A 61,026-nucleotide genomic window follows, 5' to 3' on the forward strand; every position below is an offset into this window, starting at 1 on the left:
CACGGGTTTGCAGCAGCCTTTTGTTCTAAATCAGGGGTGTCCAAACTTTTTTCAACGTTTTTCACCAAGGGTCATATGCGGTAAAATACACAAGCAGCCGGGCCACTCACTCGAGGTGAAGTACGTATTGCCTCACCTGGTTTATTTAAGTAAACTAAATATATTTTTGGAATTTGCTGCGGGCCAATAAAAAATGGATCACGGGCTGCAGTTGGCCTGCGAGCCGCAGTTTGGACATTCCTGGTCTAAATGAACCCAAGGTACGACAGCCATGAATAGCATTTTTTTTCCCCTAACAACTTGAGTGTCTATTTTGAGATTTGGTTCATCTGGAAGTCTTCCCAGTGTTAATATGTTATCTTCTCCAACACACAGCATGTTTAACAAGTCTACAGGTCCCCATTCAAAGATAGGCCCTTCGTGCTAGAAGCAAATGGCTTCAGGGAGCTTGCAGAGGGAGCTGGGAAGCCCAGTGTGTGAAGCGGGTCCCAAAAGACTTTGCCGAGGTCGGAGGTCACATGGCAACTGGGCAAACATGCTGGAGTTTAGCACATGAACCACCCTTGGCTGATTCTCTGTCAAGGGAAAAACATTACATGCAATGCCAGACAATGAGACTGCTCACCCATGGAGGGCAGGGGCACAGGGGAGGATGTGCGCAGCCAGCATTCGACCTGCTCGTGCGTGCAACATGTCAGCAACACTGACCAATACCATCAAGCAATTCTGGAACTCTTTTTCTGGAATGGCCATCAGAGCTGTCGTCGTATTACCCTTGGTGTCCTGAATGTCATCAAAATGTCTTCCTTTCAATATTTCCTTTATCTTGGGGTAAAGAAAGAAGTCATTGGGGCCAGATCAGGTGAGTAGGGAGGGTGTTCCAAGACACTTATTTGTTTACTGGCTAAAACTTCCCTCACAGACAGTGCCGGGTGAGCTGGTGCATTGTCGTGATGCAAGAGCCATGAATTGTTTAATCTCCATCTTCGTGAGACAAGCAGCAGCTCCACAGCCATTCATTTGTGAGAACCGACACTGAGAAAAATGATGTACCCAAATGTCTGTTAAAAAGCCATTCCTCCTCAAGAATGGCTTTTTAACAGTAGTAAAACTCTTTTCTTTTACTACATTTAAGGTGTTTTAAAGGAAAAGTACAATGCTGATTACCTAGCCTTTTTCTAAAGTCCATGCTTTAATCACTGAGTGACAAAGTCTTATCATCAGAATTTGCTGCATAACTTGTGGGTCCCCCTGTTCAAAAACTATTAAAAATTGCAAGACTGTAATGGCAGAGCATTAAACCAAGTGCAGGTCCTTTGGGAACGCACAGGTCACAAAGCCAGCCGTATGTATTATCAATATTGAGAGCCCAAAATATCTCAAATGAAAAGAAAAGGCGGTGGGGGTGCGGGAGGGGGACAAGGGGAAGCAGAGGCATTCCGCACTTGCTCCAACATGTTGGGTCACCAGTCTCCTATTCCCCTCGCCCATACTCACTGTCCTTCCTATCGTGACTAAAATCTGAGTGCCCTGCTTAGGATTTCATGTGTGAGGTCCTCAATCACCCTGCCACACAAGAGCTACTTCATGTATGTGTTACTAGTATGAAATTCCAGATGTTTGGTAGGACAAGACAGCATCATTGGAACACTGTGGTTGAGATGTCCAACCTTCAAGTCAGGAGTCATAAAATCAAATTGGCTCAAGTTACAGGAAAATAAAGGTGAAACGGATTAGTAGTGAAATGGGGTCTAATCAACCAATGCGACTGGAGTAAGTGGTGGCCACAAGAGGATTGTTCAGACATTTGGAATCATATCTTTAAGCATCACAGTTCCTTATATTGACAGAAGCAATCTGTGGCCTAGGCCATGGTAGTTCATTGAACACAATTCCCCAATGACTCTACTCGCCCTGAATGCCAATGACAGTGCTGAGCTTTTACAGGGAGGCCCCTGGCACTAGAAGGTGACTGGCTATTTGCCCCTAGATCAAAAGACTGAGCTGCTGTGCTTTTCCTAAACCTGAGATTCTGAGCCTCGACCTCCACTGAGTTAGGCACCTTTCCTCCCATTGTTATGATCCTGGTGCTCAGTAGGCTTGGGGAGTGGTGACTGGAATCTCATGAAGAGATTGTCCTGAATACCCTCTCTCATCCTTCTGTACGAGGTCTAACAATTAAGTTCACGAACTCATCCTAGAAAAAGTGCCACATACCTCATTGCTGAATATCATGATGGTCACCTTGAAAATACTCCCCTTGGGAAGCTATGCACCGATGCCAGAGCCTAGTCCACCGTTCAAAGCAATTTTGGAACTCTTTTTCTGGAATGGCCATCAGAGCTGTCGTTGTATTACCCTTGATGTCCTGAATGTCATCCAAATGTCTTCCTTTCAATATTTCCTTTATCTTTGGGTAAAGAAAGAAATCGCTGGGGGCCAGATCCAGTGAGTAGGGAGGGTGTTCCAACACAGTTATTTGTTTACTGGCTATAAACTCCCTCACAGACAGTGTCATATGAGCTGGTGCATTGTTGTGATGCAAGAGCCATGAATTGTTGGCGAAAATTTCAGGTCGTCTAACTTTTTCATGCAGCCTTTTCAGCACTTCCAAATAGTAAACTTGGAGAACTGTTTGTCCATTTGGTACAAATTCATAATGAACAATCCCTCTGGTATCAGAAAAAGGCTAGCAACATCGTTGCCATAAGTTTGAGAACTTGTCACACTTTGTATTTGCTACCTCAGATCAGCAACGCACAGACGTGTATTTCGCACATTCTGACAAATTTGGTTAAGGCAGTGGGCTCCTAGTAGAGGATGAAAGGTTTTGCCTGGGGTGAAGGACTAGGGTTGATGACAGCTTGGACCTGCGGCCCCTAACCCTCCCATCAGGACTGATGGCTTTGCCCCTGATGACAGGCACTTAGGCTGCTCGTGTCCATGCCGCTCCTCCACAACTAAGTGCAAGCTTCTCGGTTGATTATTGCTTCCAGGTCAGGTCTGGTGGGACATTTGCAAGGACTTTAAATGTGCAAGTGGCACATGTGCACCCTTAAAAGTCCTAACTGGAACAAAGAGCACCAAAAGTGTGTGGTGAGCTCACTACAAAATACAGATGTTCCTGGCTGGCCCAGGTGAATGAATCCATCTGTACATTGATAGGCCATGGGAGAAAAGCTTTCTGAAGATCTAATATTCATTGAGCACTTATGACACATGCCCTATTCTAAGAACTTTATGTTTTGACATTTAATCTTCACAATCCCATTTTACAGAGAAGGAAGTCGAGGCCCAGTGTGACCTGGGCAAGGAGACTCAGCTAGTAGAAGGAAGTCAGGAGCCGAGCCCAGGCAGATGGGTTGCAAACTAAACGTCTTAAAGTCTTCACTATGCCCTGCCCTGGTCCCGTGGAATCTGCAAACACCACAGAAAAACAAAAGGAAAAAATGGCTCAGCTTTTAATTTAATGTCAGGCTTTGCATGAGTCATTTGACTTAAATGACAATCCCACCATTGATTGAGGTTTACAGTCACCAGTTAGAAGCAGAAAGTGATTTGCCCAGGGACACAAAGCTACAGGGTAAGATGGATTTTAACTCAAGTCTGTCTAGATGGCTCCCATGCCCATGTTCTTTTTTACCATCCCAAGCCAATAATCTTAAGGATGTTACATCTGGCTTTACGGGTGTCACTGCCAGCCAAGAAGGTACATTCTACAAAAGTGGGAGATCCTAAAATGAAACCAGTAGGCAGAAGCAACGTGTCTCCTAACTTTCACAGTGAACTTTCCAAGTAGAGACCTAGGGTAAGGGAGAAAATGGTTTGTCCCAGATGTGTCTATTAATAGAGTTATGAGAACAACATTGTTCAATAAAATCTGAACAGATAATACAGTTGGTAAAGTGACAATTGTTTAAAATTATTAAAAAGAGAGAAAACAATGTTTCCACAGATACAGGGTAACCTTGAAAAAGATTTTTCTTTCTGAAAGTGTTCTGTCCAGCTGGAGGGAAAAGAAATAAAAGGAAACATGAAAGCCAATAAAAGAAAAACAGGAGCACGGAAGAGCATCATTAATCTTCTATTCAAACGGCAGTCACAGCTGCAGATTTTGCAAAAGGTTTTAATAGCAACTCTGTTCAGAGACAAATTAAGTATTGGGGTATATTCAAAAGTGAATAGGCGATCTAATTGCATACCTGATTCTGGAGTCATGCAAGTGACCCCAGAACCACTAGTTAAGTGGTCATTAGTTTAAAAGTCAAATATAACTCGACATTTTTTGTAAGAAATTAACTTAAATGATAATTTTAGAAAAGTATTGTGAGTGTAGATATGAGTCATTCACTTATAAACTTTAACGGTATTAACTGGATAATCTTCCCAGCCAGGGCTTGGTGCAGGAATGTAAAGAAAGTATGGGAACAAGAAAAGAGGAAGGGGCCATAAGATGGAAAATCTAGTAGGGGCTTGGTAGAGAGAGGCAGGAACAAAAGGGGGAGAGTCCTGGGACGAGGGTCCGGCTTAATTTAAATTCTACTCTTTACCAATAATTTTAAAACAGTTGATCCCCTAAGATAGCTCAGGTATGAAATAAACCTATGGATGAAGTGATCTTCATCTCTGAAATCATTATCATAAATATTTATTGAGAAAGAGTGGACATCATAAAAATGGTGGAGTGAGATGAGCGTCTTGAAATCTCCCCTGGAATTTACAACAAATTGAACAACTATAACTCCACAAAGGACTCCCTGCACAGCAGACAGGCAAGACTAAGAGGCGCACTACTGAAATCATCTAAAGGTGGGCAAATTTGTGAGTGGGGGAGGAGGGAATGAAGAAGTACGGAGACAGGGCCGTGCAGGCACAAGGTGCAGACCCAGCTCAGTGCTCCGAGCTCGCTGCATCCCGGAACTACCACAGCTGTGGGAGAGGGAAGAACTCAGACTGCCAGGGCTCCGCTTATGGCCCACAGGGCTGAGCGGACAGCATATAACACGGCTGAACCCAACGCTCACGGCAGAGACCTAGGAGCAAAGACTGAGGGAAGAAGGCTGAAAACAGTGGTTTAAGCCCTCACTGCTGAGCAGAGAACGGAAGCCTTAGGCACTGAGCCTACCACCCCCTCACTACCCTCCCAGAGCTCGCCCCGCCCCCACCTGCCCAGTGCTAGAAGCAGAACAGTAGCAGTGTCAGATAAAAAAAAACGGAATATTTGCAGTTCTGAGAACTGTGGTCCGCAGACATGGACTCACAGTCCAACTAGTTCCGGCCAAGGGGAGGGAGCCATGGAAGCAGGACTGGCTGTGTTTGTGGTAGCTGCCATTGCTCTGGGCCACCTCTCACAATCCACCCTGCCTTTGTCCCCACCTATCTGGGCGGATCCCTGCAGGAGTAAACGGAGCTGCTGAAATACATGGGCTCTGAATCTGGTGCAGGAAGAGCTTTGGAACTTCAGCAGCTCTCCACATCTTACCACAGAGGTGGCACCCTATGACCCAGTTGAACTGTTCAGAGAGGAGAAGCCCACCTTCCAGGGAATCCCCCACATTGTGTGAGAAGCCAGAATAGTGCAGAGAAAATATAACACTACAGTGTGAGACAGAATAAAAGGCTGCACTCAGAGAGAAAATAAAACATTCTACCAACACCTACCGGAAAACAAAAGAAAGACCTCTTTCTATCAAGCTGCTGCAGAAGCCACTCCTGTAGATGTCTAGGAAGAGAAATAATAAATTATTAATTGCCATGAATAACCAAGGTAACAAGACAGCTCAGAAAGAAAATAAAAGTCTCCAGAAAATGAACTTAAAGACATGGAAATATGTGACTTAAATGACAGAGAATTCAAGATTACAGTTCTTAAAAAACTCAACGAGATGCAAGAAAACACAGACAGGCAGTTTAATAAACTCAGAAACACAATCAAAGAACAAAATGAACATTTTACCAAAGAGACTGAAATGTTAAAAAAGAACCAAATAGAATTTCTGAAGATTAAGAACTCAATAAAACAAATGAAGAATGAAATAGCCAACTTAGGTAGTAGAGTTGACCAGATGAAGGAAAGAATCAGTGACATCGAAGGTAAAATATCCAAAATATATAAGGCACTCATACAACTCAACAACAAGAAAAACAAACAACCCAATTGAAAAATGGGCAGAGGACCTGAAGAGACATTTCTCCAAAGAGAACATGCAAATGGCAAATAGACATATGAAAAAATGTTCAACATCACTAATCATCAGAGAAATGCAAATAAAAACCACAATCACCTCACCCCAGTTAGAATGGCTATCATCAACAAGACAAATAGTAACAAGTGTTGGAGAGGCTGTGGAGAAAAAGGAACCCTCATACACTGTTGGTGGGAATGCAGACTGGTGCAGCCGCTATGGAAGGCAGTGTGGAGTTTCCTCAAAAAATTACGAATAGAATTACCACATGACCCAGCAATCCCTCTCCTGGGTATCTGCCCAAAAATTCTGAAAACATTTATCCATAAAGACATGTGTGCTCCAATGTTCATTGCAGCTTTATTTATGGTGGCCAAGACATGGAAATAACCAAAATGTCCTTCGATAGATGAATGGATAAAGAAGTTGTGGTATATATACACAATGGAATACTATTCGGTGGTAAGAAAAGATGAACTAGTACCATTTGTGATAACATGGATGGATCTTGAGATTATAATGCTAAGCCAAATAAGTCAGACAGAAAAAGTAGAGAACCATATTTCACTGATATGTGGTATATAAAACTGAAAACAAAAAAGCAAGAGAAACAAATGAAGAAACAAAAACTCATAGACATAGACAATAGTTTGGTGATTACCAGATGGTAAGGGGGGAGGAGGGCTCTAGAAGAGGGTAAACGGGGTCTAATAATATGGTGATGAAAAGAGAACTGACTCTGGGTGGTGAACACACAATGTGAGATATAGATAATGTATTACAGAATTGTACACCTGAAATCTGTGTAACTTTACTAACAATTGTCACCCCGATAAACTTTAATTTAAAAAAAATATATTTATTGAATAACTCCTATACAGTAGCCCCCATATTTCCTTTGCTACTTTTAAGAAAGTGAGAAATCCCTTTCAAAGATTGAAGAGTTCATAGACGTGACGTAAATTTTTCACTAGGTAGACGTTAAGAGATACTACATTTAAAAAACAGAATTCATTCATGTTTGATAAAAATAAATTTATTTAGGTAAAAAATGCCATCTTCCTTGCTTGAGACAGGTAAATCCCCACCCTCGTGGAGTCTGTTTGTTCAAATAACTGACCACTGGCATAGTTTACTTCCATATGCTATGTGTGTACAATCAACAGTTAGCACAAGCGACAAGATGTTTCCTATTCATCCCGACTCTGCCAATGGTTGCTTCATATCATGCTGGAAAAAAACCACAGGAAAACAGGCCAAGAAATGTCCACGGCAATAGGTCTTTTTGTTGATTTAAATGTGATCTTTAAATGGCCTAATAGTTCTCTAGCTTGAATCTCGAATTTGGTATTGCAACCAACTTCATCTCTATGCAGATCATGAATTAACAAATGTCTTCTAAGCCAAGAATCATTTTTAAAACAAACTCTCATTTGATGAAAAACATCTTTAAATGTGTGGCTTTAAACACCATTGTTTTGCCCACTCTGCAGTGTGATTTCTTTTTTCCAACCAAATATTGTCATGTCATAAATTAAGACTAATAGAGAATTTCATTATCACTGGTCTATTGCACTAATGCCCAGTAGTTGACTGCGGTCTATGCTTCATCGTCCAAGTTTATAAAAAGGGAACTTTGGAACTTCAGTTGCGGTCAGCCAGCTGACAGTCTGTCCTCTTTCCCACTCCACATTAAATATCAGTATTTTGGGACATGCTGGTCCAAACCATTTGGGGTTCCTCTGCATTGTCACTGGATAAGGAGGCCTGATACTTGATTATCTTTAGCAGAAGAATTTTAGTTAGTATGTATCAAGCGGTCATCACTTTCTTTCCTGCAACAGAAAGGGGGAGGTGGAAAGAGAAAAGAGAACAATGACTCAAAAATCTTTGAGAAGGAATAGGAATACTCTATATTCTAGGCATACATGGGTTATCAACATGCTAAGTGCAACATATAAAAACAAGAAAAACTAAGAAGGGCATTTTACATTATTTTTGGTGTGAGTAGATGCTTTTGGCAACTTTGAGGAGCTGTCCACCTCTTGAGACCCTCCATCTCCTTCCTTTGACAAAGACTCCCCAGTGGCTAACACAGCAGATTTTCCCCCTTAGCTGCAGTACAGAAGCGGAAAGGTAAACCCTGCATCGGTTCAACCAAACATATCTTCCCAAAGAGCCACACTGTGTTAGAACTGGATGACGTGTCAGAGGTCTTCTGCTCCACCCTGAGGACAATGGAGCAGTCGTGGGACACATTTGGTAACTGGGAGGGTCCAAAACGAAAGCCCGGGTGTTCCGATGATCAGGTTAGAGGCTCTGCTAACAGTGTGAAGGAGAATCAGTCTGTGGTGGTTGCTGGACTGCTTGGTTTAAAAAGAGTGACCCCGGTCTGTGCTTTGCCGGAGGCAGAGCTGTGACAATCAGGGCTGTCTGTCATGGGCTCTGGAGAGGGGGCCCAGACACCAATATTTGCAGTGCCCATACTAATTCCCCAGGTTCCCTCAGTGAGGTCTTTCTCCAGTATTTACTCTCTATTCATAGCCTTCCTCAATTTTATTCCATTCTTACGCCCGTAGCCTTTAAACACATCCACGCGCACTTCATTTTTGATGGCGTCAAAGCGATCAGTTGTTCTCAAGGCCCCAGTACAATCCATTTCCTTCATCAGGCCCTATGACCTTTGCTTATCTGTGTAGCATCCATCAAACCCCCCTAGATCCAGTCTTCGATCTGATTATTCAGCTAAGACAGTTCCTAGCTGACCTTACCCATGACTGTCTTCAATATGACCGGCCACTTCTATTTTTATTTGTGTTTCCTCGTTTTTCCAAACTTTCAACATCCTAGATTTTTCAGTTGATTTCCTTTGGTGGACTCCCCTGTTCCATTTAACTCTTTCATTAAAGATGTGCATGACCTTCCTTTTGCACCAGGCATCTTCTCAACAACGCTTAGCCCATCTTAGGGCAGGCAAACTGTCAGCTGATGTTGCTCCCTAGCATTCAGACCCAATCTTATCAATTAATCGTTGAATTCACCCCTCAAATCTTTTACTTACTCCATTTGGCTGAAAACGTTTGACATCCTCCTCGGGCTTTTTGTGATACAAACCAAGGCCCCAAACTCAAACACCAAAAACCTATTGGTTTCTTTCCAGAATCCACAACTGCATTGTAAGACAATCTTTTTTTTTTTTTTTTTTTTTTTTTTGCAGTTAACTACATAGTAGAAAAGCAACTTTGAGAGACTTTCCTTATACAAGGTGCCTCTTAGGAAGCAGCTGCCTATTAAGAAAATTAATTTCCCTTTATTCCAGCTTCCATGGCAACAATTTAATGTTCTGAGAGGATAAAATGCGATTTTAAAAAGTTATCTCTTCTCAGAAGACCTCATTTCATATTTACCAGACATTCTTTGGAAATGCTTCAATCACATCATTTCAAATCCCAAGATGCAGTATGAATTGATTAACAGGAAATACATCCTGTGGTTTTTATGCAGCAATTATGTTCCCCATCTCCCTTCAGAAATTTGGTTTAGAGAATCTTTCGCAAAAAAAAATAAATAAATAAATAAAAAAACATGGGTAGGGGATATTCTGAAAACCCCCTCCTCTGACTAGAGATGAAAGCAAACATGGGCACAATTAAAAAAACCATCCTCAACTGAGCCCCAAACCACTATGTGGAGGCTTTGCCACGGAGGTCTAGACCATTTTCTTAAGTGTCCTGATGAACAACGAGCAAAACACAGTTGGTCCGTGAAGAGCTACTGAGGAGCGTTTCCAGCCATGGATGTGTACGGCCCCCTCTCAAGCAAGTTTCCTGCTCTGCTCCAGGAAAGTTATCTGTGCCCCATATTGTGAAGAGGGAAGACGCCTTTGACATTCCAAGAGCTCTACCTCTAAAAATAAGAGCTTTGACCTCTTCCTTGGGCCACTTGAAAGAGTTCTCCCTCCTGACTTTTAGGGACATAATTCATGCCTTCTCACACGGGTCTCATAATATTCCCAAGAGAGTTCAACCATGTCATGTAGCTTTCGACCCTGTTGTATAAGAATTCATTTCTCAAGGCAATTCCAGGGGGGAGGGAAACAATGAAAAAATGAATTCTTTCCCACAAGAAGCTGATTGCTGAGGGCAGTGTTCACCTGGGGAGGACTGTTTGCGAGGGCAGCAGAGCAGCTCCCCTCAGGAGCGTGGGGACCTGATGACACGGAGTACTGACCTCCTCAGGCAGCAGATGCAGGACAGGAAGGCCGAGGACTCTGCCTGATACTCTTCTCTGCTACTACATCCCTTCAGGAACTCCTGAAGATCCGTCTCAGGAAACCCATTCTGTTGGTATTTCTTTTAAAAAGTACACAGCATTGGTACCTTATTTATAGAGCATGAGAACTTGCTCCCTTTGTCAACCAAACAAACCCACCTTTGCGAAAATAAAATTCTCCCACACTGCTAGCTCAGATCCAAGAAATGATACTAATAAAGTCAGTCCCAGAAGGCCAAGTCAGGGCCACGATGGGACAGAGAAGAATCCAAAGGAAAACTCCATAAAGAAAGCCAGGGTGAGGTCAGGGAGGGATGTGTTGATAAGAGGAATAAAGAGAATAGTCGAAAGTCTCAAGTTTTAATGCTAATGCAAGACCAGGTAAGCCCTCCCCCTCCATTCACTGCCCACGCAGAGTCTGCCGGGGAAGTAATCTCTATTTCCTCTACTTTTATAGAAGATAGTCACTTAGTGGGGCAGAAAGCGGTCGGTTCTTTCAAGCAGACCGAAAGACCCCGAGACCCCCACTCCTCAGGCTTAGTGAGGTCCTCTGCCCTGTCAGTAAGACTTGGTCCACTCACAGGGGCACTGCCTCATCAAAGACAAGAACCCACAGGGCAGAACTGTACAGCAATTGTCTTTACACGCCCAGCCCCGCTGCTAGAGCCAACCATCCATTCCCACGTGAAAACTAATCTCCCCATGCACAAAAAAAGTGCTCAGGAGAATTTCCAATGGATCAGCTTCTTCTGAGTTAGTCTGAGAAGGTTCAAGAAGAGGACAACATCCCAAGACACTGACGTAGCACTGCAGGTTGCTCAAATCCTGGCCCGGAAACAGGATTTTTCTGAGCATGACTATCTGCTGTGGAGAGACCACCACCCTATGCAGAGTATCCTTCAAGCTCCAAACAAGTTAAATGGACCCAGGTGGAAAGGATACAGAACTTGTTTTTTTCTTGTTGCTAGGTAACCAGCCAGGGTAGGTCAGAATTGGTGAGCAAACCTGTTGTGGAAAGCCTGGGTCCCTTTTACAGTTAACTTTTTGGTGAATTCCTGCCATCTCTAGGGTCCTGTCCCCCTGCTTCCCCTTCACCCTGTTCCCTGTCTCCCCTGATCCAGTGCCATCAAGAACAAATGTGTGCAGGGAGGGGACAAAGTCCCAGGTTGTTGGCTTGAGGTTTTTATTGTCTTCCCGTTTTGTTAATATGTATGGTATGTGTTGTGTGTATATATGTTTGAGTGGGCATATCTGTGCATTGGGAAGACAGGAAGCTAAATAGCCACAAAAGCCTTAGCTTTCATAATTTAAAGGAAACCTGCACCACCAAATGGCTGTATCATCCAGTGTATAGGTGTGCCACTATCTGGGCAGTTGTCACAGCGGTGGTCACCCCTTATCACTGAAACTTACCACTCCAAGTCTAAGTTCCAGGATGGGCAGGTATCCTGCCATTGCTGGGAGCAACAGCCCAGCTACGTGATTTACCAAGCTCAGTCCTTCTCTCTTCCACCACACCTGCAAACCAATCCACCTTGATCTGGGTGACAGGGGCCATGTCCTAAATGCATACTTAAAATTAACCTCTAATATCCAACAAGTTTCTTTTCTACAAAACCTCAAACTTCAAGTAAAATGCAGTATTTTTAAGTGAGTAAAAAAAGTAGTATTTTCCTATGTTCCAATCAATACAGAATTTAGGGTTGTTTTGGCAGGAAATATTGATCATTACTTACCTTAATGGTATCGTAAGAATCTGTAATAAGTGCAATGAAAAGGCTGAGAATCATATATATGAAAAGACTGATGAAGGAATATAAGTAGAGGCGACTAAAGAGCCACACCATCATGCTCTTCTGCTGGATTTGAGCAAAGGTCGCAAACATATCATCACCGTTGACCAGAGAAAACAGACACTCAGAAACTGTATTCAGAGCTACAAACTGAAGGGGGAAAACCAAAATTAGTTTTTGAGACATGCTATACAGAAAGAGCAGAGAAATACCTAGTTAGCTTGTTTTGTTGAAACTGTTGTCATTATTATGATAACAGTCATTTTAAGACAGCTAGAAGACCACATGCAGGAAAGCTTTATCCAAAACGCCCCTCCATACTCACAAAGACAATCTCGACATTTCCCTCAGTTCTTTCCTATGCATTTTTTTTTATAGATTTGTAGACATATCATCTAACAATTTTGAATCCTGATTTTTTTTCCTACTTAACATCATCTTATGTTATTCACATTTAGAGAGCATTTGTTATATAACAAGACCATGCCTTGAAAATGTCAAATTTAACTATTTCCATGTCAACGGACATCCCAATAATGTTTGCTATTATAAAGAACAATGTAATGAACATTTCTAAGCATAGTTGTATTTTTTTCTTTTTTTTTCTCCTGTTACTGGGTCTAAGCAATTAACATTTTTAAGGCTACAATGTGCCAAAGTGCTTTCTGAAAGAACTGTAGCAACTGTATTCTACCATCAGCAAGGACTGAAGTGCCTGAGACATACTATAGGTTTAAGAAAATGCTGCTAAATGAATGGTTTCACTGTAGCCTTTCCAACCCTGGGTCCTGGTAATTTCAGCATATTAAAAACTAAAAATGGCCAGGAGTGGGAAGTGTGGAAGGATGAATGATCACGCCCAATGCCTTCTAAGGGCTCCCAAGCTAACAGTGGACAGGTCACGACCCTGTGCGAGAGCTGGGGGTAGACTGTATAAGAAAAGTGACCCTCTGAACTAGCGCCTGAAGGCTGAGCAGTGGACCAGTGAGAGGAGAAAGGGGAGGATTGGCTCAGGGAATAAGGGGGGAACTACAGTGCTGCGTCCTAGAAGTGGCTATAGAGGTGTGTCTGTGCCATGCTGCAAAGGGCCTCGTTTGGTTTTCCACATACTTCAAACTAATATAGGCCATAACTGGAAACTAGTAAAACATGTCAGCCAGAACAGTGACAGGATCTGATGTTTCTAAAGGATATTCATGGCTTGTGGAAGATCTCCTCGAATGGAAAAAGCCCAGGGACAGGGATGCCCGGGCAGGGTGAGTACAGAGCCCAGGGTTGCAAGGAGTCCAGGTGAGACTCCTTGCAAAGGAGGAAACTGAAGAGAAAATAAGTGTGGGAGGGAAAAGGGCTTCTGATAAACACAGTTTTAGACAAGGTGGGTTTGAGGTGCCAGGCAGAAATGCTGACGTGAGGAAGAATACCACTGGAATCCTGCAGCCAGCCATCCTGGCTTAAGTGGTTGACAAACTCCTGCCACATCGAGTACAAAACAAACAGCAAATGCTTACTAAACTAACATCTCTAGAGCCAAAGTGTTAATTAACATTAGGCTAACGTGAAAAGCTTCTATCTAAGGAGCTAATAATGACCCAATAGGAAAAAGATGATATGGTTTCCCAAAACATGGAACAAGTGACTGTAGAGTTTTGAACCAAATTCTATCCTTAGCGGTGGGAGCTGTATGCCCATGAAGTCATTGTGGCTTTGGGGACAGCCAAGTGCCTGATGGATATCTATGAGACATCCCCACTTGGAAGCTGTGGTACTGCTTCACACGCAACACAACTTCCTACTACCTTTACCTAGAAAATGGGCTTTCCTTCCCAATTTCCCTATTTCCATCCGTGAGTTCAGCCTCCTACCAAAAAAAACACAAAACAACACTTACTCCAAAATAATCAAGCACTTAAGGCTATGTGTCGAATTAATTAATCTCCCCCTCTCTTCCATCTTCTAAGGTCTGTCTGCTCCTGTGATGTTTCTCTGACCCAGTCTTTCTACTCCATTCTGATGTCAACACTTGTATCTCGATGACAACAGAAATCTCCAAGGAAGTCTTCTTCACACCAACCTCGTCATCTTCCAGGCCAAGCTGCAGTAAAATCTAAACTTCACAAAATACAGCCTTCTGGTCATGTCTCTAGATTGAGAATACACAAAGTCGGGATGCAAAGTAAAAATCCAGACAGAGAAGGCTGGGAAACGTTCCTCCTTCACGTAGCCTCTTTCCATCTCCTCACTGTCCGCATGACCCCGTGCTTTTCTCCTTCCACAGCACCTGGCCTATTTCTCCATCTTTTCCTCATGAAGTTTCTTCTCTTCATCTGATATCTTCTTCTGTGTTCACCTAAGCCAATGTTGAAGGGCTATTTCAAACTTTCCCTCAGGACAGACTGCCTCCGCAGCGCTAGTCCCGTATCACTAAGAAGCGCGGTGTAAGCTACCAGTTGGTCTTCTCATTTGTCTTGATCACATTTCTCAATTCCCCAACTAGACAGCAAACACCATGTCTGCCCCTCCCTGCTCCGTGTGTAACGATGGCAGAGAACACAAACATACCCCGAGCAAGGACCATGCCTGCCTTTGCTGCAGCAGCAAAAACTCAAAGAACTAAAGTTGCTCCATAGAGACCTGAAAAGAACATCCAGCTGAGCAAATCACAACAATATGCAGAATACTTAACAGGTAGTTCTCAGCACAAATATTTTCCATTCCCACTGGTAGCCTTCAGACAATGAAGGTAAAGCTGGTTTCTATGGACATCAATTACGATTCTGACAGCACTATTAATAATTCATACTTCTCATAGTTTCTTTTGGAATCTGGCCAGTTCCTTTCTTTAAGTTCAAGAACCCCTAACAGTCCTTGCTTCAGGTTTCAGAATTGCAAATAGCCAGTTGGTTGGTACATAGCTAATTCATTCCTTAGTTTTCTGTGCAGTGACTTAGTATCAGTCTAGACACAATACCTGTCTCAACATTAACATTCATTATCAGTATACCTCCCTCTCCTCTATGCAGGTGAGATTTATTTTAACCCACCAAGAAGTTAAAACAGAGACCCAATAAGGTAAATGACCAGTCCACACCCTGTCGTTTTGTACCACAGAAGTGGCTGTGAACCAGTCAGTTTCCATGGCCAAAATCCATGGTAGAAGTGAACATTAAAAATAGCCAAGGTGGGCCGGCCCGGTGGCTCAGGCGGTTAGAGCTCCGTGCTCCTAACTCCGAAGGCTTCCGGTTCGATTCCCACATGGGCCACTGGGCTCTCAACCATAAGGTTGCCAGTTCGATTCCTCGAGTCCCACAAGGGATGGTGGGCAGTGCCCCCTGCAACTAAAATTGAACACGGCACCTTGAGCTGAGCTGCCGCTGAGCTCCCGGATGGCTCAGTTGGTTGGAGCGTGCGTGTCTGGTGAAGGTTGGCGGTTCAACTCCCACGAGGGATGGTGGGCTGCGCCCTCCACAACTGAGACTGAAAGGACACCTTGACTTGGAAAAAGTCCTGGAAGTACACACTGTTCCCCAATAAAGTCCTGTTCCCCTTCCCCAATAAAATCTTTAAAAAAAAAAAGAAAAATAGCCAAGGTAAGGAGAATAAGTGCTTCCAGTCTAGAAGGGCTGCATCCATAGGAAGTTGCTTTGGTTCTCACAAGCTTGTAAGCCCCTGGAAAGCAGGTACTTCTGTCTCTCTTTCTTGTTCGTTCACCAAACTTGTTTGGTCCCTACCATGTTCTGTGCACCATGCTAAATGCAAGGAATGGAAACAGTGATAAGCCACAGTAACGGCCCTCCAAGAACTCAGTCTTGAAGAACCTGACAATGCTTGGTGCACAGTAGGCACTGAATAAATATTAAATGGGTATTTCCACAAAGAGCCCCCATCGATTATGGGACCGCAGTAAGAACCCAAGCATTTGTTCCACAAATTATGTTTTGTGATTGAGCCAGAAAGGACTTTCATTTGAATGAAAAAGAAACCTGTGATGGCTTATGTCAGAGAATGACATAAAAATTTTGCTTCAAGAGCTGGTGCTAAAAACCCCAAGCAACATTCAGGTACATTATTTCAACTGGCTAACGGTTCTTTTGAATAAGAGAGGTGCTTGGCTAAAACTAGAGGCTTTGAAAGCATGAATATGTAGTACCAGTTCTGCCGCACTTGTACCCATGGCAGCAAAGTCCAACAATTTTTCAATTCCTTGGTCTTCTCATTTGTAAAATGGGACAATGCAAGACTAGGACTTATTCCTCATAGCAAAAAAGTCCTCTGGAAACGTAAAAGCCACATTAGAGTAATGCTCTTCCAAAATGCATCTTGAATTATTAAACATCAACGGTCTCTAGCCCTCTGTGCTCAGGTATTTTGAAAGGGTGCTGTGCCAAAGTCCATTAGTACTGGAATCAGCATCAGCAGGACACTTCTTGTATCTTTACTCTCTTTCAGTTGAACCACTGAAATCCAATATCTCTCAGGAAAACAGGAAGCTGAAATGCAGACTCCTGATGCCAAACAGCAGTGCAAAACTATAGTTTTCCTGATACCTCTTCTTTAGAGTGGTTTGTTTGTTTATTTAAAGAAAGAGTTAGCTTGTACACCCAAGGTTGCTATGATTCTAGATCCTAGAAAATGCTTGTTGTGCTGTTCCACTTTTGAAGGCTTCAGGTAATACTGAAGGTCTTCTGATTCAACGGAACCTGCCCATTTTGACAGTTTGGATTAATTTGGGGGAAGGAATGCAGGGGGCAGTAAACATTTCTAAATTCAGATTCAAAGAAGAAGCAGTATAGAGAGGAAAAGCACACAAAAGTCCTGAACCAGACTGAAGGTTTTCTGCCTCTACTGACGAGTGTATTCACTGAATTAATTTACCCATGCATTTCCCCAGTTTATCAGCCTGGCTAGAGATAGGAGATAGATCCCATAAACAGACCTGCTAGGAAGCTCTAGAGACGGCCCTTTTATCCCTCTGCTACTCTCGGGGAGAAATGGAAGGGTGACATGAAGTTAGAGACACAAGACGAGAGGTACAACATCCAACATGGCAGCCATAGCCACATGTGGCTACTGAGCGCCTGATATATAGCTAGTCCAAATTAAGATGTGCTGGCAGGATAAAACATACACCAGATTTCAAAACATAGTACCAAAAAAGAAAAAAAGAAATGTAAAGTATCTCAAAGTAATATTTTGGATATACTAGCCTAAATAAAATATATAATTAAAATCAATTCTGTTTGTTTTTTAATTTTTGTAAGTGTGGCTACCAGAAAATGTTAAAGTCCACATGTGCCTCTCATTTGTAGCTCTCATTATATTTTAATTGGGCCGTGCTGGTTGAAAGCGTCCCAATCTCACTTGAATCCTTTACAAGGACAGAATGGAATGTATGAAAATGCAGTCAGATCACAAAGCAAATAACATCATTTTCCACGTGGTAACCCCGGACACAGTTGAGAGAAAGAAGACTGACTGCTCTCATCTCATTGTTGATCTATTCTTGGGTCAAACTAATGTCCTTTTTCAGTCTGTTTTTGACAGTATCAAGAAAAGCCCTACTGGATATTGGGCAAAGGATGTGTATCGGGGTCAGGAGGACCTGAATGTGAGTCCCATCTTTGCCACTTACGAACTGTGCAGCCTCAGGAAAATTATCTAACATATGAAGATACCTGTTTTCTGTAAAAAGATAGTATTTCCCCACAGGGTTACTGGGAGGGTTTAACTAGCAAGAGACTTAAAGAACCTGGGCACCGTAAAACAGTCAAGAATGGCAGCTATACTAGTAAACGTCAAGCAACATTATTTGGGCACCTTCCAGAACAACGGAGGGGTAGGGAAGATGAAGGGAAATGGAGATAGGATCACTTGTGTTGAAGCCTTGGAGCCAGTGAATTAAAGCTGAAATCCTTAAACTCAGTATTTATTCTATACGGTGCAACACTGCCCTCTAGTGACAAAAATTCGGAGAAGCATTCAGAACAGGAGGCAAGAAGAAAAATGGAAATTTTCTTCGGCACTAAGACAGTAAGTTCTCCAGTTCAGAGAGATCATATCAAAGAACAATTTTTACTCATGAGTCACCTTTAAAACAGGGGCATGGAATTGGAAGTGCAATAAGATGATCTAGATTTACTCTTAACCCCGAGATTGTCACTTTGTTAATTATAGTTTCTCAAACAGGAAAACAATAATTCTCTTTGGACATATTAAATGTAACACTTAATGAGGGGAGAGCCTGGGTGTGTGCCAAATTAGTAGGATATATTTCAGTAGGACAACACAGAAACTTTGAGCTTTGTGGATTGCCCTCTTTTTGTGAACAGTTTATAAACCAGATTTGATCATGTTTTGTTTAACGCAACTATCACGGTCAAAACCCAAGGCTGAGCTGTTAGACAAGCTTCAGTGTAATCCTCTGTATGTTTACCTCTTTTCTTCTTGCAAAGCACCTAAGCCAAGATAACAGTACCCTGGGCTGTGGTGGAGATGAAAGGAGAGATGACAGAAACGCTTAGCACGGTGCCTAACACACAGTGCTGCCTGCCGTTATGTTTATTTTTGTTGTTTCTGTTGTCCCAATGGCCAGAGGCCCACTGGAGAAAAAACTACAACATGCCATGCAGTAACTCCTTTTACTTTTTTGGTTTGAAAACAAGGCCTACCTGATTTCATTTCCTGATGTTTCTACCAATCAAAGCTATCATTTTAAAACAAGAACATCTGAGCATAACTTTGATGTCCCTGAGATTATGATGCTGACTGAGCCCAGTAATAATTTAGAATTCAGATACTGATCTTTAATAAGGCACAAAAATGGCGCTGTCATCAAAACCATCTGCAAAGACAAGATGTGTTATCATTTTAATCATAAACCTAATATGGTCCTGTCTCTTTGTCCACCTTCATTCTCCTCAATTAATTTGGATACAAACCCTAATACTTGAAGTTAGAACGATTTTGTAATAACTTTCCTCATTTAATTTTCATTTTTATTAAACTGATCTCATGTCCAAACATTTTTTATTTGATGACCAGCTGGGTTAATAGGTGACCCCGTAAGCCCGTCCCAGACAACTATGAAATGTGCTCTCTAGTCTCTTGCTAGTTTCAATATCCTGAAAAGGAAAAGGAAACCGATGCAAAGATAAGGATGGGCTTATTGCCGACAAGGGTATGTGCTGGAGGGAAGTGGAAAGAAGGGAAGTGCTGGAAACCCACTTCTATGGGTCTCAAATGTCTACGTCGCAGAAGGAAGAGTCAGTGCTACACACCTTGTTGTGATATGGTCCTAAGACAATCCAGCCACAGAAGGTGTAACCCAGGTAGATCATACCCGCACAGGCACAGAAACGAAGAACTTTCGGCAGTGAGGCTTGCATTGTTAAAATGAGCACCTGAGGAAAAGGTAAGAGAATGGGGGAAATTAAACAGGAGCTTCCTAGAACCCAAAGAAGAAGTGAATTTCCACTGCAGTGGCACCAGTCAATGCCATATCCTTACATTATATTTTTGGAAGTAACCCAGGTATCTGATAACTCCAACCCAGACAAGAAGAGTAGAGGTTCCAAGCAAAATGCTGCACAGATCATAATTTGTGAGATTCTAAGGAATGAAAAAACAGACATATGAGTACAATACTCTGCTCCCCCCGGCGGATTAACCTCACTTTAAGTTGATTGGAAAGCAACGGACTGCCTGCCTCTCTATAGGTGATACAAGAATTTATAAACTGAAGAAGAAAATGATAGAGCAGAGTTCCAAATGTGTTTCGCATTTCCTTTTTGTATTTCAATGGGTAGAACTGATTTTTTTTGTTCAAATAATATCCTGAAGTAGAAAATGCATTTACACTGACCTAGGTATTCAAGAACATAAACTAATGGTGTTGGTTAAATATGAAACAATACCATTCAGCTCAAACATGATTTGCTAACACAGTTCCTGCTCTCAAGGATTTGTAGGTCTCACTGAGCAGACAAACACTCAAACACGATTCTACAATAATATGCTAAGTGCAATGAGAGATGCTGCCTGGCTTATAAAGGGCTTCCCATGGGCGTGACCCCAGAGCGACACCGGGCCTGGAGGACGGGCTGGGCAAGAGCACTGCAGACAAAGGTTGAACAAAGGCCTAATGCTGACAGCTGGCAAGATGTCCTAGAGGGGCAGTACCGATGGGTCAGTGCGAGCTGCAGTGGGAGAGGGAGGCAGAGCTAGATGATGAGGACCCTGGAGGTTACTTCAACTAAAGGGGGTCCCGTGAGGCAGAAAGGATTGTAGCAGCAAGGTAGATACTTCCAGAAACATTCCCCTGACAGCTGTGTGGATGGAGCTGAGGGGTATAAGGCTGAAGACAGGACAAGCAATGACGAGATTGCTGGAGCAATCCAGGCCAGAGCAGAAGTCGGCCTGAAGAAGCCAGAGGCAGTCGAGACGGAGGGCGGGAGGGCTATTTTAGGGTCAGGAGGTCAAGCTGGTGAGATTTCCTGACTGACAGCACCGCACGCATGGAAGGGAGAATAGCTGGGTGGAGGAGGAGTCCAGACTTCGTCCCGAGCTTAGGTCGGCTATGTTATACAGTGTCAGGAACCTCATAGACACTCCCATATTCCTGCCCCGCTCCCCTCCGTCAGAGCACCCATTGGTCATGGGTGGTTACCACTGGCTCTTGACATGATTGGCTCACGGGTCAGCTCTGCTTTGGCAACTTAAAAAAAAAACTAAGCCCATCCCAACGACTAATCTTCTCAAACTTCAGTTCCTACGCTGAAGATGCTGCCAAATTCCCTAGGGACATTTATAGAAATACCATCTTCCACAGAACATCAGCTTCCTTGTTTTCCCTTCGTGAGGAATCAAGTCGGAGGAAGCTTGGATTTCATGGGTATGAGAAAAAGGGAAAACTTGAGAATCAAACTAGTCTCCACAAGGATTTTATATTTTAAAGTACGTGCGGTCATCCAGAAAGATAGAAAGAGCAACAGATTTAACAGGGGTTGCTCCTCACCTTGACTTTAATTTCCATTTTCAATATGGATCCGATTATTGTCATCAGGTCGCTGATAATCACCAGGACATACCAGCCGTTGATGAACTCCCATTGGTCGGCATCACACACCCGTCGCTTGTACTTCTCCAGGAAGAAACTTAGGAATCTCTGTGGCAAACATTTTAAAGAGCATGTCTTACAAACCACACCGCCCTCTGGAAGAAGACAAGTGCACGGCAGTGCTCTCGCCTGTAAAATGATACGGCATTACCTTTTCCAGGTCAAAAGATCCACTTCAAGGCTGGAGGGCTATGGCCTACACTGTCCCCTCTAATCTACCCCAGCTGAAGGAAGCATTCAAGTGCCTGCCAAGCAAACTCAAACATTAAATGCTTAGGCTCTAACTCCAACAGATTCTCGTTGTAAGAGCTAATGCATAGTACATTGCAAATACTTTACATATCATCGACTCACTCAACCAGACAATACCCTATAAACTGGGCGTTATCTTCCAGAGGAGGGAACTGCGGCGTGGAGAGGCTAAGCCAGGATGGGAGTCCAGGCATTCCAGCTCCAGAGTGTGTGCTTGGCAGAAACAGGACCCTGACCTTGGATCAGAGCATCAAGGGACTTGAGGTCGGGGGAAGAGGAAGTAAGAGAAGTGGATATTTACAAAATGAGTTGACAAACATCAAGAATAAGAAACATAGAATGTAGAGTATTTCTTTGCTCCACAGATGGGATTCTGATGACTTCAGGCACCTGACCCCAGTCTGCAGTTACACACAGGCGACACACACGAATAAGATCGGTGGGGAGCTGGAGTGTATATTCACAAGAGCCCTGACAGTCAAAAGGTAAACTGAAACTCAGACGGGAATTTTAAAACTATTTTAAAAATACAGTAAAGTATTTTATGATTCATTATAACCCATTTACCATGCCTGCCTGTCAAAATGAACTCTGATTTGAAGACAAAAGATGAAACCCACACATGCTATTATTCTGTTCTTAAGATCACTCCTGAATTTAAAAGGGTCTCATTTATTCTAGAAACAGTCAAAAGCTTGAGAGCTCACCATTGTGTGTCTGTGCTTCCTGGCTCAGTTTAAAGCAGGATCATGACCTGATCCCACCTGACACGCCAGGACTGTTTACTCACCCTACACACCTCAGGCTGACTAATGCCTTGTAGGGGGGCCATCACTCAAAGGAATCTAATTATTCAAGGGCTCGGAAAGGGCAAGATGACCCAGCAACAGGGTCCACTGTTTGGACAAACGGAAGAGGGAGGCCAGGAGGGGAGCGAGAAAATGCAAACACACACTTACCTTTCGTAAACTCAGAGCAAGCACAATGGATCTTGTGCACAGAACAAGAGACGCAGCACAAATCACAATGACAGAGGCATCGAACACCAGGACATACCGCGCATTTTTCTGGACTGAAGAACAAAAGCAGAAGTCACCTGTTTAACACACCTAACTTGGGAATAATTTCCAAATGAGACGGCAGTGGAGAAAGAAGTTCAAATGAGACATTCTTAAACATCAGAAACAAACCGCAAGGCGATTTGTTCATTCAGAACAATTCGTTCAGAAGCCCACAAACAAGGTAAATCATCCCCTGATGTTAAGTGTTATACATTTAAAAACGTATGAACTCTTAGTGGATGTACTAAGAGGTATTTATAAATATTTACTATAGAAGAGAATGAAAACAGAAGGTGGTTCAAGAGGCAAAACGACTGACATATTCTGAGTTCTTTCACATAAAAGTACGAATATCAAGTTCTCCATGAATGAGGAAACAATTTAAAATGCCACCAACTCAGAATCCCGATTTCTGCTTCCCAACCATACAGTGCACTGTGCCAGCAAAGAGTGCCAGTTCGGTAAGCTCTTTTTGCACGTGGAGAAAATAACCTCTTGGACTGGAAGTAAGAAGGGGAGTGGTAATCCGATTTTTCTCTTGGAACACAGTAGCACAGGGAATGAACTGGAGGGAGATGAAACTGTAAACTTAGCTTCTCTCAGACTTCATGGCATTGTCCCAAATCCCAACTTGGCTCTCCCCTGCTCAGCTCCTTGCCCTCCCTGGCAGTCTCGTCACCTGCCAACCACTGCTCTCCCCCTACATTCTCTACCCTGAGCTACGCTGATCTTCCTCCTTTCCTGCTCCCACCAGGTTCGTTCTCTCTCTCTCCCTCTCGCTCTCGCTCTTGCTCTCTCCCCCGCCCCAGGGACTTTGCACATACTGATCCCTCTGCCTGGAACAGCATGTTCCCCATCACATGTTTAGATTATTCTTTTTCAGTCTCAGGTTTCAGATTGTGTACCTTCCTCTCAAACACAGTTCCCTAAATCCCCAGCTTTATTAGCCCCTCTCCCAATACTCTTTCATAGCACTTTCCACAAGTGTACACACCTATAGCTCCTTTTAACTCTCCTTTGCTTGATGACCACTGTATTTGTAAGTACGTCTTCAAAGACAGCACAACAAGAAGCACAGAGACAGTGTAAAACAGGAAAGAACATGGCCTCCGGGGCCTGAAAACCTGGGTCTGAATCTCGGCTCTGCACTCTGAAGATGACCAGCCTTGGGGATGGTGCCTCAATTCCCCCATCGGAAAAATGGGTAGAATAAAAAAATACCTACATCATAGGGCTGTTGTGAGGATTAAACAAGATCACATATGAAAGCACTTGGAACAGCCCCAGGTAAACAAAAACAGCAAACTCTTACAGTGGTATCATTTGATGTCCATCTTCCCCACTAAATGATTGACTCTGGGAAGCAGGGACCATAGGTATTTTGTCAACACCACATTGCCTGTGCTTGGCATGCTTCACTATGCTGACAAATAAATGCAGAGAGACTCCAGCGGAACATGAAAAGACCATTGAACAATCTACGTCAGAACTTGTGAAGGTCTAAGCAAAGTTCAAGACAGAGAGGCACAGAGGAAGAAGGCACAAAGCAGTGAGAGATGAAAAAGAGAGAATCAACCTGGTCTCCAATGGGACCTGGGGAATAAGGAAGAGAGACTGACCAGGAATGACTCCTGGTTTTCTTGGGTAAACTGAGCTCAGTCTGGACGTTCATGACAAGAGAGGTGGCAGCTAAAGCCATGAGTAAGGATGCAGCCACTCTCCCCAGAGAGAAATGTGGACTGGGAGGAGGGGGCAGTTACATGGGAGAATTGGAAGAGAAAATGAGCTCAGGAACAGGAGGAAAGGCCAGAGGAAAAGGGAACAGGACTGGCGACAGGTAACCATCGGGGGATTCTAACGTCAGACGGCTCCCCAGCGACACCTGTGCAGGGAAGGCATTTAAGAGAAAGACCGGAGTGTCCACAGTTACTGATAACAGAGACATGAGTGACAGTGGCATGAGTGTCTGAGGGCAAAGCTGCTCAACCAGTGGGTTATGACCACAGCCAGCTGCTAAGTGTGATTCTCCGAGCGAATTATTCAGCATCGCTAAGCTTCAGATGCCTCACCTGTAAAATAGCGGAGGGAGGGAGCAATTGTACCTGCTTCATGCGCTGTCAGGAAACCAGGTGAAACAATCCCTGTTGAGTGCCTGGCACTTACAATTACCTTTAGCCATTTTATATGTAAAGTTACTTCAAATGGGTAGGTAAGAAAGCAACTTAACTAGACCAAAACCCAAGACCATTTTTTTGGGGGGTGCACAGATTTGGGTAGAGGGAATAGGGGCAGTTCTTGGGGAAATGGGACTGAAAATCTTATGAAATGCAAGGACAGCGTCTAGTATTTTCCTTTCTGACATGTAACTAGAACAAAATCTCTAAGATTGCTTGTAGTGGGAAAACCGAGGCCCAGATCTAGAAAGATAAACTGTCCCTCCTCATAGAGAAACCAGTATTGTATTCTGTTTTAATTTGACTTACTGAGAAGACTAGTTTGGTGTGCTACAAAAAATATTTTATGAACGTCGTAATTGCTTTCTTACTCTACCTGAAACTATGTTACCCCCATGGAAACATGTCCAAAACCTGGGTTTGCAAACTCTAGTCCAGAGAGATGCCCCTGCCAACCTGGTCCTTCCAGAGGCGCTGAGAGGTTCCACACACACCACCGCTGCCCACCTGTGTGCCTCTAACCAGCACTTCCCACACTTACTAACCTCCCTGACCCTGTGACACCCACTTACGTCAACTATCAGTGAGGGGTCCTGCCCACCAAAACCTCCTCCAGCCCCTCGTGCCCAAATTTCTACTTTCATAAAATCAAGTTAAAGATCAGTGGCTTGCTTGGGGATGGGGATTAGAAGTCATAAAGAGCAACTTGCACTTTGCATGTGAAAATGGACATTCCCTCATGTTTTGCCCTCAGATAACATAGGTAATGATGAGAGGAAGAGAGAAGCCTCAGGGTAAGTACCGGGGGTTGCCAAAAAATGTATACAGATTTTTAAGAAAGGAAAACTGTATTAAAATTGTAATAATCTATACTGATAACAAAAGATGAATACAAGTCATGTTTGACTTCTGCAATTACAGGAGGTGCTCAAAGTGGTTACCATCAGCGTCCAGACAATTCTGATTACGGCAAACTACTGCTTGAGCAACGTTGACCAAAGTGACAACCTGTATACATCCTTTTGGCACCCCCGGTATATGGATGTAAATGAACCTCAGGACTCTATGGAAATAGCGCAAGGATCCCACCAGAGGTCACCCTTGCCTTTGTCTCACGTTTGGTCTCTCCATTTCTCCAAATCCAGGGCTAGCAACCCACCAGACAGCTCCAGATACAGAGTGGGGGATAACCTCCATTTCTCAAGCTATTTTCCAAACTTCAGCTTTTTAAGGCTTTCAATTCACACCGTTTTATTGTAAATTCATATATTCCTGTGTGACAGAATCTGGTTTCTTAGGAGGCAGCTCTGGGAGCATATAAAAATATCAGTGTTTCTCCTCACTGGTCACCGGAGGGAGCCAGAGCTCCTTTCTTCTGAGTACAGGCCAGGAAACCCCCTCAGTGTTCTAAGAAGCCCTGAGGAAAGAAACTGGCTTCCGCCAACATATTTCACTAACTCATTCGGTCATAATTATTCCAAACCATATTTTATATGAGACAAAGGTGAGCGTTTTTCACATAAAATAACTGCAACTTAATACTTGGACTTGGAAAATATGTGTCTGATCCATGCATTTCTGTGGGAAAGAGTATGTCTGCTAAGGAACAGTAACCACTTTTAACAAAACTAAACCTGTATGTAACCACTTTTAACAAAACTAATCCTGATCAGAGATTTAAGTCAGTTACTGGAACTTTGAAACCGAAACTTCAAAATCATGAGGACATGTACAACTGAAAACCAATAGGCCACAAAGTGAATCAAGTGAATCATCATTTTGTTCTAATAATCTGATAAAGGGCCAGTTAAACAAAACTTATCCATTAAAAAAATACTGACCAGCCATCATTATCATCCTGAACCCTCAGGGAGAACAGGTTCTGCGTAGCCCAGTTTAAACGGTGGACAGTCAAGAGATGTTTTCTGAGTCATGACTAATTAAACGACGCAGTGTGCGTACAGGCTGCTCTCTGGCGCTGAAGGCCTGTGATCCTCTCTCTCTCCATTGTCAAAGGCTCAGATCAAAGCATACTTTCTCCAAGAATCGTTGCTAGAATGGATTTCTCACTCTACCTCAGTCAAAATTAACCTTTGCTTTCTTTACTCTCACGCCTGGTGTACTGCTACCGCTGATGGCAATCCGTGACACCTTAGAGATTTTATAAGCATGTCCATCTCCATCATGAAGGTGTTTTCTCTCTTTTCCAAGAGTACCTAGCAATTATGATGTTCCAACTCTTGTACGCAGTGCTTTGCTTTACGTACTAACTCATCTAATATATAACATCCTGGAAAGGAAGTATATCATTGCCCTCATTTTGCAGAGAAACATACTGAGACATAGAGAGCTTAAGTAATGTGCCCAGGATCACAGCCATAGGAAACAGAACAAAGACCCAAACCCAGGAAGCCTGACTGCAAAGACGGTGCCCCTAACCGTTGGGCCATGCTGCCTCTCCTGAGAGCTATATAATCAAAATTCGCTGAATTGAATCAACGTACATTTTGGGAAAAGCTTTACGGAATCTACTGCTCAAGACGTGGTTCTCTGGAGCCCTTGCCTTCTATCACCATCCAAAAAAACCATTTCACCACCCCAAATCCAAAAATAAAATGCTGGAAATCATCCATAATCCACAGAGGGCGAGCATGTAACATACTTACCAGACCCAGATATGTTCAACTCTTTACATTCTTCAATGTGAGCATCACTGTCAAAATAGATTTTGATTTTGCCACTGTGAGCCTTATTGTCAAAGATAATCTGGAGGCACAAATGTATGGAGAGAAGCATGACCTGTTAGATCAACTCTGCTTAAAATATCAATGGCATTCAAACAGCGTGCTGAGCCAAAGACCATACTGAGAAAAAGGTCCTCATCACGTGATGCCTTCCCAACTTTCCATTAGAAATGAAAATACATGGTCCAAAGGGCGAATATGTGAAGTTCTACTAAATTCACATGTGGGTTCAGACAAAACCTAAAGCAAAACAGCCAACCAGTCCCAGGAACAAAAAGGAGAGTCACCAATCTTTGACAAGAGAATACAAGGACCTCATTTATTACCCTGAATGGAATTTAAAAGCATTTGCTTCAGCTTAGTCCTTTGGATATGAAATTCTAGGATTTTACTAGAGATTATTTTTCTATTTGCCTTAAGTGCTACATATAATGCTTTCACAAGTGACAAAAAAATGCTCCAAGGCTGCAGGCTGAATTTGATTTCCAAGTACCCTCAATCTTCTACATTATGTTTCAATCACTTAAAATGTATAAGTGTAATATGCTGAGTGTTTTAAGGCTTTAGAGAAGTATTTTAGGGGTTTTCCCGGGGGTGGGGGGTGGGAATGAGACCTTGAGTGCTAGTCTTAGTGAAGGTTTAGTCATCGCTCATAGGTATAGAAATGAGGCCTCTAGGATTAATTCTTGAACCTCTGGTTTGCACACAGTGATATTCTTGGATTACACAAAATGCGGCTTGTGTTCAGAGATGCTCCTGTGAATATCATCAGCAACCTACACTTTCAGCTCTCAAGTTATCTGCCAGTGAATTTTTTGGGTTTCGTAATAGGTTTCGTTTTGTGAAGGTCACTCCAGGGCAGTTAGTCATCTTCTTCTCTGCCAGAGACATTCGTCCTTACCACAAGCTACAATTTATAATTACTCTTATTTCTTTGTTTACTTGTTTTTCTATCTCTTCCACTAGGCTATAAGCTTCCCCTGTACCTCTAGAGCACGGCAATGTCTGATGCACAGTAGGGACTCAGTATTTGTTGATTGCTGTTGAATAAAACACTCTTCTGAATTGCTAAAAGACAGGTACATACAACTTTAAATTCAACATTCAGTTTTGCTCCTCCATAAACATGAAGGAGGGAAGGGGGGAGGGAGGGGGAGGCGGGGGAGGGAGGGAGGAAGGAGAAAGAGGCAAGAGGAAATAAAAAGAAAGAAAAGAAGGAAGGGAAGGAGGGAGAGAGAAAGAGAAAGGAAGAGAGAAAGAGGAAGGGAGGGAGGGAAGGACGTAGGGAGGGAAGAGCAAGCAGGAAACCATGAAAGTGAGAAGGCATCTACTCTCCCACAAAAGTGAACAGTTTCTTCTATTGCATGTGGCTCCTCCCAAAATAAAAGCAGCAGAAACTGATCCTTTGCAGACTGGCCTTCAGATCAAGGGGTGGTTTCTGCTTGGAGGTTTGAGGGTACGTATTTTCTACACTTGCAAAGACCCTCCTTTGAAAGTGGAGAAAACATTACAAATACTTCTCATAAACTTTTTTAAAAAACTGTTTTAGAAGAGTAAGAGGTCAAAGCCAATTTTGAAAACCTCTTTCAACCCAGAAATTGAGCTTTGAACAATTGAAAAGGGCTTGCTTCCTTCAGAAGTAATGGTCGCTGGATCAACAACGCTATGACGTGTCATTAAACTGTTTGAAAAACAACAGCATCTAATACATCTCCAGGCTGGTGTATTTTACCCTCTACGTCTACAAAAGGGAGGAGAGAAAAATAATACAACGTGGCTTAGTAAAATATACACTTGCCGTATTCTGGAAGATGTAACAGTCTGGTAACTCTCGGGAAAGAATCGTCTGGAGGTCAATGCCTTTGAGGTGAAAGGAGATTTCAACTTGTAAGAGCCTGAATCAAAACACATTACAAGGTATAAGTGGTCACAGTCTTACTACTGTCTGCTCCCCTTTCCTCATCCCTGTCTCCTGGGCAACGAGGAGAAAAATGCATTTACCTATAAAATTCCAGTCTGAAGAATGATGTGTTCTTCCAGTGCCAAGGGCTGGCGAGGGCCTGCAGGTCTAAGTGAGTACAGTCTAGGACAAGGACACACAAGAATTGTTTCAGGCAAGAATCACACGCTAAGATGAGTGGGTGACAGTGGGACGAGAAGCGGGATACTTCCAAAGTATCTCCCCACAAAATACTTCAGAGTTACAACAGGAAGACCAGTCACTTGACATTGGAGAACCTGGCAGATAGCACGCTGCCCAAAAGATCAAAGTTAAGATCACCAGTCACGAGATGGTGATCAAACAGACATCTTGGACCTCCTGGATTAATGTACTGCTTGTGTGGTATTCCCGCCAAAATGTCTCCAATCTAGTCAGAAAGAAACACAAACACTGCAAAGTGAGGGCATTCTATTCTGTAAAAATGTCAAGGTCATAAAATTAGGAAAAGAAAGAAAGACCAACCAAGGTCTTGCTCCAGATTAAAGGAGACTAAAGAGGCATGACAACTAAATGCAATACCAGGGGTGCCAAAAAAAAAAAAATGGATACACATTTTAAGAGATGTTATCTTAAAGTGTGTATACATTTTTTTGGCACCCTCTATATGTGATCCTGGACCAAGGAGGCTGAGGTGGGATGGGGTGTTTCTTTTGCTATAAAGAAGATTAGGACAAGTGAGGAAATGTGAATAGGGTTTGTAGATTACAGTATTGCGCCAATGTTCATTCATTCTTTTGAGCACTGTACAGGGGTCATGCGGGAGAATTTCTTGGGAAATGCACACTAAAGTATTAAGAGGTGAAAAGACATCATGTAGGCCTTGTACTCTCACACATTTCAGGAGAAATAGTTAAACATAGAAAGAATGACAAAGTAAATGTGGTAAAACACTAGCATTTGGGAAATCTTATACAAGGAAATCTTTGTGCTATTTTGCAACGTTTTCTGTTTAGTCTGACACTTTTCCAAACTAAAAAATAAAGAGAAAGAGAAGGAACTTGGTTGTACTCAAATAAAAACAAATTATGAGCTGTAAACTGTGAAAGAATGACTCCAAGAGCTTCACATAACAATGTGTGTCATGACTGTGTAGCCCAATACATTAGCAGGAAACCCAGGCAGGCTGGAGCTGGTGAACACTTTCCAAAGTCACAGAGCCCTGATGACAGAACTGCTGTGAAGTCAGCCTGGGTGACTCGAGCTCAGGCTGTGGTTGTCTCTGAAATGGAAGAGCCAGGGCCTGGTACTCAGGAAGTGCTCCAGAATCTTGGTAGACTCAATGGCTAATTCATTAAAAGTCCTTTCCCCCAATAGCAACTAGAGGATAAGATCTTTGAGAGCAAGAGCATACCACAAAATGTCTGACAATTAAGTTCGCAAACTCATCCTAGAAAAAGTGCTACATACCTCATTGCTGAATATCACTGCAGTCACCTTCGAAGTACTCCCCTTGGGAAGCTACGCACTGATGCCAGCGCCTAGCCCACTTTTCAAAGCAATTTTGGAACTCTTTATGGAATGGCTGTTGTCGTATTACCCTTGATGCCCTGAATGTCATCAAAATGACTTCCTTTTGGATATAAATGATAAATGTCTAACTATTACATTGTTTTGTGCACCTGAAACTAATAAAAATAATGTTAATTAATTAAAAACAAAAAAAGAATGCATGAGTTGAGTCCCAGTAGGTCATCGCCCATAGTCATTGCATTTATAACTAATATTCTAAACAGTTGAAGATACTCAATAATCATCTGGACCAGTTTCCTAAATATCTTTCATAAAACACTAGTGTTGCAAATCTCTGAACCAAAAGGATTCTATGGCCAAATAAATATGGAAAATGTATTTTACTATATTTTTTTTCTGGAAGATTCACAATACATTTTAATAGTATAAAGGCTCTGAAAAGTCCTGCAATTAAGAAACAAATTTAACTTAACCCAGTGCTTTGAAAATTTATTTCATCATGGAACTCTTTTTTGTAATGACATTTTTTTATTTTCTTTTTTTGGTGTGGAATTAAAGTAGAAACTAATAAAAAAAATGATTTCCTTTCAATATTTCCTTTATCTTCGGGTTAAGAAAGAAGTCATTGGGGGCCAGATCAGGTAAGTAGGGAGGATATTCCAATACAGTTATTTCTTTACTGTCTAAAAACTCCCTCACAGGCAGTGCCGTGTGAGCTGGTGCATTGTCATGATGCAAGAGCCATGAATTGTTGGCAAAAAGTTCAGGTCTTCTAATTTTTTCATGCAGCCTTTTCAGCACTTCCAAATAGTAAACTTGGAGAACTGTTTGTCCAGTTGGTACAAGTTCATAATGAATAATCCCTCTGATATCAAAAAAAGGGTTAGCAATATGGTTGCAACAAGTTCGCGAACTTAATTGTCAGAACTTCGTATGTTATGTGTGGTTAACCCATTGCCTAGCATATGGCTGACATTCAGACTATGTCCCAGTTTATAGAACATATTTAAAGTTTGTGAGAATTAGTTTTCCTGGGCCAAAAATGAGGACATGGAACTGAATGGACAACCCAACAGGCACAATATTTAAGAAAGGCAGGTGTCAGAGTGGGTACTTCCCTGTGTTTGGCAAATAGACTATTAGTGTGAAGAAACAATTTGATGTTGGTTTTCCTGACTGGACCTTGATTGATATGGTGAGTGAGGGCAGTTAACAAAAGAAACTTGTTTTTTTCAGGAAAAGACTGATGTTGATAAAAATAGCAAAAATATCCCAGGCACTTACTCTGAGCCAGGCACTGCATCATTCTATTTAATTCCCAAAACAAGCTTGTAAGATAGGCACTATTGCTATGATTTTACAGATGGACAAACCAAGGCCCGGAGAGGCCAAGAGACTTCCTCAAAGTCACACAGCTAGCTGACTGCAAACCAGAATTTAAACCCACATGTACTCAGTTCCAGAGTCTGAATATACCCACAAGGCTGCCCTCTGAGTACCTATTTCAGAGGAACATCAAAAGACCCCGGTTTCCTACTCAACTCACTCATTTATTCAATAAATATTTGTTGAAAGCTTTTATGGGCCAACCATTGTGCTAGGCACTGATGGTAAAGCAATGAACAAGACAGATAAGTTCTGTGTGGAGCTCACACTGTAATAGGGGAGAAAAACCAAGAGTGAAAACTATATACAAGGTGATTTCACAGTATGAAAAGTACTGCAAAGACCAAGTGAAATGATGGAGAATAACCAGGTGGGGCAGCACTACCTTGGGAGAAGTGGTTTGGGAAGGGTTCTGAAGTGCTGGGGATGATTGAAAGAAAACCTGAGGGAGGAAAGAGAAACAATGGTGCATAGATCCAGGGGGAGTGCTCCAGGTAGAACAAAAGCAAGAAGGAAGTCTCCCAGGCAAAAAAAGAGCTTGGCTTGTTCAACAAACAAGGATAGTAGAACAGGCAAATGGGGACAGGTATGAGGGGTTTGGAGGGGCAGGTGGATGGCCAGCTCCTCTAGGGTCTTGTGCGTTTTATTCCAGATGGAATGGGAAGCCACTCATGTTTTTTAAACCAGGAAGCAACCCGGTCTACATAAAACATCTTTCTGATTGCTGTGGGGCAGAGCAGAGGGTAGAAGGGTCAAGACTTGAAACAGGGAGACTAGTTTAAACAAGAGGTGATAGTGGCTTGGACTGCAGCAGTGGCAATGGAAATGAAGAAATCAACAAATTCATGTTTGGGGCTTGAGCAACTGGGATATTATAGCATGATAGGAAAATATTGGTATTGTTTTCTGAGATGGGGAAGACTGAAAAAGTAACGGGTTGGGCCAAAAGGAGGGACTAGGGGAAGTTTGAAACATTCTGTTTTGGTCACACGTTTGAAATCCCTATTAGAGCCACAGTGGGTTTTTCAAGAAACCAACCGAATAATGGTATCTGGAGCTCAGGACAGATTCAGCTCAAAAATGTAAATTTGGGTGCAAAGAGAAAGGGCGATATTTTCTCAGAAGTTAGAAGGGGCGGGTCCTGGTGCTGGGCGGAGATTTTTGACTGTGGCCTCATCTCTGAATTCTTCTGTAACACTAGGGTGAAAGGAAGTGGAAGGAAACTGCAGGAAGCTTTGAAGATGTGACAAGATGAGCATGTTTTGCTCTGGCATGTTTCTCCAGGAAGCATCAGCTGCCAGGGCACAGGTATGGAAGAGTCTAATGATGGATGAGAGGGTCCAGGTGAAAAAGAAAGGAGATGTAAGCACCTTAACAGCCTTTGTAAGGGAGTGATACTCATGGACAGAGGTATCTAAGCTGGGTACAGGAGGCTCTGAAGGCAGGTGGTGACAGACACCAGGAAACGTGGTGAGGTCAATAAAAGAGAGGTCTGTGCAAAGTCACAGATCTTCAGCTGGAGAGAGCTGAACCAGTGCTTCCAAAGTGTAATTAATATGCATAGGAATCACTTAGGGATCTTGTTATGATGCAAATTTGGATTCAGTAGCTCTAGGGAAGGGCCTGAGATTCTTCATGTCTCACAAGTTCTCAGGAGATGTCCAGGTTGCTGGGCTTGCGGTAGTAAAGACCAACTATCACGAAATCATTACATGACCTTGGCTTAGTCACTAGCTTGACTTAGCACCAATTTCCTCACCTGTAAAATGAAGGCCAAACTGATCACATAATAAGGTCCTTCTATCTCTAACATTCTTATTCTAATGTCAAGTGTAAAAAAAATTTTTTTAATTAAACTCATCTGAGTAAATGACTATAGTATGAAAGAAGTAACATGTTCACAATATATATGCCAAGTACTGTCCTGGGTCTCTTTCTCCTGTATTTCATCCATTCTAAGATGTTTATTTTTTTCACTTTCAAATGTCTCCTAAACAGATGAGTCTTCGAATTAATTGATGTCATCTTAGGTTCAGATAAATATGACAGCATTTGTTAGTTAATTTTACACTATAGTAAAATTTCCTTTATAAAACCTGTTTGGTTGGTCAAATTTTGTAATTGTAGTTACAGAGTTACACTTAATCTAAACACACATTCAGAACTCTCTGAAGTCTGGCTGACCTTATGCTAGAGTCATTGCCAATGAGGCCACCAAGTGGCAACAAAAACTAAGAACCGAGATTTAAAAAAAAAGAATAGCAAAAGCCCTAAGTAAAAGATCAAATATCAAACAGAACAAACTGGTATTAGAATAGCAACCTTATCACTCAAATGAATCTCATTTACAGACTACTCCAGCAAATGAAATAATCCTCCTAGAGGTAAAGGGAGGGTGGATTACAAATGTTCTTTAAAAAAAAAAACCTGGGAAAATGATGAAATGCTAAGAAAGGAGAACATAAGGAATTCAGAATCTGTTACAGAAAATGAGAACTACATAAGAATGATTGTTGTCTAAATGTTAAATTTTTTTAAAAAGACAGTACTTATAACAGTCCCCCAAGTAAGGCTGAACTGAAAAGCCACAGGTCTAGAGGCAGGTGTGGAGGGATACGCCCAAGGCATGAATTAAGGGAAACCCTTAACCTGAACCACACAATCAGTCATGCAACTAAATATAATATAAACCCGCCAGGAAAGCAGGCAGATCCATTTAGCCCACTGAACGATGATTCTCTTAATAACAGAGACAATGAAAATTCATGAATAGGTAATCTAGAACAGCTTCTGCTAATTCACCTACTTAAACTATAAGGCCACATCGTGAAGTCAAACTCAAGTCCTATTTATAGCATCCGCAGGCTTCCTCCAATGTGTCTAAGAAAGCCTAAAATCCAGTATCAAGTAATGTAAGACTATGCTTTACACCTTTTGAATAGGTGCATCTACACATTTTCTTTGACAAATTATAGTTCATAAATCAGGGAATACAATTAAACTGCTCTTGAAGTCAAATAATCAACTAATCTCCATTAGGTTAAAAATATTCCATATTCTGATAGAAAGGAAACGAACAAGGGCACCACTGTCCAATGGTCAGGGAAAACAAATCCTGCTTTCTGGCACTACCTGTCCTCCCTCGCCACTGATACTGACTTTGGCCACATTTCTTTAGTCAATTTCCCAAGAAAAATCAACAGAGGAAAATAACATGAATCACTGGAAAATAGTTGTATGATGCATCCAATTGAGTCACATTTTTAAGAGGACAAGTGTCCAGTGGCTTACTTGAAGCAGAGGGTCACTGCACAAGTTTTCAGCTCCACCCTTGAGGTACTCCTATTACAGAGACAGGAACACACAGGGAGAAGCAGAACTGACAGACTCAGGAAAAAGATTCAGAGTGAAAGGATTCGCCCCTTACTGCTGATTACCACATATGAGGTCAGATAATTAAGTTTGCGAACTCATCCTAGAAAAAGTGCTGCACACCTCATTGCTGAATATCACTACAATTACCTTCGAAGTACTCCCCTTGGGAAGCTACGCACTGAGGCCAGCACGTAGTCCACCCTTCAAAGCAATTTTGGAACTATTTTTCTGGAATGGCCATCAAAGCTGTCGTCATATTACCCTGGATGTCATGAATGTCATCAAAATGTCTTCCTTTCAATATTTCCTTTATCTTCGGGTAAAGAAAGAAGTCATTGGGGCCAGGTGAGTAAGGAGGGTGTTCCAATACAGTTATTTGTTTACTGGCTCAAAACTCCCTCACAGACAGTTCCTTGTGAGCTGGTGCATTGTTGTGATGCAAGAGCCATGAATTGTTGGTGGAAAGTTCAGGTCATCTAACTTTTTCACGCAGCCTTTTCAGCACTTCCAAATAGTAAACTTGGTTAACTGTTTGTCCAGTTGGTACAAATTCTGATATCAAAAAATGTTAGCAACATCGTTGCAACAAGTTCGCAAACTTAACTGTCAGACCTCTTAGATCTCAGGATAGCAAAAGCCTGCATGCAGGGCTATCAGACAAGCCTCTTGTCAAAGTCATTGGCCACAGAACCAGCCACTGACAACTGGATGGTCTCAGATAGCAACCTGGGATCCTTGATGGTGTTGTCTTATGGGCTGCTGCTTTCACAGTCAAGAGCACAGGACACATTTACTCATGAAGAGAGTCTAATCAGGCAGCTTGTGGAAACAGAATCAGAACCTCTGTCTTCTGGAGGTGTTCTATTATCTTACCAAGACACCTTCAAATCACATTATAGGAAATATGGTCAAATGAATAGTGTAACGATCTCATTTTAGTAAAATCACTGCAAATTTAAACTGCTAGAACACTTACTCCTGAACTATTATCCACTTGAGGAGCCATGGCTAATTAATCTTTCCAACCCCAGTACAGTCATGCACTGCTTACAACAGGGTTACGTTCTGAGAAATGCATCGTTAGGCGATTTGCTCGTGCGAACGCCGTGGAGTGCACTTACGGAGACCTGGATGGTATAGCTTTCTGCACACCTACGCTGTAGCCTATATACACACAGGGTAGAGCCTATTGCTCTGTAGGGTAGGAAAAATAATTTTCCCTCTACCCTCCTGGATTCTTGGCTGAGACATCCCTGTAATAAAAGACAGATTAACTGGAGAAAACCTAACAAAAGTTTAATGACATGTATACTTCCTAAATACAGAGACCCAAGGAAACTGAATATCTCACCAAAAGAGCTGAAGACACCGTCTTTAGCTGAAGACAAAAGATGTCGTGGGCGGGGAGAGTCAGTTACGGGAGGTTACCAGGAAAAGCACAGTAAACAAAGGGAAGGGTGTTAAGCAGATTTAAATCTCAGTCCTCTACATGGAGGAGCCTCCAGACACAGGGTCATCCCCCTCTTCCTGGTACAGCTAGGGAGACACCTGGACAAATGGAGATGTCGTGTATGAATCTAAATGTCTTTTACAAAGGGTTACTTCTACATGGTTTTCAGAGCTTCTACCATGTCTGCTGTTTTTCAATCAACCAGCAAAATAATCCGTATGCCAAATAGACAAATTTTGGGGTAACAAATTCTACTCCCCTACAGCTCCTAGGCTACAAACCTGTACAGCATGTTACTGTACTAAATACTGTAGGCAACTGTAGCACAAGGGTAAGTATTTGTGTGATGGCTGCACTATGACAGCACTAGGTAACAGGAATTTTTCAGCTCTATTGTAAGCTTATGGACCACGCTGGGACGTACAAGCTTTTATGTATGTAAAACAGGGAGTGCCTTGGCAATGGTAGGGTAGGTGTGTATCAGAGTTCTGTTGAATGAATGGCAAAACCCCCAGAGCCTTAAGTCAAACACTTTGCATTTCTGCAAGGCATGCTTTTAAATTCTTATCAGAAGGGGACAAAACAATTCTGCTTGATTAGATGTTAAGTGATATCCTAAAAGAAAAAATGAGTTGTTAATCTCAATCTGCTTTTGAAGAGCATTAATTTATTTTGCAAATAATAAAAGCAAGAGTACAAAGCATTTTCACACACGTTATTTCATTTAATAAATACAGACTCACTTTTTTCAAAAAGCCTAATCACCGCCTCATGGAGGAGAGAAAAACCTAAACAAACAGGAAACACCTGGGCATGTACCCCAAAACCAACAATATTGAGTTTCACCAAAGAGCTCCACCAATGCCTGGTCCTATCACCGTAGACTCATAGACCCGCAGTTTCCTGAGCCAAAGCCCTTTGCAGGCAAATGTTAAAGTGACAGCCTCGAATAGGTTAGCAGTCACAAAAGCAAAGTTGTTCCATTTGGGTTGCCATCACACGTGGGTACTTTTGCTCTTACCACAGATGATAAAGGAATACAATGAAATGATCACTGCATTACCTGTTTCAATGTCGCTGTCAATATTCAGTGTCTTATTAGCAGGAAACATGGTCCCTTTCTTGTAATACTGCTTACAGACTTTTAAGCCAATTTTATTCTCTTCATTTTCTCCATAACCTACGGTCCCCAGGGATATGTTCTTTAGACGATGATACTATTAAAAATAGTTAAATAAAAACACTTAGGAGCTTCCAAGAGTTTCATCGGTAGTTGTAGCATATGGAATATATTTTAGGTATTTTTTACTGTTTATATCATATCCCACAATGTAAAATACCACAAGGTAATTTTCTCAGGTTGGGCATAAACACACCGCCTCACAGAATTCGAAACTAAAGTGAACATGTTGACAGACGCTCCCACTTCACTCGGAGCCAAAGCTCAGGTCCTGATGAGGTACTTCTCTGACCTCACAGCAGACTACTGACCTTTTGTTCCACCCCCACCTCCCAAAGCCACACTGGCCTCCAGGCAGCTCCTGCAGCTCCTCAGGCACACTTCTGCCTGGGGCCTTTGCTGTCCCCTTCGCTTAGAACCCCAGGTTTTCTATCTGCTAGGTTCACTGCTTCAGGTCTTGACTCAAATATCTCCACCTCAATGACTCAAATATCACCTTACCATGCAATGAAAACTACAAACATACATCACCAGCTCACAGGCACCACCAGGCACTCCCAATCCCCACCTCCCCTGCTTTATTCCACAGCAGTTATCACTTTCTGACATACCACTGAAAATCCAAGCCTTCCACACCCCACAGCTTACAAGAACATGATTTTACCATTTACCCATCTGCACTAACAGCTCCCGTCTTCATTGATACGACTTTATTATTCCAGGAAACTTTTGCCCAGGAACATAAAAGTTGCACATAACTGTATTGTTTATTTCAGGAGCATCCAAAAAATCATTTAAACAATCAATTTGAAGATTTAGTCTAATAACCTTCAGACTCTTTGAAACCAGCCCCCAACACGCACCTGGCTGTGTCCACCAATCCTTAAGTATTCATTCTATCATGATCTTTACCCAGTTCTAACCTAGCACCTTCCCCCACACATTGAAATAACCCCCGCCCCCGAAATCAGACCTAAAAATTTATGTCTGGACTTTGTCCTCTTCATCCAAGGCACAACTGAGAATGGTCCAGGTAGCAGCTCCCTTAACTGCTATAAGCAATAAACTCAGTGTTGATTATCAACATGTTTTTTGGTGGTGTTTTCAGGGAGCTGGCATTCAGTACTGTACATTTCATTTCCTTTCATTTGTCTGGTTCTCCCCTATAGAATTAAATTCTATAAGGACAGGGTTTTTGTCTGTTTTATTCACGCTGTATCCCCAATGTCTAGAACAGTACCTGGCATATACTAGATAGCCAAATATTTACTGAATGAATGAATGAATGAATGAATGAATGAATGAATGAATGAAAAAAAAGAATAACAATTTCTCTCCACTAAATGCCTTCTTCGGTCCTACCAGTCTGGTTTCTCAATACCTGCCTACATAAAACGATATCGTATTCTACTTCATATTCCTAAGATTCCGCTAGACTTATTCATGCTAAGACGTCAAAATTGAGACTCTAGAATCTTAGATTTGGTATCACATCCATCAAATCTTCCAAGATTATAAATCTACTCTTGGCTATTTGATCTGGGGTGAAGTAATCTCCCAAAAGTAGTGGGTGTGAAGGGATAAATAGAAAATGTAAATCTAAAAAAAAAAAAAAAAAAAAGTTCTAAATAGGCAAAACCTGTTGGTGTGGATATGTAGCCACAGAAACAGCAATAAACATTTTTGGCAGACTATGCAAATTTTAATTAGAATATTTTAAGATATGTGTAACTTTTTTTGCTAAGACAATAAGATCAAGTATCAATATATTCTTAAAGCATAGGTCATTCATAACGAAAACTTGCCTGATTAATTACATAAAAGATGCTCTCATAGGCGTCCTCTTGCGTATACACACTGCAACTGTAGTTATCTTCATCTCCGCCAGAATATCCTTTCAAAAACAAGTACTTAAAAGCAACAGTGTTTTCTTCTTTGAAAGCAACCACCAGCTGGTTACTTAAACCAAAACGAACAAGCTAGAAAAGAAAATCAAATAGATATATAAGAATTTTACCCTTTGTCAGAAAAGGCAAATACTTTCTTATTATCATTAGCTCTCACTTAGAAACATCAGCAAGAGAAATCTCACTGCTTTGGTTTTTACTAATCACATTATTGTCAAAAATACAAGTCACCAAAAAGAATAAACTCATCAAGCTATATCAGCATTTTGAAATAGCATAAAATGAGAAGAAATTACCACTCTGGGTGACTAACTGCCCTGCTGGCCTTTAATGAAGGAGAAGAGGCAGGAATCTAAATTAGTTAAGTCTGAATCCATTTTTTTAAATACTTGGACTTCAAATGAATTGTTTCAAAGATTGCTGTAAAGCAATAATTCATGTATCACTAACATTCAGAAGTTACAAGTATTTTTTAAAATCACAACTATGTTTTGCATGTGGCCTTTAAGAATATTCTTTAAGAGTAGCCTACATATACTTACTCCAGCTAAGAGGAGATAGTTGTCAAAGGAGTTCAATTCCTCCAGTTGTGCAAGAACTCTTCTATAACATTTACACCTAAGAGTTTCCCTAAGATCTCCAGTATCAAAGCACCAGAACGAATAGTGGGGCTCGCTTTACCTCTGTGATGTCAAACTCATTCATTGTCAGCTTCTCGTGATAAAACTACTTATTCTCTCTTAGACTGTATCCTAGCACCAAGGCCTGTCTTCATCAGAACTGAAAGTATTCTTTCTGCCCCAAAGTTTTCTTCTTAGTATCCAATAAGTGGGGGAAATGAATAGGCACTGATGGTTTACTTAAAAAAACTCAGGGAATTACACATATGGCTATACACACAAACTACCTCTCTTTTCTCATACACTCTCCCACACACACTTTTACTCACGCTCACAAGCATACTTACATGCTCACTCACACACTCATACACTTTCTCACATACTCTCTCACACACATGCAAACACAGTCTCTCCTCTTTCATTCTCTCTCTCTCTCTCTCTCTCTCTCTCTCTCTCTCTCTCTCTCTCACACACACACACACACACAGACACACACACACACAGCGGTGGAAGAGATGTCAAACCTCTATAAACCCTATCCCACACACCTTTCTTCATCTCCCCACTTTATCTTCTCATATGCTTTAACAAGACAGTAAGACACTAGAAAATTTGCCCCAAATTCTCCCTTTGCTAAGTCACCAGAACAATTTGGGACTCTGTTTCATCATGTGTGAAATTAGCAATTTTGACTAGATGACCTTGACATTTCTGTTATTCGCTGTCATTCCATGGTTCAATATGATACATCCTGCAAGGCACTAAAAAAGATATCAACTACTGAACCTTTCAGAGGAAACAAACGTTACTATGCTTGTGCAAACTTACATTAAAAAACATTTTTCAGCCTTTAAAGTTTTTCTGACTTTTTTAAAGGTTGAATAATGAAAAACAACAGCTACTATTATACTCCAGGTGCTATGCTAACTACTTTACATTCATTCTCTCATTTATTAACATAACAACCCAATGAAAATATTACTACTGTTGAGCCCCATTTTACCTATGTAGAAACTGACATTTAGCCTCATTAAATTGCCCTAAGTCACCAAACTAGAATGAAAGCCAAATCTTATTCCAAAGTCACTTTTGCTATGCTACACAATTTCCCTCTGGAGAAAAAATTGTCTTCTGGGCTCTTCCTGTAGAAAAGAATTTAGGTGCTATTTTTCCAGAATTGCAACTATTGTTTGAGAATGTACGTAGTCATTAGCATCTGAGCTTCGCCAGGTCACATTCCTCAAATACCAACTCAAAGGATTGAGCAATTGCTAAAACCCAGCTATTTTTTAAAAAAATATATCAGATAAGAAGTCCCACATCATCCAACCTGTGCTGCAAATTAAGCAACAGAAAGCTAAAGGTTCTTCCAAGTATGTGATGTGCGGCAGCGGTGCTGCAGGGGATGCCAGAAAAGATCCTGTTGCTTTTGAAAAGCTAAAAAAGGAAACCAGGGAACCAAAACACACAAGATTGTTTCAAGGTTTTGTTTAAAATACAGACACACAAATGAAAACTGGTACACACACAGGAATTAAGTTCTTCAAGCAGAGTTCTCTGAGTGCCTATGCTTTGCCAAACTGGGATACAAGGTGGGCAAGGTCAATACTGCCTGATGTTGAAGAACAACTCTTTTATCTGCTGAGTGCCAGGCACTGTGCTTAAAATTTGTAATTTTGGTTTTTCATTTAATTCCCCAACATCCTATGAGGGAGATATGACACTGGGCTCCACAAGAACAGGATTTTTTTTTTTTCTTTTTGCCCCACCAGTACACATTCAGGAACTGGAATAGTACCCATAGCAATGTCAGAGTCAAATACTGAACCTGTTGATGAATGTCATCCCATTTTATAGTCGTACATGTGCAAACTAAACTCAAGTAACTCAACCAGGTTGGAACGGCTAGAAAGTATCAGTGTAAGGATCCAAACAGGTCTGTGTGACTCACCTGTGCGTTCTTTTGACCACTTAGCCTCACTACCTCCAAATCGAAGTGCTGCCAACTTAACTCTAGAAGCAGAGATAGGAAAACCATTCCCACCATGCTCAAGTTAAGCTAAAGAACAAAAAATGTCTGAATGGCGAATGGATAATTTGATCAAGAAAGTGGCATACAATTTGCTGATATTTTAAGCCACCGTCTTATTTAAATTCAAAGCTCATCATCTCCACTTGGGAAATGAAGTAACCGGAGGTATAAGCTCTGCTTGGAACCACCCCCATCTGGCATCAGGAACAAGACATTTCTTCCATTACATTGTTCATAGAACAAGCCAAATTCCACACGTATAGCCTAGCATCAGGTAAGCGTTGAGGTTTTCAAAGTATCTCCCAGTAGAAGTGAGAAACCCTGAAGAGGAGACTCTGAAGTCTCCTTCCTGCTATGGCAGAACCAAATACTTCCCACAGAGCAAAAGTAAGGAGACGATGGGATTGGTCAAATAATTTTATTTGTAAAAAGGAATTGAAAGAAAAAAATGTATCTTAGCCCCACTAACTAGATCTTAAGATTTGCTGAGACTAGAAGACAGAAAAATAATTACAGAATTAAGTGCATCCTGGCAAAGACTGTGAATTTAAGACCTGATTATGAAATCAATCAATGTAGGAGAAAATATTCTGTACCAGGTAAAAACAAGATACCACTTTAATAATGTACAAAGAATATGGGAGGGAGAGAGTAGAACTAGCAAAAGAATGTAGACACCTCTCTCAAGATTATAAATTCCTACAGAATGCAGAGCAGAATAGTAATGTCTAAAAAACCGTTTCCTTCACATCAACTCTGATAAAATGCCACCCATCCCATTAGACTTGAGGATGGAGTGCTAAAAGAGACACACAAAAAAAGGAGGACGGAAAAGTGGGATTTAAAAGAAGGAAAGGTATTCGAGAAATCTGTTCCAATTAGATATCACCCAAGTAGCAAATCTTATTAGAAAGATCCTACAAGGGAACAAAAGTTTAACCCCTCCAATTTTGTTAGGGAGACAAGGTACCCATACAAAAAGTAAATTATCAATTCCCAGAAATATTCTATTAAAAGTGAAATTAGTGATGTGGACACAGGAGTAACAAGTATGCTAAGGAAAACCAACGTGCTGAGTGGTCAGGCAAAGTTGGTGGGAGAGACTGATTTCAAATAGCACCTGCAAGAGGGGGAGGAAAAAAAATCACTCTGGACTTGGAGGAACAAACAGAGCAGGAACCATTGGGTGAGTCCATCTGGCTGGGTTTGAGAGAGGAAATAGTAGATGAAAACCCATTGGGAAGGCAAATTGAAGGAGACTATGGAAATCTGTGACTGTCAGGCTATGAAGTTGAGAGTTTCTTCTGTGGGAAATAAGGCTCTACAGAAGTTTCTGAGCAGGAGAGTGACACAATGAAGCCACTCTAAGAAAAATTAATCTGATATTAATATTGAATGGACTGGCATGTATGAAGGTAAGCAAGGGAGGCACAAGATGAAGACTAGAAGCAGCCCAGTTAACTTATCTGGATTCCTAGACCTCAACCTCTGAGGACGTGTATCTAGAGACAATATGAGAAGAAGAGTGCAGACTTCAGGGCCACACTGCTGGGTCTCAAATTCTAGCTCTGCCACTTATGAACTGAATGGCCAGAAGCAAATTATTTAACTTTGTTGGGGCCAGTTTCCTCATCCATGAAAGGGGGTAATAACTGAACCTACTTCCGATTTGCAGTGAGGATTAAATGAGTTAACGTACACAGAGCACGTACGGTGCCTGGCACATTGTAAACACTGTGCAACATGTTAGCTGTCCGCAGCAGTAACGTATCCACAGCTGTATGATCAACAGGATGCACAGCATATGAGGTGCTTCATACATATTTTTGATTGTGAGTATGGCAAAAACATAAACAGATGCGGTTTTGAAGGAAGAATCCATAGTATTTAGTAGATATCAAGACAAAGAAGGTGGGGGCCAGCCTGGTGGCTCAGGTGGTTGGAGTGCCGTGCTCCTAACACCGAGGTCACCGGTTCGGTTCCCACATAGGCCAGTGAGCTGCGCCCTCTACAGCTAAGACTGTGAACAACGGCTCTCCCTCAAGCTGGGCTACGCTGTGCTGCCCGGGTGGGGGAGAGCCGCCTGGGCTGCTGTGAGCGGCCACCTGATGACCGGAGACGTGCAAGCCTCATAATAATACCAGCATGGGAAACAACGGCTTGAACTGGAGTTGGGGGGGGAAGGGAGAAAAAAAGACAAAGAAGGTAAGTCAAAGATGGTGATGATGTTTCATAAAGTTAGAATTTTAGTAATAGTAATAGATCAAAAAATTGAAATGTAAGCTACTTTGGAAAGAGAAGAAAGTAGGAAACAAAGTTAACCAAATGACAAAAGGGAACATTATCTGGCCTCCCTCCAAGCAATGACTAATCATGTGCATACTTTATAGATTGCCAAAATTAAAACTTCAAAACCAAGAATTAAAATGAAAAAAATTTAAAAAGAAAAAAGCTAAGAATATACATTTAACAGTGGCCCTTTATCTCAACCTTGTTGTTGTTGTTTGTTTGTGTTTTTTTTGAAGTAACTTTAGTACTCGAAAACTTGAAAAGCTGGTACAGTACATACAGCATGTGATACGATGAAAAGGCCTCTTCATGAACGCAGAAGAAAGATGTGACTTTCAGTTATGGCAGAAACCTCCTCTCCTTTCTAAAACTATATGGATGTATTTTTAGAAAGGTATTTATTTTTGTGTTCAAGAAATAACATCTTTACAGACATTTTTACATTGATAACAGAAATGATTATTTGCCAGTGAAGCCAAATACCTCAAATCAGTACTGCTTTCAAAAGAGCACATGTTTCAAATGTAGTTACCTAGAGAGACACCTCCCTGAAAATGACTCCTTACCACAGGCCCAAAAACTAGATGCAACTCTGATGGCAGTTGTGATACTGGCGATAAAATGCTTAACAATATGGACATAAACAAACGTCTCAAAGTAGCCTTTGTATGCGCCTTATAGTTCCAGGGGTTTAGTATTTACTTAGAGCACTTAGCTACTGAGGAAAGGGAAACTTAGCATTTTGTTAGTCTTTAAAGTTAAAACAGTCAAAAATGCAAATTTCAAAAAAGTATTTAAGTAAGATGTATTTGGATAAAGATGAGAGATTTCAAGAACACAGATCACTTTGGACTGAGCAGCCTTTGCCAGCTGACATGCCTTATTCGGATATAGAACCCCCCACACCCAAATAGATATACTTTTTACCTATAATTAAAGAACCTGTGGAGACAGGACCTCACAATCCCTTACTAAAATAAAGTTGTCACCTAAAATGAACTTTAACTTACCATCTGCCCTCCAGAGTCAACATAATTGTACAGCTGTATGAACTTGAAGGTGGACTTCTCAGAACAAAAGTCAAGTGGCAGAACATGTAAAAACACTTTCATCTTGGGCTAAGGAAAACAAACAAACTCATAATACAAATTACCTGTGTGGTGACCATGATTATTTTCAAAATCTGCAAACCCAGTTTCCATGGAATCTGGTGTCTGGCTCGGTATTTTTCACAAGGGTTCATGAAGTAAAACTTCAGGTCTTCCCTCAGGCATTCTTCTTTCACCTCAGAATCAAGATGAGCCATTGCATTTCTGCTGCAGAAGATCGATTTTTAAATGCACAGAACAGCCTATTCATCAGAAAGCTCCTAAATAATACCTTCCATTCATATGCTTTACCCATGCTTACAAGCAAAACTCTCTCTCCAGCCAGTGAACTCCTTTTCTCTTTAGAACTCTGAAAATTATTCAGGACCTCTATCACTTGCCTTTCCACATAGCTACTCAGCTTCTACAAAATGACCATTCTGAAAAATTGTAAGAATAGGATTTTATTTGCAAGACTTGTAAAGTCCTACATTTTAATATACAGCACTCATCTGTCCATGGAGTATTAACAAAAAGTAGATAGGATACGTTTATATACTCCAAGTGTTAAAGCACAGAAATTTAGTATAGACTAATGCAATTAAATTGTTACGAAAATAGAGAATCTTTGTTCTGTAACTCTGTACTGAAAGAAGGATCATGTCCCCATTGTTTGAATAACATGTCAGTGATTATAAGATCCCAAAATATAAAATATCTTTAAAAAGTTAAAATAGCATCTCTCTATTTATGCCTAGTCAGCTGTCTGTGTCACCTTATATTAGTAAGTTTCAAGGGCTCTAGACTCAGGAATGGGCATGTGACTCAAGCCAGGTCAAAAAGAATCAATGAGATGTGGTCACAGGACTACAATTATAACGGATAGGAGAGAGATGGTCTTTCTACTAAGTAGTCCTCAAAGTGGGGTGTGCAAAACAATCCATTAGGAATATAGAAACTATTAATGCTTATTTTATTCTTTATCATACAAACAAAAACTGTACTCTAATAATTAATATAATATATAGAATAACACTGGTATGTAACAGCATATAATTTATTAATAAATATGCACACGTTGGGGACATGTGCTTAACTTTTACTGTTCAATACATAATCAATGAAGTTTGGAGATCATAGACTTAAAGAATAGGCTATGAGTCTGGAGTTTCCGGAAGCCATCGTACCATCATAGGACATCTCGCCAGAGAGTGGCGTTAACACAGAAGAACAGACACTAAAAGATAGACACCAAGCCTAATGACAATGTTTGAGCTCCTGGATCCAGTTGTGCCTAAAGCCATTTATCCCAAGACTTTCGATTTGCGCTAACAAATACCCTTTGAGGCTTAAGACAGTTTGAATTAGATTTTTTTTTCTTACAACAGGAAGCGTCGGTATAGTAAGTTTAATGAACAAGTTGTATTAAGTTCAGTCAATCATTCCAGCTACTCAATTTTTAGGAAAATATTCAAAATTGGGGTCATTCTTAGGGATCTTTTCACCTGAAATGTCTAAACTACATATTTTTATGTTGACTTATGATCTATGTTATCTACCTTGACTAACAAATTCAAAAGAAGCTCAAAAGGGAAAGACTATTTTAAGACTATTTAAGGCTTATATTCAGTTGTTAATTATTTTCTATTTATCAATAAAATTTTAGACCTATTTCCAGAAGTAGTAGGCTAGGTTATTCAGAGTCTTCCTGCTGGGAAGGAAGGAAGGAAAGAAGGAAGGAAGAAAGGACTAGAAAGAGGGAAATAATATGCTAGATAAAATTCATCTTTGGCGGGAGGTGGAGGGAGTAACTTGTAAAAGAAAAACAACAAAATGAAATTGATATTGTCAAGAGAGCAATTTAAAATGGAGCTGGGAGGTCTCTAGGAAGCTGAGCTAATAGACCTCCCTCATTTTTCTATCTTTATAAACTCTGTCCCTTTGTTTACCCATTGGAACAGAGTTGGATTTCTATCCAAATCTATGTGTTCAAGATTGCAATTCCTAAAAGAGACCCCCAAATAAAGCTTTTGTTTGCCTTGCAGTTCTTAGTCAAATTGACTGACATCACACAGTGTCAGAAGTGGGATCCAGAGTGACTGCGTCCTCTTTCATTGCCTCCACGGATTCGAATAAGACTAGGTACAAGAGTCCATTGCACTCTTTTGTCTCCCCGGTGGTTGCAGAACATTGTGGTAAGTCCTCCAAGACCCAAACCTCCTGCCTTGGTTCAGGCCCTATTTGAGTGTCCTCTTTTACCGGCTTTCTGTTTATGGGACTTCGAATGCCCATTTGGTGAGTAATTACTCTTTTGGAAATGAGAAGTTCACTTTCTAAGGGAATGGCTGCTGAACAGCCACCTTTTGGAACTCCTACTGTATTTATGTACAAAAATTACAGGCCCTCATCCTGCAGCTTTCTGTCTCGTTGGACCATAATTACTCAGGATGATTTACAGTTAAAATGGCCACTCTTTTGGGACTCTTTTGAAATCCCCAAATTAGTCTATCTGCACAATCAAAAAGTTTGCTGTAAAACAGTATGCTGTGTGTGCCCGTAGCACCCTCTACATCTTGTATTTAGTGTCTCTTGATTGTATTATTTGCTCTTGTGCTTGATTTAATCTTGTGTTTGTTCATACACAAACATGCTGTACAGGCTGGTAACCTAGGAGCAATAGTTATACCATGTAGCCAAGGTATGTAGTCGGCTATAGCATCTAGGTTTATGTAAGTGTACCCTATGATGTACCTCGCACAATGACAAAGTGTACCCTCGCACAATGACAAAATCACCTAACGATGCATTTCTCAGAATGTATCCCTGTCATTAAGCAATTCATGACTGTAACTGACAAAGATCTCTCCTTGGATTTCAAGAGGATCTAGGGTATTTTAATGTTTCCTATTCCCAAGACTAAAAGGCAACTAAAAGGGGATTCCCAGGTTTGGTTAGATATTGTAGACTTGGATGCCTAATTTTTCTATCATGGCTCTAACTTTCTACTCTCTTCTCAAAGCTGACCAGACAGAGCCCCTCCCCTGAACAGAGGAATCCCAGAAAGACTTCAGTGAAATAAAAGGTAGTCCTTATGATCAGCCTGCTTTAGGACATCCTAATTATAAGTTGCCCTTTTTCTTTTATGTTCATAAAAGAGAGAAATGCCATAGATGTCTTGACCCATAACATGGAAGCGATCATAGGACCACTGGATACTATAGTTAACAATTAGATCTGGTGGCCGTAAGGTCTCCCTCCCTGTCTAAGAGCTATGGTGACACTGCCAATTTAATACAACATATAAAAGAAATAGTAATGGGCTCTCCATTGACTCATTATGTGCCGCATTCAGTGGAAGCCTTACTCAACTCTCATACTCAGCACCTCTCTGCTAGCAGACTAGCCTCCTAAGAAATTCTCGTTATCTTCAACTAATGTGACTAGTGCTCACTGTACTACTCTAAACCCTGCTACTCTCCTCCCTCTGCCCTCTGACAAAACCCCTCATGACTGCCTGACATTAACAGACCGACTACTAACTCCTCGAATTGATTTTCAGGTAACACCTCTTGAAAATGCTGAATGCAGTTTGGTTTACTGATGGTTCTTACCTAAAAGATTAAACAGACCACTAGCAAGCACTCTATGCAATTGTCTCTCCAAAAGAAACCACTGAGGCCAGTCCAACACCTTAGGCAACTTCTGCTCAACAAGCAGGGCTCTATGAATTTATTTGAACTTGCATATTGGCCAAAGAGAAAATGGCGAACATTTATACAGATAACAGGTATGCCTTTGGTATAGCCCATGACTTTGGTATGCTACAACTGAGAGGATTCTGATGTCTTCTGGACAAAAGATTAAGAAGTTCTTATATTTTAGAACTCTTAGAGGCAATCCAATTACCTAAATCTTTAGCAATCATAGCGATCATAAACATTCAATGGCAAATATGGAGAAAGTAGAGGTATTCATTTGCCTGACACTGTTGTTAAGTTAGCAGCATTAAAACCATCTCAGCCCCTAATGAAAGCACCCAGGCTACCCGCCAAAGCAATTGAGGATTCAATGATAACATTATGGGAGCACAGCATTTAGCTATTCAACAAAAAAGAAAGAAATGGTTAGAACAAGGCTGTAAGTTTGACCTTAAAAGAAAGTTATGAGTAGGTCCAAACAACTGGCCACTCCTCCCTGTTTGCATATATCATATATTACAATATGTACATTACTTAAACCACTGGAACACTGACAAAAATGGCTTTATGGGGAAAACAAAACTACTAGAAGCCATCTCCAAAGATAGCTACCTAGGTATATGAAAAAATACCAAATCTGCCTAAAGCACAACCCTGGAAAACTCATTGATACATCTATGGACATTTTCCTTTGCCTTTAGGACCCTTTGAGGTTTGGCAAATGGACTTTAGTCAGTTGCCCACTTTCAAGAATACAAATATGTATTATATTGATTTGTAGGTTTTCTCATTGGGTCGATGCATTCTCATGCCACAGATCCACAGCCTCAGCAGTAAGTAAAATACTCCCAGGAAATACCTTCCCCCACTTGGAGAATCCTCTCAGAGCTCCATAGCAACCAGGGAACTCATATCACAGGAAAATTACACCATCTGTTTACAAGATCTGGTCGATTTTGCTACATTTTCATTGTGCTTACCATCCCCAGTCCTGTGATCTCGTAGGACAGACTAACAGGATAACCAAAACTCAAAATAGAAAACCTGGTAGATTCTTTTAATCTGCCTTGGTGTAAGGCTCTTCTCTTGCTATTGCTCAATCTAAGATCTGCTCCCTTTGGCAAACATAGATTATCTCCTATTACTGGCAGACCTATGAGATTAAATTTAAAAAATGTATGAACTTGTACTGCTGAATGGAGACCTCCTGATTTATGGTAAAAACTTATAAGGGCCTTTAAGACTAACTAACAGTTCGTGGAGCAATCTTCCCCGAGTGCATGCCCAGGAGACGGAGATTTACAACATCATGATATCAACCTAGAGATTGTGTCTATTGGCAATGCCACCTCCATAAAGATGCCCTCCAGCCCCAGTGGAAAGGCCCATATCAGGTATTACTAACTAATGCTGTGGTGCTAAACATAAAGGTGTATTGACTCCTAGATTCTTGTTTCTCGTTTGAAAAGGTCACCCACACCTGAGTGGTCATTTCAGTGTATTGGCGATCTTAAGCTGAAAAATCTCTAAACAATCCAAGATCACCACTAGAATTTTCATTCTTGGATCAAAGCAGACAACGTCTTATGCAGATGGCTCTCCCAAGACTCCGATCATATATGACTCTACCCAGCAACCCTTATACTTGGTCTTCCCTTTGATCTCCTCTTACTTACTGACTGTATTGCTATCATAACCTAATTTTTGCTGAACAAAACTCTTGAGAAAACATTCTTCCTTTTCCCTAGCTCTTTAGTCTAACTTTGAGATGAAATACTTAGATTTTTAGGTCTGCTTACTGCAATGTCTACTTTATTGGCCCTTGAACACCTTTTCACTCCCACTGCCCAACAATTATCCAACAGCACTAATTTAACTGGCTGTTGGATATGCCTCAGAGCTAACCATGCTCATGATGAGCCAGAATTAGTGGCTTGGCCCTGAGCCCTGAAAGCTTAGAAAACTTAACAGGAACATAATGCTGAATTTAAAGTTCTTCTTTATTTTCAAACCTCAAAAAATATTGATAGAACACATAATCTTCCTGTCGCCAGATCCATGCATAAGGTCCTTCCAACCCACAGGGAATAAAATCTGGACTCTTACTGATAACTTGTCTATTTTCAAAATTTAAACAGTTCAGGCAGAATCTTAGGTTTTGCCCCTTTAAAAATATGTAACTACATTCTTTCCTATGTAGTTCAGATGGTTATAAGTTCACACATCGATGGGCTATAAGTAACTTCAATATTACTTCTACCAATGTCTCTCTAATGTGGAAAAATTCAGGGAATAATGCAACTCGATCCTGGAAACGAGATGTACTTCAGCTCCCTGTGATTACTTGGGGCCTAGATAAAAATTCTTGTATTTGGTGGAAAACAAATGAAATCTATTTCTTAGGGAATCCCAGCCCAAAAACTTGGAACAATCAAACCCATGATAATCTTTCAATCCTGACCCAAATATGTAGAAACCTCAGGCACTCTTTGAATCACTGTCATGATAAATCACATGATGACTTTAATGTCTCCAGTGTTGACTATTCTGATCATCCAACACGTGGAGGACGTGAAGTCCCTGCTTCAGAAATGGGACTTCATACTTCCCTCAGAGTTCACAGGCCGCTAAACAATAACAAGAAGAAACTAACCAAAAGGGATATTTCCTTCAATATAGTTCTTTTGAAAGGAACTTTCTAGAAGAGTAGCTGTGATCTAGGAATTAAACTCTTATGGATTTATACTACAAATGTTTAAATAACCAGTCAAAAACATGATTACAAAAATGTTCATTGTAACTTTGTATTGACTTAAAGATGTCTAGGACATACTGTTAAATTTTTTAAAAGTTATAATATAAATATATTAAGAGCCCATTTCTCCAAAATGTCGATGTTTATATCTGTATGTAGACATAATAAAAGTCTAGAAGCACATAGCCAGGAAAACAAAATCTCGGTACTCTCTGTGAAGTAGTATTATACAGGTCATGTTAATTTTCTTCAAGTTTTCCATATTTTCTTGATTTTTGTCAATTAACATGTGAATTCTGGAGTTAATATGAGTACAAATAAGCTATTTCAAAAGCTTATTTGAAATAAGCTTTTTTTTTTTTTTTGAAATAAGATATTTCAAAAAGGAAGAGTCTAATGATATGTATCAGGTCATCAAGTATCTCCCTGCCCTTAGTTTGTGAGTAGTGGATGGAAGGTGAAGGAAGAGAGGTCAATGTAGAGGCTAAAATTCAGTGTTTCTACAGCATTGACCATGTGGGCTCCAGGGTGAATGTCACAGGGCAGATGGAAGACTTTATATAGACCGTCGAGACAGAGAGAGAGAGAGAGAGAGAGAGAGAGAGAGAGAGAGAGAGAGATCCCGTTAGATGAAACTCTGGGGTAATTGGGCCCCAATTAAGGGGAAGTTAAGGGGAAAAAAAGTCAAAGGAAAAAACCCTGGTTACCTTCCTAGCAGAGCTCTCAGAAAATAAATGACTGGTCATTCTAATCCTGAGAAGCACCTGTAAGAAAGACTGTAGGGGCTTTTCATTGTCCACTAGCGCCACCCATCCAAGACGACCATGCTATAACTTTCAGGAATTTCCCTAAAGACAACCATACCACTAAGTTCCCATAAATCATCTCCCATCACCACTTTGCTGCCTCAGGCCAGTAGGAAAGCAGAACTAGAGCTGCACATTTTAGAAGTGCTCGTTCTGAACAAGCCTCACTCCCTTTGAAAACACATTCTGAAGAATCAGCACTCTGGGTTGGAGGTGAGTAATACAGAATTCTTCATTTCTCAGCAATACAGAATTCCAAATGCAGTTAAAGCTGAATCTGATGACTGGAATTATGGCATTTTCTTCCATTTTTCTTTCTCTAACATTTTCAGTAAGTCCCCAATTTAACAGGATCTTGCTGCTGACTGTCCCTGTGTCAATGTAAAATTAAAAGAAGTTATAATTAATATTTTTTCCTCAAAACACTGAGTTTAACTTACTTTTGGACAGTGTCAGCTGGGAAAATCCTTAGATTTACCCATCTCTAGCAATTCCTGCTGGTTGCAGTAGGTGATACAATTTCCTTTCAAAGCCCACCATTTAAATTGTAGGTCTTTTGGAATTAGACCAAGGACAATTTTCCAGAATCTTTTTTTTTTCTTCATGTTCCCTGGTTCTTTTTTTTTTTAATTTATTAATTTTCCAGAATCTTTCGCCTCTAGTCACCAGTTATTAGCCTGACAGATGTTTTAAGCTGAAATCACATGTATTAAAAGGAGAGATAATAAAATACAACCTCCAAAGAAGAAAGCAGTCCTTCCAGCTGAAGGTAAAGAAATATTGGCAACATATCCCCAAAGCTGTCTTGTCACACCAGGGAAAAGGCAGGGGCCCAAGCTCAAAATAGAGAAGAAAGCTCAGCTACAGGTAGACTGAGGAAAATGGGAAGAAAAAACCCCAGATGACTGCCAAAGCAAGCAAACAAGTAAACAAACAAAACAAAAAGTCTTTAAAACACTTGATATGGAAAAGAATATTGCAGTTTAATAAAGAAAAGAAAATTACTTTTTCCTACGAAGCCCATAACAGGTGATGTAAGAGCTCACTAAAGGGTGATTTCATTCTTTAGAACAGACCTTGGATTCCTGGTCTCAGCTAAAGATAACAGTCAAGCCTCAGGGAAGATTGCACTTTTATCTTTCATACCCAAAGGGGTTTTCTTTGGCCACTATTTTTACTTTGAAAATTGTAGCCAGAAGAGACCACCTGTTTTTCCACTAAGTTTTAAGAATTGTCTTCTCCTGGATTTCACTTTATATTAAAGACCTAACCAAAGAGATTAGTATGTGAATACGATCATCCCTGACTTTCAGTTCTGTTTTCTCTGCCGCTCTGTTCAAAACTTGTCTCTCTAGTCTACTTACTTCATTAAGATATTTTATATGTATTATTTTGTTTAAAATAACACTTTTGACATGCTCCTCCTTGGGAGAAAAGAATGAGGCTTCTTTAAACACTTCATGGGAATTTACCAATTTTTTAAGTGCAGGAGATTAAATAAAATGGCACTATTATGACGGCCTCTGCATGGGAATGGTCAGGGGAAGTGTGGGAAATGTGCCTGTTTTTAAAGGATCCAGGCCACTGAACCTGGTTTATGGAAGGTTCCTACGAAAGGAAAAGGGGAAGTTTACAATAGTGGAAGTCTGACTCTTCTTAAAGTACAAAGAGGAAGATGAGCTACAATCTCGGGACTGCTGACTCAATAGGAAGCTACCCGATTCCCCCAGACTTGTACTCTTTGGTTAGCACATCACAAAGGTGGTGAGCAGTTTCTGAAAGTATGAGGTCCACATTCCCGCTTTGGGGAGAACGAGGTAGTTGGTCCCTTCAACATAACATATCAGACTGTGTGTCCTGACATCCACTGAGAGCCTCTCCCACCTCTCGCTTACTGACCCCGTCTTCCATTTCCAGTTTACCAAGACACACAATCTTGTTTCCCAATGGTATTGTCCAACCAGGCATATAGAGAGATATTTCATATCTGAATCCTTTCAAAAACGATTTATGTTCACACCCAACTGTGGGTCCTCCCAGGCTGTCAGAATGGGAACTTTTGAAGACACTGCCTGGAGATGATTAAAAAAAAAAAGTTTAAATCCCGAAGCAAATGTGCTAAGAAAAATACTGGAGTCAAGAAAAAAGATAGAAAGATTATATACCACCGTGAGCACAAACCTGTTTATCAGTGAAAGCAGAACTGAGATCAAGTAAATAAACCAGAGATCAAGTAAATGCTCTTGAATTCTGGTTTTCTGTGCTAGTATTAAGTCCATTTACAATATTGAGAGCGCCATGCAGTAAATTCTCTACTATTTTAAGAAAGTTTAACGACCCACCACTATATTTGTTTTGCAAGCAGGGAAAGAGGAGCCAAGGCCCGTTTGTACTCATCACCCCAGCTCAGCTGCGTGGCTGGCTGGTTGCAGCTTTGACCACAGAGGTGGGGCCCCCTGGCAGCGACGTTCGGCTGAACTGTACGCCTTTTCATGAAGGCAGAGAAATTGAGGTTAACCACACTATAACCCTCCCACATGAGGAAAAGGCCTGTTTGTTCCGGAAGTCAAAGCACAGTCTTATTGAACTAACTGCAAGCAGTTAATATAAGCGTTTCCAAGGCAGCAAGAAAGTGCTAGTCTAGAACAGTAAAGCCATCCACTTGATGAGGATTTCTCCAGTCCGATATCCTGAAAGAGGCAGCTCAAGCGCCTCACCTGACGGTTAACCTGAAAACACCTGATCCTCTCTCTGGCTTCCTGGCCTGAGGAAAAGGATACGCCTGCCAGGCCATGCCTCGGTCTTCCAAACTTTCCACGGCTCTCGGGATTCAGAGCAGGAAAAGCCTTCAGTGCACACGCATGTCGGCCTTGCGGGGACAGCCTCCCAGAAGTTCTGGAGCCCTTCCAGGCGGGCTACCTTCTCTTAGCCCTCCTCTCTTACCCTTTCTGCCAGCCGCGCGGTGCACGCAGACCCCAGCCGGAATGCAGACGGGGCGGGTGGCCCGGTGCCGCGGGCACCGCTTGATGGAGCCTGCAGCCGGGCTGCAAGGCTAATCTGTGCCCGCCGGACGAAAAGCGGCGCGTGGCCAGGCGTTCCCGCCCCGCCTCCGAGTCACCAACTCCGCCTCGTCGTCTCCCGCCCCAGGTTCCTGGGAGACTTTTTCCACGTGTCGCAAGCTGGCCTCTCGGAGCCCCAGGAGGCGGGAGGCCTCGAAGCGGATCTAGGCGGGGGGCGGTGGGAGATGGAGCGGAGGTGCGGAAGCGGGAAGACCCAAGGAGGAAAGCAGCCCAGGGAGCGGGCGGCGGCAGGGTCCCCGAGACGGGCAGTGGAATGGAAGGGGGCTCATGGTGCGCCCGATAGACGGCGCCGAGCACGCTTGGGGTACTAACCTGCGGCGGGGCCCCAAGGACAGGTCTGAGGCTCGGTTCCACACTGGCAGGTCCAGTGCCTCCGCGCCGTGAGGCATGATGATGCGGCAGTAACTGAGGCTAGAGGTGGGACGGCCGCACCTGCCTCCGCCGCGGGTGCCCGCCGGAGGCTCCCGCCCCGCTCCGCCTCCCGGGTGTCCGCCCGGAGGTAGAGCTGGGGAGAAGCGCCTTCTAAGGGGTCCAGGCAGCCCGCACGCCTTCCACACCGCCCCCGGGCGGCGGGGCCGCGCACTCCCAGCCCTCCGCAGCTCCTGCCTTTCTTCATTCCTTCCTTGATGTCTCCATTCTTTCCTTGTTTTCTACATCCATTCATTTGTCCATTTCTTTAGCCATTTCTACTCTGATGAGTTCAAGACGCACTCACTGAGTGCCAAGCTGAGTGCTGGGTACTGTGGATACTGGGATATGAAAGTCCTTTCTCTCTAGGGCTTCTCATTAAACTGACAAATTCATTCCGGTGTGTTTTTATTCTGAAGTGCACGATCACAAAACTCTGTGGCAGGGTCAAGTTTAACAGATGTTGAAAGTACTCCAGGCGCAAAAGGAAAAGAAAAACAAATCGCCCTTCGCTCGCGTGGGGAAGCTGGAGCGGTCCCCCTGCGCGGGGAGAGAGCGTCCGCGTGGCCCCGGGCGGTAGCGGAGAGACGGCACAGAGCTGCACCCCGGGCGCCGCAGGACTCAGCAAGGCGGCGCACCTGGCTGCAGCCGCCACCTCAGTGCTCCCTTGAGATGCACGAAAGGAACACGCCTGTGAGAAACCGGACATGAATTTTAAAGAGATGAGGGTCGGGAACATATGCCCAAATGCCATGTTCAGCTGAGGGTGACGTCGACTTGGCAGTTTGAACCCGGCCTACATGCTCTTTCCGAGGGAGTCTGTCTATCTCTGCTCTTCACATAGTAGCAGCAGCATCAAAAATCCCTAATTCACGGCTGTTTGGATCAGTAAGTGAGTAAATGGTCTTAGGGTTTAGCTAGGGTAAAGAATATTCTGCCAGGTAATTATTTTAATATGCGTCTCCAAGTAGAAGCCGCTGGATAGAGTGACGTGTATAAAAACATACATAATTGACCTTGTCTTGAAAGTCACTTCCCATAGACTATTAGGCAAAAAATGCGTTGTTTTAGAGCCCTTTTCATCAAGAGGTGCCCACTCCTACAGACGGGCTTGGGAGATCCGTTTGTGTCGTCATTGGTGCCAAAGTTGGGTGCCACAGTGGTGTGGTGTGGTTACTTTTCAAAGAAACACAGAGGAAATATTCCGCTCCAAGGAGCTATTTCTTCTTGTGGAGAAGTAGTTGCAAAAGGGAGCTCCAAATATCTCAAATTTTAATGTGCAAATGAAACACCAGGGGATCGTCTTGAAGCCAACTCTGAATCAATGGGTCTGGAATAGAACTTGTGGTTTTGTGTTTCTAGCTAGAAGACGTTGCTGAAGCTGCTGGTCCAAGCACCACTCTCAGTTGCAAGGTTCTAGGAAATACTTAACCTGAGTGTGGGAGGGAATTAAGGCTAAAGAGGTGCAGCAGAGTGTCAGAATGGAAAACCTGGAATCAGATGGTTGAAAATTGTGAATATCACACACACTACAAGATACGAATTTTAGTTCCTAGGTACCTCATCTAATCATTCCAAGTTAGTAAATTAGTTCACAGTTAAGTTTTTCACTTTCAGAAAGTCACTGTCTATGGTAAAGATCCTGGCTCATGTCTCACTGGTGGTAATAGTCCTTGTTTTGTGTTCTGCTTTGTTCTTTCCAAACAGCTGTGTTCTGTTCTGTATATCATAGTACAAAAAGTTATGTACACTGACTCAAGTTTGTAATGACCAATAACCAAATAACATAAGAAACTTTTGATCTATAGTGTACTATAACAAGGAATTTTAAACTTACAAGCCAGAGGTCTTGAATTTCTCTAGCAGGTTACCTTTATATGAAAGTTTCACTGATTTACAATGTTAAAGGGGATTTTTTTTAAGTCTAGAAAATGTACAACAGGCTAATAGTAAAAATGCAATAGTTTATTGCGATAGGTAGGCAAGAACAATATTTACTGTAAAGTTTATGTGGAGGAAGAACAAATAAAATAGGAGAAAAAATGGTGCCTTTTATTTACTTATTGTTCATATCCTTTCCAATTTTTGTTGATGCGCAAGCAGTCTGTATATTCTAGATGTCAATCCCTTGCCAGTGTAAACATTATAAATATCTTGTTTCAGCCCTCACCTATTTGTTAACTTTGTCTGTGATTTTTTCCTTGGATGGAAGTTCTTAATTTTGATCTTGTGAAACCAAAATTAAAAATATTAATCCTTATGGCTTGTGCTTTTGTGACCTTAAGTTTTTCTCTACTCCTAGGTCACAAATATTTTTCTGCATTTTCTATAATATTTTAGTTATATTCTTCATACCAAATTCCATTGTACTTCAAATGTGCATATGGTAGCAGATAGGAAGGCAGCTCAATTTTTCCGTGAAACTAAGTCAGTTTTCAGCAAATTATCTTATGAATCAGGGGTTAGCAAACCTTTTCTATAAAGGACCAGATAGTAAACATGTTAGGCTTTGGCAGATGTACTGTCTCTGTTGCAACTACTTAACTCCTCTGTTATAATGTGAAGGCAGTCACAGACAGTATGTGACTAAACAAAAGAGAGGGACTGTGTTCCACATATCATGAAATATTATTCTTATTTTAATTTTTAATAAGACTTTATTTTTAGTGCCGTTTTAGGTTCACAGAAAAATTAAGCAGAAAGTACAGAATTCCTGGATCCTCCCATCCCCCACATGCATAGCCTTCGTTACTATCAACTGCTGCATTTGCTCTGATTGATGAATCTACATCGACACAGCATCACCCAAAGTACACACTTTACATTAGGTTTCACTCTTGCTATGCAGCCTGTGGGTTTTGACAAATGTAATGACACGTATCAACCATTGTAGTTTCATACAGAGTAGTTTCAGTATGAACTAATAGTTTCTGTATGAACATACCTGCTATAAACTGAATGTTTGTGCCCCCACCACAAATTTATATGTTAAATCCTAACGCCTAACATGATGGTGTTTTGAGATGGAGCCTTTGGGAGATGATTAGGTCATCATTGTTGAGCCCTCACGGATGGGATTTAGTGTCCTTATAAAAGAGGTCCCAGAAAACTTCCCTGCCCCCTTCCACCATGTGAGAACATAGCAAAAAGACAGCTGTCTGTGAACCTGAAAGCAGGCTCTCACCAAGTACTAAATCTGCTGGTGCCTTCATCTTGGACTTTGCAGCCTCCAGAACTGTGAGAAATAAATTTCTGTTTATAAGCCACCCTGGTTATGGTATTCTGTTATAACAGCCCTAAAGGATTAAGTCACTGCCCTAATAATCCTCTGAGCTCTGCCTATTCATTCTTCCTCCTCCTTCAATCCCTAACAACCACTGATCATTTTACCAGTCTCCACAGTTTTGCCTTTTCCAGAATGTCATGTAGTTGGAATCACACAGTACGTAGTGATTTTCAGATTGGCTTCTTTCACTTACTAATATGCACTTAAGGTTCCTCCACGTCTTTTCATGACTTGATAGCTTATTTCTTTTCAGCACTAAATAATATTTTATAATCTGAATGTACCACAGTTTATTTACCCATTCACCTACTGAAAGACATCTTGGTTGCTTCCAAGTTTGGGCAATTATGAATAAAGCAATACACATCCATGTGCAGGTTTTTGCATAGACAAACGTTTTCGACTCATGTGTTTAAATACCAAGGGGCACAATTGCTGGAATGTATGGTAAGAGTATACTTTTATAATAAACTGTCAAACTTTCTTCCAAAGTGCTGCACCATTTTGCATTCCCATCAGAAACAAACAAGAGTTCCTGTTGCTCCACATCCTCACCAGCATTTGGTGTTGTCAGGGTTTTGGATTTTGGACATTCTACCAC

At 41.6% G+C, this 61,026-nt stretch overlaps 1 protein-coding gene across 1 annotated transcript; it reads right to left on the reverse strand.

Annotated features, from left to right (window-relative positions):
* Positions 1 to 7,244: 7,244 nt before the first annotated feature.
* Positions 7,245 to 59,119, reverse strand: MCOLN2 (mucolipin TRP cation channel 2). Its single transcript, XM_033115967.1, has 14 exons — positions 57,044 to 59,119; positions 46,458 to 46,620; positions 40,262 to 40,435; positions 38,340 to 38,493; positions 29,595 to 29,676; positions 29,392 to 29,488; positions 27,516 to 27,615; positions 22,574 to 22,686; positions 21,261 to 21,410; positions 19,754 to 19,855; positions 19,525 to 19,647; positions 12,194 to 12,400; positions 10,416 to 10,537; positions 7,245 to 8,020 (listed from the first exon to the last, which is right to left on the reverse strand). Exons 1-14 carry the CDS (start codon positions 57,118 to 57,120, stop codon positions 7,984 to 7,986), a joined length of 1,701 nt encoding a protein of 566 aa, XP_032971858.1. The 5' UTR covers positions 57,121 to 59,119; the 3' UTR covers positions 7,245 to 7,983.
* Between the last annotated feature and the right edge of the window lie 1,907 nt (positions 59,120 to 61,026).

This window comes from Rhinolophus ferrumequinum, chromosome 9, assembly GCF_004115265.2.
Source record: "Rhinolophus ferrumequinum isolate MPI-CBG mRhiFer1 chromosome 9, mRhiFer1_v1.p, whole genome shotgun sequence".
Taxonomy (NCBI): domain Eukaryota; kingdom Metazoa; phylum Chordata; class Mammalia; order Chiroptera; family Rhinolophidae; genus Rhinolophus; species Rhinolophus ferrumequinum.

Excerpts from the sequence above, each read along its gene's own strand:
- MCOLN2 (XM_033115967.1), bottom strand. The coding sequence starts at position 57,120 with ATGCCTCACGGCGCGGAGGCACTGGACCTGCCAGTGTGGAACCGAGCC. Across the intron at positions 19,856-21,260 it reads AAATGGAAATTAAAGTCAAG|AATCTCACAAATTATGATCT; the intron begins GTGAGGAGCAAC and ends TTCATTCCTTAG. Across the intron at positions 19,648-19,753 it reads GTTACTTCCAAAAATATAAT|GTGCTCATTTTAACAATGCA; the intron begins GTAAGGATATGG and ends CCTTTTCCTCAG.